The sequence below is a fragment of the Nicotiana tabacum genome, chromosome 3, assembly GCF_000715075.1.
Source record: "Nicotiana tabacum cultivar K326 chromosome 3, ASM71507v2, whole genome shotgun sequence".
NCBI classification, from domain to species: Eukaryota; Viridiplantae; Streptophyta; class Magnoliopsida; order Solanales; family Solanaceae; genus Nicotiana; species Nicotiana tabacum.
This window is the reverse complement of record NC_134082.1, coordinates 120,629,492-120,701,580: the sequence shown is the minus strand read 5'-3', so window position 1 is coordinate 120,701,580 and position 72,089 is coordinate 120,629,492. Positions and strand designations below refer to the sequence as shown.

Here is a 72,089-nt window from a genome sequence, read left to right as displayed (position 1 = left end):
CTCACAGAAGAAATATCACTGATTGTGCCTTCATTCCATGTGTTTATACTTTGTATTTGCGCAGGTCTGGGAGAGGCGTCCTTGATGAGAGAAGCACTGCTTGGGGAAGTGGATACCCCAAAACCTGACAAAGAGAAGAAAAAATGAAAGAAATCATCGACTGAGCCTTCGAAATCCAAGAAGGCCAAAGTGGAAGAACCTAAGGCTGATTCAGCAGCCTTAACTCCAAAAGTATCAAGGAGTCCCCGAGTGGAAGGCGCAAAGAAAGATAATTCCTCGGTAGTACCCGAGGGAGTAAAAAACCTGACCATCCCACATATATATGTAAAAATAAAGAATCTTCCAATGTGGGGGCACCCATCAAAGATAAATATGTGTTTGAAAGGCTTCTTGCTATGCCCGAGAAAAACCCTAAGCTCGATGCCTCACTTATTTTCAGTGAGATCGATAGGCTCTGTGAGCAGGAAATTCTTTGTAAATTTTGCTCGGTGCCCTGATCGTCGTCTTTCTAACTTTGTTTCTTTAACGATTCCAGCCCAAGGTGCTTTATGATCAGAACTTTGCCAGGTTTCAAGCCGAGTTGACTCGCTACGAGGGTGAGCACAGGAAGCTCACCTCGGAAGCCGACGAGCTTAGAGCTCTTTTTACCAAGAAGCAGGAGGAATTCTGTGGCCTTTAGGATTGTTTGGAGGTGGCGTCTCGAGAGAGGACTCATCTCACTGAGCAAGTTATATAGTTTCTGTTTGTTTTTGTCCACATGCTTACCCGACTTTAGTGTTTTAACACCTTTGGGCCAATCTTTGCAGCTTGAGAAGAAAGATGTCCTAATGAGAGAGGAGCTCCGAGCCAGAGATATTGAAATTCTCGAACTCAAACGGTATGTGAGTGAGATAGCCTATGAGAGAGATACCCTCTAGGGGAAGGTGATCTCAGTCGGACATCAACTTCATGATGCGAGGGCAAAGAGTAATAAATATAAAGATCTTCACACTGAGTTGGTTGTTGTGCTATGCAGGGCCAGGGCTAAAGCCGAGGTGCTCATATCCTCGTACAAAGTGGATGTTGTTACTGCAAAGGCCCAGGCCAGGAAGGTGTCCGAGGAGGCCGAGTTGCAATTGACCCGAGCCATGGAGCATGCCCGATTAGAATATCGGAGGCAGGCTCTCGAGGATATACATATAGGGGGCATCGATTTGTCTACCGAGATCGAGAGGGTGAAGACCCTAGAAGAGGAGGCTGCAGCCCTTCTTGCTTCTGAAGGTGAGACGATCAGTGGCTCGGAAGATGATGAAGATGAAGGAGAGATCCCTAAAGGGGAAGGGTGCCATTGAAGACCCGGGGGCCGTGGACGGAGTTGTTGAGGGCAAAACTTACGAGGGAACCGTCGAAGGAATAGCCTTGGTGGTAGATTAGGGTTTTATTTGCTCTCTCCCTTGAAAGGACTTTAGGCATAGGCCTTGTAAATGCACCCTTGTGAAATTTCAATATATATGTAAAAAGCCTTTCATTTTTCATCATTTCTCATTTTTCCTTCACTTTTTAAGAATAAACTGTGACGCTTGTTGACAATTGGTCCAAAATTTTGGACCTCAAATTAAACCCTTAGGTTCTTGCTACTGCTGAACGATTTGTAACGGTGGAAAGTTCACCGTTTGGGGCTTAGTCCACGAGTCAAGTTTTGACTTTAGTTCATCAACCTTTAGGCCTAAATATCGGCCCAAAGGCTATTTGGGTTAGCCCTTAGGCTGTTACGCATTGGGTCGATGCGACCTCTAATCCGGCCTTGAGGCTCTTTTAAGCTGGTCCTTAGGCTCTTATGAATTGGGTCGGTGCAACCTTTGATATAGGATGGCGCTTAGGCTCTTACGTGTTGGGTCGGTATGACCTCTAATATGGCTTTATTTTTCCCTCGTTAAAGACTTTTTGAAGTTTTTATGTTCGTCCGACTCTTCGACGGTTCGATAAGGACCTCGATTGTGAGTCGTTATGTAATGATAAATGAGCACCTCAGGAGGTTTTGCTCGATGGCTAAATTGTTTCGAAGCCTTTTCATTGTTTGGAGTTGACATGATCGAAGCTCTTTTGCTTATGTCGATGGTACCCTGATTAACCGGTTCTTTTCAAACTATTCTCGAAGTAATTTGAGGCTATGATTTTATGGCGATGGTCGGGCATCCCCGAGTTGCGTTAGTTTGGCTGGAGCCTTGTGACCGAAGTCATTGTGTTTGGCCATCCTTTTAGTCCCCGAGTGAGATACCCTCGGCGTTTATACGAGGGTATGCCTTTTTAGGGGTCTTACAAGTTTGAATATATAGCCTTGACTTTAAGATCGGGATTATGCCTTTTGTAAGGTCTTATAAATTTGAACATGCCTTACTTGAGGTCTTACAGATAGGTTACTTGGCACAAGTATAATTCACGCCTTGCTTGAGGTCTTATAGATTTGGTATTGCCTTATGGAGGTCTTATGAGCTCGAGGTTGCCTTATGGAGGTCTTACACTATTGATAATGCCACATGGAGGGTTTTCAGGCTCGAGGTTGTGCGTTTGGGATCTTATGGATTCGAGTTTTTGATAGCTTAATGAGCTGACAGTCGGCGACAGTCCCCAAGACGTCGAAAGTTTTTGGCTCTAGAGCCATTCCTTGTAAACTTGATGTTGCCTCATTGAGGGCTTATGAGCTCGAAGTTTCCAGCTCAGAGGTCTTATGGCTTCAAGTTTTTGATGTCAGTTCCCGAGTGTTCGGGAAATTTCTGGCCCTGGAGCCATTTCTTGTGAAAATAGCAAACTTCTTTAAAGCGCAAAGTGTTTTTATGGTAAAAAAATATTCCTTAATTACTTGGCACAAGTATACATAGTTTTCTCCGTCGAGGGTTCGATTATTCTACGCGGGCACAGTTCATTTGACCGTTTGACGCGATACACTATCTTCCTATCGGGACCTTCTTTGGCTTATTTTGATCTCTCCGATGGGGCGATCTCTCGGGGGGATGCCTCCCAGTATTCGAGGGTGATTGGAGAGAAGTCTTGAATACTTGTTGAGTCCACCTTAAGTAGCATATAGATGTAGCCTCGTTAAAAACCTTGCCGGTAAAACCCTTTTTGGGATAAAATCCGATCGAAGGAAAAGAGTGCAATGCATGCTTTAAAACCCAAGGTCTTTGAGTCAGAGGATGTTTCGGTGTCTTCCATCGGACACCTTAGCAGTAATAGCATTTGAGCATTGATATGTTCCAATTGCTTGGAAGCTGTTCGCTTTCTATGGTACCGAACTTGTAGGGCCCTCTGCCGATCACTTCGAGGACGCGGTACGGTCCTTCCCTTCATTAGGGTTTCGAGTGTTTAGGGTAACTTTCCTTAGGACTAAGTCCCTGACTCCAAATGCCGGAGATTTGCTATCCTATTATAGTACCTTTCGATTCTTTGTTTTTGGGCGGCCATTCGGACCAGTGAAGCTTCTCGCTTTTAGTCATGGCCTTGTTGTTTGAGCTCTCGGTGGCATGTCAAAATCTGGCACTTGGCTCTCCGACCTCGACCGGTATCAAAGCCTCGGAGCCATATACCAGAGAGAAAGGTGTCTCTCCCGTGCTCGATTTTGGAGTTGTTCGATATGCCCATAGCACCTCGGGCAACATTTCTCTCCATTTTCCTTTCGCATTTTCTAACTTCTTTTTCAAGTTTTGAATGATGGTCTTGTTTATGGGCTCAGCCTGAACGTTTGCACATGGGTGGTAGGGTGTTGACAAGATCCTTTTGATTTTATGGTCCTCGAGGAACTTTGTTACTTTGCTTCTGATGAACTGCTTCCCGTTATCATATATTATCTCGGAGGGAATCCCGAATCGACACATGATATGGTCCCAGATAAAGTTAATGACTTCTTTTTCTCTTATCTTCTCGAAGGCCTGTGCTTCCACCCATTTTGAGAAGTAGTCAATCATAAATAAAATAAATCTAGCTTTACCTGGTGCCGTTGGTAGGGGTCCGGCGATGTCCATCCCCCACTTTATGAACGACCATGGTGAAAAGATTGAATGTAGTTGTTCACCGGGTTGGTGAATCGTTGGTGCAAATCTATGGCATTTTGTCGCATTTTTTGACGAATTCTTTGGTGTCCTTCTCCATGTTATCCCAATACTAGCCTACTCTGATCACCTTTCGGACTAAGGAATCGGCACCGGAGTAATTTCCGTAGGTGCCCTCGTGGATTTCTCGGAGTACATAATTTGTGTCCCGCGGTCCTAGGCATACTGCTAGGGGCCCATCAAAGGTTCTTCAATATAGAGTTCCATTTTTGTCGAGCGAGCACCGGGTTGCTTTGGTTCCCATGTCCCTCGACTCTTTTGGGTCTGCGGGTAGTTCCCACTTCTCAAATAATCAATATATTTATTTCTCCAATCCCATGTCAGGCTAGTGGAGTTGATCTTGGCATGGCCTTCTTCGATCACTGATTTGGATAGCTGAACAACAGCCCCGGGGAGTATGTCATCTTCCTCGACAGACGATCCAAGGTTTGTGAGGGCATCGGCCTCGCTATTCTGCTCCCGAGGTATGTGAACCAGAGTTCATTCTTTGAAGCGGTGCAATGTGACTTGAATTTTGTCTAAGTATCTTTGCATCCTGTCTTCTCGAACCTCGAAGTTCCCATTACCTGCAATGAGAAGAAATGATGACTCATGTTTGATGACCTCTATATGAATCGACCCAAGGCTGCTATCCACCCGGTCAGCCGTTGCACGGCCTTCACATTGTTTACCACTGTGATTTCTTCAATGGCTTTGATTTTTTCGGGGTTGATCTAAATCCCCTTGTTTGACACCATAAAGCCTAAGAATTTGCCCGAACCCACTCCGAAGGCACATTTCTCGATATTGAATTTCATGTTGTAGCTTCTGAGGATGTCAAATGTCTCCTGCAAATGAGTCAAATGGTCATATGCGCACAGGGACTTAACTAGCATATCATCAATGTAAACTTTCATGGATTTGCTTATTTGATGTTCGAACATCTTATTAACTAGGCATTGGTACGTGGCTCCCGCGTTTTTTAGCCCGAAGGGCATCACATTTTAATAGTACGTACCGTACTTCGTGATGAATGAAGTTTTTTCCCTATCCTCGGGGTTCATCTGAATTTGATTATAACCCGAGTAGGCGTCAAGAAAGGTGAGGATCTCGTGGACGGCCATGGCATCAATTAAGCGGTTGATGTTGGGCAACGGGAATGAATCTTTGGGGCATGCTCTATTTAAGTCTTTATAATCTGCGCACATTCTTAACTTATTCCCCTTTTTGGGAACTACCACCACATTGGCCAACAATTCGGGATATTTTACCTCCCTAATAGACCCTATTTTGAGGAGTTTTGTTACCTCGTCCTTGGTGAACGCGTGTTTTACCTCGGACTGAGGTCTCCATTTTTGCTTCACCGGTCTGAACCTTGGGTCAACACTTAGTCGATGGGTGATTATTTCCAGCGGGATCCCTGTCATATCTAAATGGGACCAAGCAAAGCAATCGATGTTATTGATAAGAAATTGAATGAGTTTTTTCCTGAGTTTAGAGGTTAATTCCGTTCCCAGGTATACCTTCCGATCTGGGAGATGCTCGATCAAAACAGCTTGCTCCAGTTCTTCAATTGTTGATTTTGTTGCATCCGATTCTTCGAGGGCAACGAAGGTTCGGGGAGCGAGGAAGTCTTCTTCATCGTCCTCGGGTGTCTGTTTGCCCTCGGGCTCCTCCGAAGTGAAGGGTATGGAAGCTGGTGCCTCCCTGTGAACCGCGAACATCTCCTTCGCCGCATGTTGTTCCCCATATACCATTTTTATACCGTCTTTTGTTGGGAACTTCATCATCTGATGAAGAGTTGACGGTACTGCCCTCATGTTGTGTATCCATGGCCTTCTAAGCAATGCATCGTACCTCATGTCACTTTCGATGACATGAAATTTGGAACTTCAAACTGTACCAAACATGTTGATCGGGAGGGTGATCTCCCTCTTCGTTGCTTCGTCGGCTATGTTGAAGCCATTGAGGACTCGGGAGGTAGGTATGATTTGATCGAGTAGTTAGAGTTGTTCTACCACCCTCGACCTGATTACGTTGGCCGAGCTACCTGGATCCACGAGTACACGTTTAATTTGAATGTTATTCAAGAGAAATAAAATTACCAACAATTGTTATGTGGATAAGATAAGGTCTCGAAGTCCTCTTCACTGAATGCAAGGATGTCCTTGGGCATGCGGCCCCGAATTTTCCCTTCTGTTACAGTGGAGACTTTTGTCCGCTTGATCACGGGTCCTTGAGGAACGTCTCTCCCCCCAATGATCATATGAAAGATGTGCTGGGGTTTTCCTGTTCCATTCCTCGTGTCTGCCTCTCTTTCCTCTCGGGCTGGAGTTTTCTGAGCTTCCTGTTGGTTTTCTTGGCGTATACTTCTGTTAATGTGGGAGTTTATATCAACGTGTTTGGTGTTGTGTGATCCCACACCCACGGGGATTGGCTCTGGTGCGTCCTCAAGGTTTCGCAATGGTACACCAGCACATGGAACAACTACACCATTCTCCCCATGGTCCTCAGGACAGTTGTTTTCATGTGCATTCACTGAGTTAGACATTTTGACCTGAAATCAAAAATTCTTGGACAAGAAAAAGTGTGAAGAATAACTTGTGTTTTCAATAAACCAACACAAAAACAATCACTATTATTTTTAGCCCCACGGTGGGTGCCAAACTATTTACCTTGAAAATGGTAATTACAATTATATTTGATTTTGTGGTTCTAAAAATACGTAATTTATTTTAACACTAGTTGTTAAGCGATAGATGCTAAGTGTGAGTAAAGAAAATGATATAAGAACGTGAGGATAGTATGTTATGCAAACCGAATGGCCGTGAATCGGGGTCTCGAGCTGGCCTTCGCTGGGCCTCGAGGTCAAGCTAAAGTGCCAGACTGGGGATGGTCAGTGAAGAACTAATAGTTCTAAGGACCTTGGTGATGGCTCTTTATGATCAATGATAAGTAATAAATGAAGAACAACCAATAAAACGCAATAAATATAAGCAATAAAATCAAGGGAGCAACAATAGAAAATGTTTAAGTTGAAGAGCAGAGAATGTTCTTGTTCTTGTATTCAATATTCTGTGTGCAAGAAATAACAAGGGTCCCCTTTTTTTTATATAGGAGGGGGAATCCCATAGCTGGTACAACTACTTAATGGTCCAGTAAGGACTTTGTACTATTCTTGCAGACGTTATCAGCTTTGACCACGTGCCTTGGGAATTTTCCACTTGTCCATGATAGCCCCTGATTTGCGCTGCCCCAAGATCGAGCATAGGGAATCCTTGAGGTCGAACCTCGAGTGGTGCCTCGAGCCTTCTGGAGACGGGCTATAAAATATCATAATGATCATAAAATCGAACTCTGCGACTTTATCCGTATACATACACATTAAAACTTCCAAAAAAGTGATTAGCATGCATTTGGGAATTTTGTCGGATGCTTTCTATGACTTTAGATTAAAAAAATCTTAAAGAGAAAAAAAGAAGAAGATAATTATACTTTCTTTGGTGTTAAAATTCTAAGTCTTACCGGAAAATATTATATAAGGGAGTTAATAGTTATCGTTCCCATCAAAAAGTTTGTTTCCCTATCCTTAAAGATTAAGGGGATAAAGTGAATTTTTACTCACACAAATCTTACCAAAGTTTTTAGTTTTTTTATTATATAAGTTACTACTATATTATAAAAGGAAATGGAAGGAATCTGTAATCTTGGGAAGATGTTTCCAAAATTATTGTTACAAATATAATATACAATATAATTTTTTGCAATGTCACTAATATAATATTTGTTTTTATTGTTACTTTAATTTTATTGAATCGTGTCATTAAATTCATCATTATGTAACGAAAAAAGTGCTACTTTATGAAACGACATATCTGGTGTGGTGGCGTCGTTTCTTTTCTTTTTCCCTCGCATCTTGCCTTTCTTTATTATTAATTAATATCCTACTTTTTTATATAATGATTCTACCCCGTATCCTATTTTTTCTTAGTAATGTTGCAAGTTTATTCTTTATATTGTAAGTGTTGACATCATGAAACGACGACAAACGATATAATTTATTCAAACATTATATTAATCAAACAATACAATAGAGTACAGTACAATACGATACATTGTATTTTTCTTTTTCTGGTGAAGACTGAAGGAGAAAAACAGGTTAAGCTCAAAACTATAGAGGCAAAGCTCATATGTTCTGCACACGCTAATACGTCTAGAACTTCTTCTTCAACCCACTCGATCCCCTAGCTAACCTCCCTTCTGGCAAAAAAACTAAAAATAATTAAGGACTCGGCAAAATCTAAAAGAAATCGATGAAAGAAACCAACATTGCTTCCTCATTTACCTCCGCGTTCCTTAAGCAGTTAAGCTCTCAGCATTTTTTGTGTATTTAGAGAAGCCTGTCTTTTCTCTTTTTGTTTGATTGTTAAACATCTTGAGCGTACTTTGTCCTCCACCACGCCCAAAATAGGTATGATAAATTGGTAATAAGATAATGGAGGTGAACAACATGATTAACATTTATAAAGTTGGATTTTATCCCGTGATTCTTAAAAAATAAAAATAATAATTGTATGTTAGCCACCATCAACCATAATAAAATGTCATTATTGTTCATTTAGCTACAATTCCAATTCCCACTGATTCAAAGCTATATCATATTGGATTTCTATTAGCAAGCTTATTGGGCCTCCTCAAAAGACCATCTATCTATATCTACATCTATATATATATATATATATATATATATATATATATATATATAAAGTTGGGAAAATAGGAAATGAGTTGGCACATCTCTTTGATTAGGATTGCCATTTATCTTTTTTCTCATTTTTTTGGCTTTTCTGTGTTCAAAAATATTTTCCCATTCAATGGACTTTTTACTATTAAATGTATTACAATTATTACAATTAATATTGATTATATTACAACTCCTAAAGGTACGTTACTTATCTTTGTAATTACTCAATGTTTACCACCCTATTTAGTACCTATCATTATTATAACCTTTAAGACCATGTTTTTCTCTAATTTAATGAAATAAATATGCCACTCAAGAGTCCGTCTCCTTCAAATAGTCCTTCTGCTCTCTACTAATGTTGTCATTCCTATTGGCGTCAGGTACTTTTGGAATTTCTTTTTTGCTCTTTATCTTTTTGTAATATTTGTCCTATAGAAGGTTGTTACTTTGAATGTAATACCATTTACCCTACTTTGATGTATTGATTTCCTGATAATAATTGTTTTCGCATGTCGTTTTTTCTCTTCTATTTTTCTGATTTGGCGGATATAATTCTTTTGTCATGTTTTTATTTTTAGTGATCCATTAATATATTATTTTTAGCAGATTATTATAGTTTTTAATTGATATTGTTCTCTTCCTTTTTTTGTTTCATTCTGTTTTTTTGTATATAGAAGTAGAATATCTTTTTTGGTTTCTAATAGATTTGAGTTTTCTTGAAGTGAAAGCAAGTATCAAGGTATTATAATTTCAGGTTTCAATTGTAATATATATTTTTTTGAAAATTTATACATCTTACTTTCTCTATGTTAGAGTATATAAATAGCTTGGATACTTTGATATCTTTAATGTATTTTACTAGATAGTATAAGAATATTTGTTTGTTAGTTGCTAAGATTGAGAACTATATCAATCTATATACAAATGTTGTTTAAAATAGATTTTTTCAGAAAATACTTAAATTTACTGAAGTATAGTTCCATCGTATCAGAAGAGTTTGGTGATTGTTTCCCATTTAGCATTTTATACCCTTCGGTGCTCTTTTTTATTCCAATTTACAAGATTGTACTATAGTAATATTTTAGGTATATATCAGTGTTTATTTATTCTTTAGTATATAATAACGATAATTATTTTCCTTTCTTTTACTAGTTTTTTTAAAAAGATTTTCTTAAATTGCAATGCTTTCACTCTCAACTACTGATTAAAGAAAGACGAAGAAACTTCGTTTGTGACATCCTATTCAAATGTTTGCGAGAGGAGTTGCATTTTAAATAAAGTAAATGTCAATGTGTCCTCGCTATAATCAATAGTATAATCTGTAGAACTTTAGCCTTATGAGACATTGCAAATAGAGATTAAAAATTATTATTAAAAATTAGGATTTGGGCGCACATATTATGAATAGAAAACTACATGGATTATGATAATTCAAACTTATCGAAGGAGTAATCTTTTTCTAAGAAAATGAAATAAAAACCCTAAATGTCCATTAAGAAATAGGAAAATTCTCTTAAAATTTTAAAAAGGGAAGTAAATGTAATACACAGAGAAGCTTTATTCTAGAGCATAATTTATGTACTTGGAGCATTATTATAAAATTAGACACTTGACCAAAAGAAGTGAAGTTGTAAAAGTTCATCTGAATAGGTTTTAATTGATAGGCTATTTCACAAACATAAGTATTGTGCTAGAACTTTAGTATCCATATTTAATTATTTTTTTCATATTTGATATCTTTTATGACAGCGCAAAGCGCGGACATATATACTAGTTTCTATTAAATAGAAAGAGGAAAATTTACTTTCACTTGGTTGCTTATGATAGACCAAAAGATGCATCAATAAAGTGTAGCAAGTTGAATTCTCTAAACTCATAAGGAATAGAAGAATTAACCCAAATAGCGTCTCATTCAACCGCTTAAACTAAAAATAACTGGTGAAGATATAACATATACATAATTTTTGAATTTTATGTGTATAATTATGTATAAACTATATATATTGCTAGAAAAAGTAAATAATGTATATGATCGACTATTTGTGTAAAGATCCCGGCATAGGAATAAGTTGATTGCAAGGTTTGCCAATCAATAGCTACGATACACATTCCACTAATCTTATTGATTTGATTAGCTTGATGTCCCGACAAATTTCGCGTTCGGAGATCAATAAGCATAATCACAAAATAAAAGTTAAGATAGTTTATTATATTAATGAAGTTTTTAGTACAACTCTGGCTATGCATTGCCTAACTCTTGTCTCTAATTGCTTTCTTTAATCCGAGGATTGAAATAGCATATTTGGAGGTAGGCTAATAAAGATTTCCTTATAATTTACTTAATCATTAAGAAGAGTTAGCAGCAGTTCGAATTGATCATGAATGAAACTTCTCTTGATCACAATAAAGGCCTCCCTTATCCCTGCCCCTCTGTCTTATGGTATGGCCCATACAAGCAGATTCTACCTCTACTTGAAACAAAACCATTATTGCGCAATATATAAACTGCAGAAGTAGGAAACTGGAAAGATCTGTCGAAGATTGCTTGGTTGATGAAATTCTTCACTTCATTAGTATTGAACGAGCAATTAATACCAATACAATTCAGCGCATTAAAGAAATAAAATCTCAAGGGATGTGCAGTTACTGATAATTGTTGCTTAGCCCATTTAAACTTCTTTTTGGTTTGGACCAATAGAAAAAAATTTGCTGCTTGCAATATTCTTTAACAAACACTTTATGGCGTTCTAGTCATAAGTCAAACTAAGGGCGCCCACCACATGTGCAACATTGAGATTCAGTAGGATCAACCTTTCTCACTGATCGAGCACACATTTGGTCCCCAACTCCCAACTTTGCCATACTTTTGTTGCATAGAAGAGTCGCCTGCGTAATGCGCTAAGGTGCGACAAAAGGAGGATACATGACAGCCCATGCAAAAAAGCACAAGATATGACGTGAGGTTCAGTGTTCACGATTTCCCCTGTCCTTTCTCAATTTCCCCTGTCCTTTGGTCTCACTGCACTAAATTTTATTTAGATTAGATCCAGTTGATCTCACCAATAGTAGCTCTATGAGATGGATCAAATGCTTTCACGTTCATACTTCCCTTCCATATCTCATGCAGGCATATACCCAATCTTTTCAGAGTAGTCTGCGTGCATATAATCAGACTTGAACCCCCCGTCGATCAGAACCCTAGCAATGAACTTGTCTTCATATTGCACAGTGATGTGCAATGCTTTGTGATGACTAAGTTCTTCTGGCGGCAACTCATCTTTGTGGAAAGTAATCTTATGACTCTCCAGCACCTGCTCCACAATGTTTGCCATCTCTCCACTAGTGATACCGGTAGGTACATAAGCTTCACTTAACACCTTCATCAAGGCATTCTTATGTGTATCTGATTTTTGCCACAGTGACAAGATGGATATTTGGGTGGGAGTCTTGTTTAAGTGATTGAGAACAGAGTATTCCCTCGCATGTACCTTCCTCCATAGATCATCAGTACATGTCTCCAGAGTAGGTGGTTTTGGTGAGGTCTCTTTACTCGTTCCTCCAAGATTTTTTGGCCTGTAAACTCTGTCGGTTCTGGTCATCCCTTGTGCAGTACCTGTCTCTTCTATCTTTACCCTTTCTTTTCTCCTTGCCTTCGCCACAGAATCCCACGGAACAACATCAGACTTGTAGGATGGCGTTGGAGCTACCATCACAGTGAAGGGCGTAGCTACCTTGACCTCGAATGGTGCCTTGGTCTATATCACAATCAGCGAGAGGGGTGACAGGAGATGTTTTGGGAGCATCCCCCTCTCGAATAAGCCTAATGGATCTTTCATGGTCCCATTTTTCATCAGTTTCAATTACATTCACTCCCTCACCCCTATGATCATGAAGAGGGTTATTACGGACATTCGGTGCGGACTCCTTCGCATGTATAACCTTGGTGTCAATTAGTGTCTAGATCTTATCTTTCATTATGCGGCATTTCTCGATAGTATGTCCCTTCATACCAGAGTGATAGACACAAGTATTTTTGGGGTTGACCGACTGAGAAGGATTTTCAATAGCAGCTGCAGGAATAGGAGTGACATAATCAGCGACCTTCAGTCTCTCATATAGTTGGGATATGGGTTCGGAGATAGGGGTGTATTGTCGGGAGTTCTGCGCTCAAATTTTTATCGTGGTTTCGTGTAGTTTTGACGAGCGGAAGGAGATGATTGGTAATATGTAGGCTTGGTATTGTAGGTATGGTAGGTGGTGGCGGGGTAATGGTATTTTGGAAGTGAGGGTTAATATGTTGGTGGAGGTGTCTGATAGGTAAGGGGAGACTTAGGGCCCTGGGCTACCATCACAGTACCCAATTCCTTCTTTTTAGAAATTCCCCCAGACTATAAGGCTTTATTGATTTCTTGCAGTGCCTCAAAATTAGTCACCATACATCTTTTGATTCCCTCTTCTATTCTTTCTCCCAGTTTGATGATGTCGGAGAACTTGTGATTCTCTATAACCATCAATCTTTCATAGTACTGTGGATCCTGAGCTTTGACAAGGAATTTGTTCATTTGTTCCTCTTCTAGTGGAAGCCTCACCTAGGAGGCCTCTGATCTCTAAAAAGTAGCATACTCACAGAATATTTCTGTTGGCTTCTTCTTGAGGTTCTGGATATAGAAAACATCTGGTGCATTTTCTGTGTTGAACCTGAATCTATCCATGAAGTCAGATCCCATACTTACCCAGTTTTCCCACTTCTTTGGATTCTGAATAATGTACCAGGATAAAGCATCCCCAGTGAGACTCCGCATGAATAGCTTCATGCGGATTTTTTCGTTATTGCCCCCTCCTACAAGCTTATCGCAGTAGGTTCTTAAATCCACCTTAGGATCACTGGTGCCATCGAACATCTCAAACTTTAGAAGTTTGTGACCCTCTGGTAGTTCCATGTCTTGCTGGATACACAAGTCTTTATAATTCAAGTCTTCAACACCTTTTCCACCCTCAGCACTCTGAACTCTTCCTATCAACTTCTTTAGCTCTTCAGCCATATTCTGGATAAGCAGGTCCATCTCGATTGGTTTGGGTATGTACAGTGTTTGATGTGGGGTGTGTGGTAGAGTCTCCACGTATATTGGGTTGCTTTGTCATGTTCCTGGAACTTGAGTATATGGGTGATCATTAATCGAGGTCTGAGGTGGATCGGGGGTAGGTTATGGCACGTTCTGAGGGGTATAATAGATAGTTGTTTGCGGATAGTAGGTCGTGCGATGGTGATGTTGTTGAGGGGTTTGTAACAGTGGAGGCCTAAGGTTTTGAGGGGGTGTGGGTTGTGATATTGGTGCATTGCAGGAGGATTTTGTGGAGCTAAGGGTGGTGGATTTTGGGTTTGTGTGTTTGGGTGGTGGGTTCTGATGGTTGATGTCTGGGACATTCATAGTAAGGGAGAGGTTTGCGAGATTTTAGACCTGCGCAAGCTCACCTTATATCTCCAAAATTTTCTGCTCCAACCGTAGAACCAACTCATTTTATCTTGGCGTACTTCTTCCATCTAAGGTTTTAACATTTTCTACTATGGTAGTGTTGTCTTTTCGAATACCACTCAAATCGTCCATCTTGCCTTTGCTTTTTCTTTTGCTTTCAGGGTCACTAGGTGGAGGATGAGGTGGAGGACCTTTGGATCTGGTGTGGTATGCTGAAGATGTTAGAGTGCACGAACCAACCTTTGGGAATGAGAATAATCAAAAGAAAGAAAAACAAAAGGTAACTAAGTCAGTAAGACGAAATGAAAGAGTGTTTGTGGTATTTAAGCAAGTAACACATAAGGTCATATAATAATTCATGTCGTGTCCTAATTTGGAGACCTCATTATGCCTGAGGTAGGCCTAAGCGACACATAGACTTGGAGAAAATTTTATGCCAAGTTTGTTTCATTCCATTAATGCGAAAATAAATCAAATCAATCTTTACTAAAACAAAATAATAATATGAAATCGCTGGTGGCATGAAGCCTTATTACATCGAAATCTAACGAAATCTAACTAAAAAGCAATAAACAACATTTTCTCCTAATCTATTTGGTCCTAGAAGGACCTTATCCATGCTTCGCCCTTTTGACTCTATCAACCACACTTTCCAGGTCACGCATATCGAGTAGCAAGTAAGCCATTGCCATCGTCCCTCCCTCGTTGTAGCCCATACATTGACAATTCCAAAGGCTCTTTCTCATCTTCCCCTCCAGCTCCATCAACCCTTGCTCTAGGTGCTCCAACCTCTCTGTCGATTTGTTCGCAATCTCCTTCCATTCTTTGACTGCCTTCATATCCACTTTATGTTGTTCCAGAAGCTTTGCATCAGATTCGAACACTCTTTTACGTAGCCTCTTGTACTTCACCTGAGCCTCAACCACCTCATCTATGATTCTGTCATTCATATTGACCCCCAATTTGGCGTCCCCGATTATGTTGTCCTCCAACCATGAGAGGTAGTAGTACATATGACCGGCGTGGTACCTGTTTGGTTCAATAGTCTCTCCTATCTACAATGATCTTTTGGTTCCACATGTGCTGGTGATAACAACACGATATGGAATTCAAGAATTAGTAAAGAAAAACAAGAAAAATCAAGAAATATGCGGAAGCTAAAAGAAAATAAAGAAACAAAAAAGAAGACAGAAATTAAAGATAGATTGAATTCAAGAAAGAGTTTCTTGAATTCAAGAAGTCTATTCTTGAAGTTGAATCCTAACAACAACAGTTAGCTAACAAAGAACTAATCGCCTTTGGTAGAGACTTAAAAACAAGAGATAGATTATAAAACCCGACCCTTTAAAATAACAATAACAACAATAAGCCTAAAGTTATCACCTTTTTTGAATACCTAGAAGTGATCTAAGATCTTGAATAGGGTTTAATCTTACCACCTTAAGTTGAGTCATGAAGGTTGAAAAATAAATCCAAGAGTAGCCACATACAAAAGTGCAAGAAAAATCTCATAATTTTTATTGATAATAATTTGAATAATCTACCTCTAAAAACAAAAATACACCCCTTTATATAGAGAGGGGGTCACGAAATTATACCTAAAAACAAGGAAATAAAGCCCTAAACTACTTTGGACGACAAGTCTAACTACCTTAGGAAAAGGAAAATACTAGGAAGCAAAAACCAAGTCATTCTTGGAAAATAATTTCAAAGATCTTAGTAAAAGGAAAACATAACCTTAACTAACTAGGAAAGCAATAAATATAATCCCATAATATATGGAAATAAGTCCCAAACCAATCTTGGATAGAATCTTGAAAATCTTGGAAATCTTGAAGGAAATTTGCAAGCAACTTGGCACCAACTTGCACTCAACATCTAGCGCGACTATTGTACCATTCTTGGACATCAAGTACATCCTTTTTATGCTATAAACATGTGGCTTTATGTAAGACTTCATGGGCCGCAAGTTTGGACACATTTTAGGTGCTAAATTGGTCCAATAGTAGCCTGATTTAGACCTTCTTCAGAGGATGTTTCTTGGGATCTAATCCACCTCTTATTGGACATGAATTTGGTCCATAAAATAATTATAACACCTAGGTAACTCATATCCTTTATCCTTAATCTCTTCTTCCCAAATAACAACTTCTTTGATTGTTCCTGAAATCCAATGACCGTGTTTTGCAACTTTTTAGCTTGAGATCTTGTTAAAGGCCCTCTTTGAGATTGCAAAGCTTCATCCTTGTTCTTGAATAGATTTGAGCTTCCTAGGATGCTATCAGTTGGGCCTCGAATTTTAATGGAATAATATCTCCTTTGAAGTCTGCCTTATATTGAACCATGTTGAAAACCCGAGGTATGACCTGCTTCCTCCCAGCTTGCCTCATTACCCTTATAGGAGAGTAAGGGTAAATGCCTCACAACCCGATCAGAACCAAATGACTGGTCCCTTTGGACCTGATGATAAACTCTCTACTAGGAAACCACTCGAACAACCAATGCACTTGTTCGTCCGTCAAATTACTGAAGAAACGTACCCAACTTTCAGCATTCCCAGGCTTTGCAAACATATCTGGAACAAACATCATCTTATTTTGATGATGACTGGTGATGTAGTCATTCAATTGTCTACACAAGAGCTCCTGGCAGTAATTTTCCCTCTAAAAATGCTCTAGCAGCCAAACTTTTAGTAGAATATTACAACCCCCGAAGTGTCGAAACCCATATTTGCACTGATCCAAGGCTCGGTACATCTTAGCTAGTATTATAGGGATGATGGTGTATTTCTAGCCTTCGATACCTTCCATCACGGTCGTAGCGACCATGGCCAAGCGGGTGTAAATTTTCCCTCCTTGCATTGGAAAGATTAGCAAACCCAAGAAACAAATTGTGAAGGAATAAACTCGGTGGTAGACCCATCCCAAAGAGGAAATAGCTAACTCCTTGTAATGCAAGCAGTAAGACTTGTTGTGCCCATACCTCTCGTAGAGAAAATCAAAAGGGATGTAGGATTTCTTCAAGCAAACCAACTTGTCGTTCTTCTTGAACCCTAGCATTTTCAGAAAACCGCGTGAAGTATGATTTTCTAGCACCAACAGACCCGAACTATTCCATGGCAGTTTGGCAAAACCCCCTATCTCTTCTAGAAGAGAAGTCATTTCTATATTGCCAAATTGAAAAATAGCTCTCTTTTCATCCCAGAACATAGTGGCTGCCTCAATTAATTCTCTGTTTGGCCGAATGTTCAGCAAAGACGACAAGTTACCCAACACTCTTCTTACGTGGTTTCTGCCACATGGTGCTAGGTCATTCAACCAATCAATCAGCAGAGTGTGATATTCTGGACCATGCCAAACCTAGGAATTTCATACTTCATTTTCTACAAATAAATAAAAGTTGTTGATACCGAATTTTTTCCTCATATATTTTAAACATGCATATATATTTTTAAAATATTTCACATGCATTATTATTAGATTTACAAACATGCATAAATGTTTTTTAAATTTTTCTATAATTTTAAAGGCTTTAAATCAATTTATTTCTACATTTTTTATTATACAAATATCCAATAATTATCCTTCATATTGTTTTTATGATTATTTAATCATATAAATTTATTATTTATGCCCATATAGTGCTTAAATATTTTAATTGCATTTTCATAATTACATTTATATTTTTAAGGCTAGAATTGCATATTTTGCAATAATAGCCCATATATATGCATAATTACATTATTTACATAAAAATGACATTCTATATTTTTATAATGTTAAGAAACTGTTTTAAATCATTTTTTTCATGCATAAACGATATTTTTACTATTTATTGATTATTTTTATAAATTATTTACTGATTTAATTGGGTATTTAAAATCTGACCCTTTTTCTTAATTAATTTTTTGACCTAGCCCAATTATATAACCCACCCCAACTACTTAAACACCAGCCCAAAACACAAGATCCTAATTACCCCTGCCCAATTAAACCACCCGACCCAGAAACCCCTTAAATCAGGACCGTTGATCTCTAAGATCAACGATCCATATTACATCCGCCTTTTTTAATTTAACCAAACCTAACCCTAATCCCATTATCCCATTTCCGCCGCCCTCAAACACTCTCATCTCTCCCCTTTTCCCTCTCAAACCCTAACCCGCTGTCACCATTTCCCTGTGATTCCTACCTAGAAATGGAATCATTTCTTGATTCCTTACCATATCTGGACTTACTTCTTTATTAGCGACTCAGTTTTTATATTACTTGACTGCTTTGCCTCAAATGGCAAGTTGATCTCGAGAGATTCGAACCAGATCTGGTTCAAAATCTCTTACATTTTGGTTACTTCCATGTGTGTTCATCCTAACCTTTGTGAGTACAATTTTTTTCGTATTTTTCAGTTAGGGTTTTAGATTTTGATTCGGACCAGATTTGGTTCAATTTCTATTTGTTTTATGTTATTGTCCATCTATATTTTCTCTATTACTCACCAAATCCGTCTATTTTAGTTGAATCTTTTTACTTACCCTAAAAATAGGGTTCAAGATTTTTTTTAAGCAATCCACTAGGCATGGCCTAGGGCTAGGTTTTATTCATAAAATCAAAAGAATACAATGAATTTGTCAGGAGGTCTTAAGCTATGAAAATAATAACAAATGAAGATTACATTAATCCTATTACCAATATTGAGTAGTGAATTCAACATTGGCATCACAAAATGTGTAACTAATCTAGCCATATTTGTAAATGATATCCAGATCAAGGGTGAGTGCCAAAATGTCCTTCTGAGATCATTACCAATGTAACAGTGTTCCAGCTTTTCGCATCCATCTGCCTCTACTTTGTTGTAGTTTTCCTCTGCCATTATGATATGTCTGCTTGATTTCCACTTCTGAATTCCTTCTTTGCATTTTCTGTTGTGTTGATGTGCTGTATTCTTTTTCCTTGTTGATCCCTTCTTGTTTGAAAAACCTAATCAAGGTTGCCCTGTGCCTTGCCTTGTCCATTTCAGTTGCAGCGAGCATTGCATGAGCTCCATTTCCTGAATGTTTCTTCTGCTATAGTCCAAAAGTCGAGAACAGTACCAACTTAATGACTGAGTACCTATGACTTCCTGAACTGTAATTACACTCCCCCATAATTCACTTGTGCTGGACTGAGTACAAAGTACTAATACCACCAGCAGCAAGCTCCTCATAAGGTCGTGTAAAATCCATGTAAACTGAAGATCTGCTAACCACTTCCCACTGTATGATGTCCACGATTGTTTCATCTAGTTGATCTTATGTACCTCAACTGTCCACAATGTGTGTTCAGGTGTGACCCCAACCATTTGAGTGCTTCTTTTCTCGATTGCTTGTAGTTTTCCTTTCTTTGTGAATTTGTTTATGCTGTGCACCCCTGACTTAATGTGCCATAATGATCTATATGTCCTGTTGCTTGATGTCTGAATTTTGTACCCTGGTTCCTCTAGGTTGTATCCTATTTCTACCTTCATTCCACTAGGTTGGGTGAAAATCACCAATACCACTAGTAAGAACTTCAGTGAACAATAGGGCCTAGAGACTGTTCCTGCAAAAAAGAACACTTTGTTAGAAATAAGCTTCATCATGCTCTCTTCCAACAGGATTTGAGCATGATGTTCATCATAGTAGCATCTTTGTTCCCCATCTTCTCTTGGAGTATATTCTGTTTTTCTGCCTATCTCCTTACCCTTCCTCATTACCTGCTCCTTGCACCCTAATATCATCCCTCTACTGCGTTCAGACAACACCAAATCATATGATAAGGTATCCTGTACTTCTTGAGGCCATACAGATAACTTGCAGCTGCTATGCTGCTGCACTTCATTTTTCCTCACCTTTTCATTTTCTGTCACCATTCCTTTTCCTCTAGCACCTGCCTGGCTCCCTGAATCCCAATGTATGTCTACTACTCCCTCTCTTGCTGTGGATCCCCATATTAGACCCCTTCCTTCCAACCCCTGAACTCCCATATTACTCCCTATCCCTTAAAATGCCCTGCTGCTCAAAACCAGATTAAGAATCTGGACCCTGCTTGTTCTGCTGAAATGCTCCTCCACCTGATCCTTCCTTCTACATGCACTCCATGCTCCTATCCCCTCTAATAAGTGTACCCCCTGCTGCTGACATAGCCAAGATCAGGTAACCCATTTCAATTAGACATTCTGGGCTTTAAAGCTCCTGTTGTGACCTTAGATTTGCTGAAAACCTTCAGTGGCTTGAGAAATTTTTGATTTTCTTCTGTAGCTATGTTTGGATTTGAGTTTCCTTCTCTGGGCTGAGTGCAAAGCACTAATACCACCATAAAAAGTTCCCTCGAGATCCAAAACATAGCTGCAGCATTTGTACCTGCAAAAAAGAAAAAATTGTTAGATAAAAATCTCATCATACTCTCCTCCAAAAGGATTTGAGTATGATGATGTTTATACAGACTCCTTTGATCCCCCTCTACAGGTGATGTAGCTCCTCCACCTCTTCATATCTTCTTGAAGCTGAGACTCTTATGAATGGACATTGTACTTTATCAGAGTTCACCAACTTTCTCCCCTGAACATCCAAATCTTCAAATCCATAACACTCCAACAGGCCATTGTCCAGGGCATAATTTGCAATGTGATCTGCTAACTTGTTTCCTTCTCTGAGTGTATGAGATATCTTAACATTAGCCCTCTTCATCAAATCCATAATCTCCTCTACCAGACTTCCCAAGACCCAAGGGGGCTTCCATTCTCCTGTAATCACTTTCTACAGCACCATAGAGTCTATGTGCAAGTCAATCAAGACATAGTCATGCTGTATACAAAATTTCAAAGCCTCAGAGATAGCTTTAGCTTCAGCAACTGAATTTGTGCCCTCTTGGATCTCCTTGCCACATGTATACAGGACATCACCCTCCTCATTTCTATGGACAAAACCAATTGAACTCCTTCCCGGATTACCTCTTGAAGCTCCATCTGTGTTGACTTTCACCCAACCTTGTTCTGGAAAATCCCAATTCACCTTTGTATACCTGAGATTTGGTGTGAAGTGCTCCATCATCTTCAACATATCTGGCCACCTGTGAGAAACCTGACTAATTCCTGACTTCCTTACTTTAATCAATGACTGCAGAGTAGAAGAGATCTGGTACACCACCCTGTTAATAGTGACTGCATCTCCATATTTATAACTGTTTCTCCTCTTCCATAATTCCCATACTATGACTGATGGCAAGGCTTGCAAAATTGGCTTCAGTCGAGGTACTACATCTGCAGTCCAGCATTTGATAATTGCCTGGTATAGTGTGAGTCCTTCTGTTACAATACCAGCATGCCCAAGGTAATACCTCCATACTTTGTTTGCAGCATATGATGTAAAAAATAAGTGTTGTGTTGTTTCCTCCAAAGGATCTGCACAACACCAACACTTAGATGCCATCTGATAGCCAAATCTTCTGAAAAACTCATCCAACGGCAGCTTGTTCCTCCATACTTTCCACATGAAAAAGGCTATCTTAAATGGCAGACCTTTCACCCAAATTTTCTTATAAGCTGACATTGGTTCAGCTCTGTTCCTCACATACTCCCATGTTGTTCTAACACTGAACTGACCCTTTGATTCCAAACTCCAAACAGGTACATCCAAGACCCCTTGAGCTGCAGGTGGCTGAAGGTTTACTATGATGTGTTCTGCAAATTCTTCAGGTAATATTTCATAAAGCCTTTGTGTATTCCATTCTCCTCCATCCACCACATCCCACACATATGGACTGATTCATCAACTCCAAAATTTTGAGGAATCAAAAAATACAAAGCCCCTAAGCATGTCCAGTTGTCATACCAAAACAAAGAAGAACCCATCCTTGGTTGCCAAATGATCAGTTGTTCAACAAGGTCTCTGCACTCCAACATCTTTCTCCAAACATGTGATCCTTTTCTCCATGGCACTACCACTGAATTCATCTTTTGGGTTCAAGATCTTTCCAGATGTAAAATAATTTTTTATTTTCAGCATTTTTTCTTTAATGTTTCAGTATATCTATCTCTATGTTTATAATTTCTTTATTACCTCTGATTGACTTTACCTACCCTAAAATTTAGGGTTTCTGATTTTTCAAAGACGAACTAAATCTATGTTAATCTTCAGTATTTCCATCTCTGTGCATCCTTATTATAGTTTTCCTTTTGGTTATTTATGTTGACTTTACTTACCCCAAAATTAAGGTTTTTAAAATCTTTACTGAGATTTCAGTCTTTCCTTTCTTGTATGGTACTAATATTTCCTTATTTTGTTCGATTTACATGTTCTCATTATTTTCTTACCTTATTTGATCTGGTACTTGACTATTGATTGATTCTATATATTAGTCTAAATAGTACTCACCTGATTATACGTGGTTATGTTCTGCTAATTGATTGAATCCGACTTGAATTGATTCTACTTCTATTTTCATTCCTTACTTATGTGTGTTTGAATTATTACTTTATTTGTCTGTCTAGTTGAGTACTATTTAAACCCTTCCCCCTTTCCCCTTAAAGACAAGACTCGAACTCTCATATTTCTTACTAAAAACTTAAGCTCTCTCTGGTGTCCTGATTTCTGTGCTAAGTGTCTTTTGATTCTGGCCGGCTGAAAGCCAAGGCCAAGTTATTTTGGGATTTCCCTGTTGTGGCATACTTGCTTATTTTCTTACTTAACTGGTATGCCCTAACCTTTGCAATTTCATGCTTTGCTTGACTAGTTTGTTTCAATTCCTAGCACAACTCTGTCCTTTATATGATTATATGATCTCATTTAGTAACATTGTTGGCTTAAGACTAAGTTATTTTGAATAATATGAATCTTTTTCATAGTTTAGCCTAAGGTTTAAGTTGTCTCATGCACTGTTTGTTAATTTTATACTTGTTTTGAACCTTGCACACTATAGACATGTAATCAATTAATTTTATTGCTCAACTCATATACCCTGCCTGTACAATTCATATGTATGACCAGTTTAATCGTTTCTACATAAATGTTTCTGTGATTGAGCCATAGTTGTTTTAAGTACTAGCATGAGTATTTAGATTAACTAGACTTCAACTTATTTGAACTATGTGTTTAAGCATGAATTCTATATGTTTCATTGGTGCACTTTTGCCTGCAACTCTATGTTCTAAATCCTGTTTCTTCTGAAATCCAACTATCTTTTAAAAAAACCTGCCCCTTCTCTCTTTTATACACTCTTAGTCCCTTAGGTTCTTAACCACACTAGTGTGAGCACTGCTAGGGTCGACAAGACTCCTATGAACTCTGACGCATTGGGAACTGGTTTTCCAATCTCTCAAGCTCCCTTTTCTGAATGTGTGGTTCTGGTGTGAGAAATTCTTGGGTTCCCTGAGGCCCTTGAGAACTTTGATACACATGAAGCCTGGTTCTAATGTGTTGTGAATGAATCATTGCTATGCTTCAAAGCTGTTATGTGGGAAGGCCTAGTTCCAAGGTTTATTTGGGCCTATGAAGGCTCCCTATAGTGTAACTGATACCTTTATGTAATTCATTTGGCTATTCTGGTCTGTAATAATTATGTAATAACAGATTCGGGGATATTTAGTAAAGCTGGGGGGTTTCTTATTATATCTTTTGTTAAAACTGGGTAGAAATCCTACCTATAGGATTTATTTATGATGTCAATTATGTTCGTTAAGTGAAAATTGTGTGAGTTCTATACTGTGTTTAGACATCCTGCCTATAGGGCTTTCATGATCATTTTTCTATACTTTGCATTGGCATACTAGAAATCCTGATTATAGGACTTTCATTTAATTTCGTATATTAGAAATCCCACTCATAGTATCTGTACATGTTTCCAATAAATGTGTATTAGCAAGCATGCCTATAGGATCTTGTTGTTTGAATTAACTGTTCTTCCTGGCAATCTGTTTAATTTCTGCCAGTACACAGTTAATATATATCATTCCTATAGAATTTAAATCCATTCAAACCTAGAAATCGTGCCTACGGGGTTTAAATCGATCCATCAATAGATATCATGCCAATAGGATTAAAATTAATTTCAAATTAAGAAATCATGCCTATATGGTTTAAATCAATCAGTAAAATATATCACGCCTATAGGATTAAAATCAATTTCAAATTTAGAAATCATGTCTATAAGGTTTAAGTCAATTCAGTAATTTGAAATCATGCCTTTAGGATTCTGTCGACCAGTCCTGAATTCATTCGCTATTGTCAATCACTTAAGCAATATATCTAGGACTTAATAATGATTCTGGGTTTATAATTGTGACATATTACTGCCTGAAATGCCCATATTCATGCTGAATAAAATCAGTAGGCAAACAAATAGGTCTTAATTCTCGCCTTAACAAAGCTATCTCTACACTCTATTTTCTCATATAGATATCATGCCTATAGGATTCCAAAGTTAATAAAGTTTGCTGATTCAATTGCGTGCTTTTGTTGCCTATGTGTGGAGGTCAATGTGAGCCCATGATTGTTCTTTATCTGAAAGTCTTATTCGTATTTGTTTGTCGCCTAGATTTCACAATTTTAAGTAACATAGGTTGGTTTAGAACCATTCCCAAATAGAGGTCCTAATACCTCCAGGACCATAGGTAAGGGACGGGTAGTGCACGCATAAGGAACAAGCTAGAAACTACTAGAGCGCTTAAGTAACAACTTAAAAATAGTAATTGGGTAGTAAGGAGATGATAGTTCGTGTGCTAATGCTATGAGTAACACCCCTACTTGAGAGAGTTACAAAATATTGCATGGAATGATCCTAAAGGTTAAAAAACTTAGGACCACCCCCTATACTCCTTTTTAAAATAAATTGAATATTGTATTTGTCCAAATTGTTTTCTTCCCTTTTAGACTAATTCGCTTAATTTATGTTCGGTCGGGACCCACTGTTGTGGACCTCGAGGGGTTCCTAACACCTTTCCCTCAAGGTAATTTCGAGCCCTTACCCGATCTTTAGTGATGTAAACTAGTAACGTGAGTTATCTGCTCTAGGTGCTCTGATGCAACTTAATCCGTTAGGTGGTGACTCTTTAAATTCTAATTCCTTACCCTCTCGAAAAGGAGTTGTCCCAGAAATGTCGAAACCCGATTTCACGAGAAAAAGGGGGCGCGACAGCATGGCGACTCTGCTGGGGATATCTTTAGGCTCTTACCATAACAAACTTGTTTGTGAATTAGTCTTTAAGCATGTCTTTATTATTTCGTTAATACTTGCACACCCCTTCCCCTTCCCACTCTATGTGAATTCATTTGCCTATCTTTATTCATTTATGATTTCTCTGTTTTATCACTTTTTACTGTGGAAACTGACTTGTCTCCTTGTTTTTCTTTCTTAAATATCTTTACAATTATTAAATACCGCATTTTATCATTATTCATGGTGCAAATACTTGGCAACATGTTATTTTCTTTTGTATAACTTCATACTCAATATCATATTCCACTCGTGCGTACTAATACTATAGTGGTTCTTGATGAGTGTCCGCACTCTTCTAAAAACACCCTTTAAATTTGAAAAGGCTTATTTGCAGTAAAACTAGTCGATCAGTGGTGTAGTCGACGGTTCCGTGCCTTTCCCTCTCAAGTTGTCCGCTTGAGGGTACCAGTCGAGACTTCTATAGAAACCTTACTCTGATAATAACTGTACATGCATCATGATCAAACCTAGCCTGGGTTAATATGTTGTCCGCATAATAACCCTCTAAGAAAGCCTTGTCAAAGTCTGCCGGGATTTCCATAATCCCATCGGGCGCAACCACGATATGTGCATTATTTGGAGAGATAAATGCCGACATAATAATCGTTAATGTGTAAGTAGTCGAATCCGGAGGGGCAAGGGCCTAACTCTGTTTATTTTTGCAGAAAATGAGGCATGAAGTTCCCAGGTTTGGCATGGTCTGAAGTATACCACCGTTATTGTTATATTGGTGGGAAAACCTTCCGCCAAGCGACAAAAATTATGTGAAAAGGGTTTTTGGAAATTTACCTCCCTTATTGGACATCCAACCGAACAACGTGCTGATCGAGGCTGCTACTATGTTCTGGGACCAAGTAGATTAGGTTTAACTGTTTTGAGTCATTTTGAAATTCGAATGTAATAAGGTAGACGTCATTAGTAACTCATTTATTTATTGTCGTTTTTAGGTTCATCTTATTTATTACATTAATGAAATGAGGCATTTATCAGCATTAAATCTCTCCAAATCTACTTGTATCTAGGCCTACCTTGGGCACAAGGAGGTTCCCCAAATTAGAATTTAAATTTACATTCTCTCAATACGTGTTTAAATACTGCAAATGCTTTTCAGAATCCTTACTGACTTGTTTACCTTTTTGCACTTTTCATTATTTTGATTATTCTCATCCCCCAGGGTTGGTTCGCATATACTGGCATCGTCAGCATATCACACCAAATTTAGAGGCCCTCCACCTCCTCCTCCTCCAAGTAATCTGAAAGAAAAGGGAAAGGCTAAGATGGATGATATGAGTGGTATCCGAAAAGAAACTGTTGCGCAAGTGGAAAATATTGAAACTTCAGACGGTCGGAGTACTTGTGGTGACCCAGCCCGTTGTCACGTGAGTTACTACCCCGTTTCCCCCATTTTATGCTTCTTCATGTTTTGTTATCGGTATTCGGTGTGTTAGAGTTAAATCGGATTGGTTTTGATAGGAAATGAGACACTTAGTCTCTTTAAGGAAGGCTTGTTTTGGAAAAGTCAACCAAATGTTGACTATTGAGTTAGAGGGCTCGAATGTGATTGCTGGTGATTTGATTAGCTTTAGGGGTTGATATGTGGCTTAGGAGTGTGATCGGAATTGATTTTGGAGGTCCGGAGTATAATTAGGCTTGAATTGGCGAAGTTAGTATTTTTGGCGAATTCCGGTTGGTAGGTGAGATTTTGATACAGGGGTCGGAATGGAATTCCGAGAGTTGCAGTAGCTTCATTAGATGATTTTGTATGTGTGTGCAAAATTTCAGATCCTTCGGAGGTGTCTTGGTCGGGTTTTTGATCAAATGCGTATTTCAGAAATTTTTAAGAAATTTAGGCTTGAATTCAATGTAATTCGATGATTTTAGTATTACTTGAGGTGTTTTGATGATTGGAGAAAGTTTGGATGATGTTTTAAGATATGTTGGTGCTTTTGGTTGAGGTCCCGGGGGCCTCGGGGTGATTTCAGATGGTTAACGGAAATTCTTGAAGTTGGAAAATGCTGCAGAAATGCAGCAGTCAGTGCAAAGCAATTTTGCTCTATGCGATCGCATAGCACAAAGGGTTGCAATCGCATAGAAGGATTTTAGGGGCTGTTTGGTTGTTCAATGCGATCACATGAAGGGGTTGCGATCGCACAATGTTGTTTGGTAAGGCACTGCGATCGCATAGGGCCTGTTGCGATCGCATAGGGTAATTTGAGACCATGGAATTTTTGGTCTATGCGATCACAGGGGCTTGAATGCGATCGCATAGAGTTAGCTACAGTGATCTGGGCAGAATGTTAAAAACATTTCATCCGCGAACCCAAACCCATTTCCTCCATTTTTGAGCAACCTTGAGAGCTTTTAGACGGGAATTGAAGGGGGTTTTGACGGGAAGTGATTGGAGGTAAGTCCTATGAACTAAATATATGATTATATTGTGAAATCATCCTTGAAATTCATGAAAATATAGCCAAATTGTAAGAAATTAGGACTTGAAATTGAAATTCTAAATTTGGGATTTGAGGGGCCATTTGTGGTCCGATTTGAGAGATTTTTGTATGTATAGACTCGTGGCGAGATAAGGAACCATATGACGTGGTGCTATGTTGAGATGAGATACATGCCTGTATTAGATTGTTGAAACCTTGTATTAGAGGCTCACACTTGTGACACCGGATTAGTGGGCTGTTTTACAGAGAATTTTCGTGATTATGGTTTCCGCACATTTAATATATTAAATTCATACTTCTATTTATATCAAATTGGTATTAAATCCCAAAATTTGGTATTGAATCATAAATAAAGAGGTTGTGAGATGTTAGTTGGTCAGGCTTGCCTAGCATTGTGTTGGGCGCCATCATGGCCGGGGTTGGGGTCATGACAAGTTGGTATCAGAGCCTAGGTTACTAGGTCTCGCGAGTCTTGAGCCGGTTTAGTAGAGTCTCGCGGATCGGTACGAAGACGTCTGTACTTATCCTCGGGAGGCTGCAGAACCTGTTAGGAAAATTCCACATTCTTGAAATTCTTGTCGTGCGAACTTGTTGATCCGAATACTAAACTTCTCTTTATTCCATTCTCTCACAGATGGTGAGGACTCGAGCTACCTGATGTACCGGACGACCACCAGTACCACCTTCTGAGGCTACTAGAGATCGTGGATGCGGTCGTGGTCGTGGTAGAGGCAGAGTAGCAGGGGCAGCACCTGTGGATCCTTAAGTTGCCCCAGCTCAGGACCAGGCTCCAGCAACACCAGTGCAGGCACCAGTTGTGCCCATTGTGATAACGGGTCTCTAGGAGACATTGGCCCAGATATTGACAGTTTGTACGGGCCTGGCTTAGGTGGTTTCAGTCACCACAGTAGCAGCAGCTACTTCGCAGGCCGGGGGAGGCAATCAGACCCCCGCTGCTCACATACCTAAGAAGGTAGTGCAGGGATTACAGACTCCAGGGGCACCTCTAGCTCAGCCAGTGGTACCCGTTCAGGAGTACAGGGTTCCAGTTATGCCAGACGATGAGCAGCGTCGTCTCGAGAGGTTCAGTAGACTTCAGCCTCCTTATTTCAGTGGTGCTCAGGGCGAGGATGCCTAGGGTTTTCTCGACAAGTGTCAGCGTATGCTTCGGACAGCAGGTATTCTTCAGTCCAGCGGTATGGCTTTTACTACACTTCAGTTTGCTGGAGCGGCCTTCACTTGGTGGGAGGCGTATGAGCGGCATAGGCCGGCAGGTGCAGCACCTTTGACTTGGCAGGAGTTCTCCACTATCTTCTTGGAGAAGTGGATACCGTAGTCTCAGAGGGAGGAGTTGCATAGACAGTTTGAGTGGCTTCACCAGGGAGATATCACTGTGTCTCAGTATGAGGCGAGATTTTCTGAGTTGGCTCGTTATGCCTCATGGATAGTTCCTACTGATCGGGAGAGGATTAAGAGGTTCGTGGATGGTCTTAATTATCACCTTCGTATTCTGATGACTCGAGAGAGAGTTCTGGGTATTTCCTTCGAGGATGCAGTTCATATTGCTCGTGATATTGAGACGGCTCGCCATTAGGAGAGAGAGGAGAAAGAGGTCAAGAGGCCTCGAGGTTCTGGCAGTTTTAGTGGCGCTCTTTCGAGGGGCCAGTTCTAGCAGGGTCGTTCTTTTAGGCCCGCTTAATCAGCTCGACCTGAGTACCGAGGTGGATCTTCTGGTCATGGTTATCAGGGTTCTCAGCAAAGTCAGCCATCTCTCAACGCTCTTCCAGCACAGAGTTTGTCTCATGCTCCATCTGCTCAGGGTTCTTCCAGGCCGAGTGCATTAGCTAGCCACTCTGGCACGAGGGGTTCCCTTTAGTCCCAGTTCCCAGCACCCGGGAGTTGCTATGAGTGTGGAGAGTTCGGCTATATGCGGAGGGAGTGTCCTCACCGTGCTACTAGCTCATCTCAGCAGAGGGGTCAGCCTTCGACTTCTGCTCCAGTTACTTCACCACCTGCCCAGCCAGCTATAGGTGGAGGTCAGGAAGCCAGGGGTCACCCTAGAGGGGGAGGTCGATCAGGGGGCGGTCAGGCCCGTTTCTATGCACTCCCAGGCAGACCCGACGCCATTGCTTCGGATGCTGTCATTACAGGTATTGTTTCAGTCTGCCACAGAGATGCCTTTGAATTATTTGATCCCAGTTCCACCTATTCCTGTGTGTCTTCATATTTTTCTCATCATTTGGGTACGACCCGAGGATGTCTTGCCTTACCTGTTCATGTATCTACCCCGGTGGGTGATACCATTGTTGTAGACCATGTATATCGGTCGTGTTTGGTGACTATTGGGGGTCTGGAGACCCGAGTTGATTTATTGTTGTTGAGCATGGTGGACTTTGATGTTATTCTGGGCATGGATTGGCTATCTCCGTGTCATGCTATTCTTGAATGTCATGCTAAGATAGTCACTTTGGCTATATCGGGTGTTCCGAGGATCGAGTGGCGTGACTGACTATGTGCCTAGCAGGGTGATTTCTTTTCTAAAAGCCCAGCGTATGGTTGGGAAAGGTTATCTATCATATTTGACTCTTGTGAGGGATGTTGGAGCTGAGATTCCTAGCATTGATTCGGTTCCAGTTGTGAGGGAGTTTCTCGATGTGTTTCCTGCAGACCTGTCTGGCATGCCACCGGACAGGGATATTGATTTTGGTATTGACCTGGTGCCGGGCACTCAGCCCATTTCCATTCATCCATATCGTATGGCACCGGCAGATTTGAAAGAACTAAAGGATCAGCTTCAGGAACTCCTGGATAAGGGGTTCATTCAGCCTAATGTGTCACCGTGGGGTGCATTGGTTCTATTTGTGAAAAAGAAGGATGGCACAATGAGAATGTTCATTGACTACAGGCAATTGAACAAAGTAACAATGAAGAACAAGTATCCTATGCCCCGTATCGATGATTTATTTGACCAGCTTCAGGGGGCAAGGGTATTCTCCAAGATTGATCTTCGTTCAGGCTATCACCAGTTGAAGATCAGGGATTCAGATATTATGAAGACTGCTTTCAGGACTAGATATGGGCACTATGAGTTTCTTGTTATGTCCTTTGGGCTGACTAATGCCCCAGCCGCGTTCATGCATTTGATGAACAGTGTATTTCAGCCATATCTGGATTCATTCGTGATTGTTTTTATTGATGATATATTGGTGTACTCGCGTAGCCAGGAGGAGCACGCACATCATTTGCGAGTGGTATTACAGAGATTGAGGGAGGAGAGGTTTTATGCAAAGTTCTCCACTTGTGAGTTTTGGCTTGGGTCAGTGGCTTTCTAGGTCACGTGGTGTCTAGCGAGGGTATTAAGGTCGACCCGAAGAAGATAGAGGCAGTACAGAGTTGGCCTAGACCGACCTCAGCCACAGAGATTCGTAGTTTCCTCGGTTTGGCGGGTTATTATCGCCGGTTCATTCAGGGTTTTTCATCTATTGCCTCGCCCTTGACCAAGTTGATGCAGAAGGGTGCTCCGTTTGTATGGTCGGACGAGTGCGAGAAGAGATTTTAGAAGCTCAAGATAGCTTTGACCACAACTCTGGTATTGGTGTTACCATCAGCTTTAGGTTCTTATACCGTCTATTGTGACGCTTTGAGAGTTGGGATTGGCTGTGTGTTGATGCAGGAGGGTAGAGTGATTGCATATGCTTCTCGTCAGTTGAAGCCCCACGAGAAGAACAACCCTGTTCATGACTGAGTTGGCTGCCATAGTTCATGCTTTGAAGATTTGGAGGCACTATTTATATGGCATATCTTGTGAGGTATTCACCGATCATCGCAGTCTTCAACATTTGTTCAAGCAAAAAGATCTTAATTTGAGGCAGCGGAGGTGGCTTGAGTTGCTCAAGGATTATGATATTACCATTTTGTATCAACCCGAGAAGGCCAATGTGGTAGCCGATGCGTTGAGCCGGAAGGCGGTTAGCATGGGGAGTTTGGCGTACATTCCAGTTGGGGAGAGGCCCTTTGCAGTTGATGTTCAGGCTTTGGCCAATCGTATGGTGAGATTAGACATTTCAGAGCCTAGTCGGGTGTTGGCTTGTGTGGTTTCTCGGTCTTCCTTGTATGACCGCATCAGAGAGCGCCAGTATGATGATCCATATTTGCTTGCCCTTAAGGACAGGGTTCAGCATGATGATGCCAGGGATATGACCATTGATGGTGATGGTGTGTTGAGGATGCAGGGCCGGATTTGCGTGCCCAATGTGGATGGGCTTCAGGAGTTGATATTGGAGGAGGCCCACAGCTCGCGGTATTCCATCCATCCAGGTGCCACGAAGATGTATCAGGATTTGAGGCAGCACTACTGGTGGAGAAGGATGAAAAAGGATATAGTAGGGTATGTGGCTCGGTGTCTCAACTGTCAGCAGGTAAAGTACGAGCATCAGAGACCGGGTGGCGTACTTCAGCGGATGATTATTCTTGAGTGGAAGTGGGAGAGAGTTACTATGGATTTTGTAAGTGGTCTTCCTCGGACTTTGAAGAAGTTTGATTCGATTTGGGTGATTGTGGACAGGCTGACCAAGTCCGTGCACTTCATTCTAGTATGTACCACCTAGTTTTCGGAGCGGCTGGCAGGGATCTTTATCCGGGAGATTGTCCGATTGCATGGGGTTCCAGTGTCTATTATCTTAGATAGGGGTACTCAGTTCACTTCTCAGTTTTGGAGGACATTTCAGCAAGAGTTGGGTACGCAGGTGGAGTTGAGCACAGCATTTCATCCTCAGAGGGACGGACAATCCGAGCGCACCATTCAGATACTGGAGGACATGTTGCGCGCCTGTGTTATTGATTTTGGAGGTTCTTGGGATGAGTTTCTGCCGCTTGCAGAGTTTGCCTACAACAACAGCTATCAGTCCAGCATTCAGATAGCACCATATGAGGACTTGTATGGGAGACGGTGTAGATCTCCAGTTGGTTGGTTCGAGCCTGGCGAGGCTAGGATGTTGGGAAAAGACTTGGTTCAGGATGCCTTAGAGAAAGTGAAGGTGATTCAGGAAAGACTTCGTACAGCTCAGTCACGTCAGAAGAGTTATGCGGACCGGAAGGTTCGAGATGTGTCCTATATGGTTGGTGAGAAGGTCTTGCTGAAGGTTTCGCCCATGAAGGGTGTTATGAGGTTTGGGAAGAAAGGCAAGTTGAGTCCGCGGTTCATTGGGCCTTTTGAGGTGCTTCGGAGGATTGGGTAGGTGGCTTATGAGCTTGCTTTTCTACCCATCCTGTCGAGTGTGCATACGGTATTCCATGTTTCTATGCTCCGGAAGTATGTTGGGGACCCGTCTCATGTTTTAGACTTCAGCATGGTCCAGTTGGATGATGATTTGACCTGCGATGTGGAGCCAGTGGCTATTTTGGGTCGTCATGTTTGGAGATTGAGATCAAAGGATGTCGCTGCGGTGAAGGTGCAGTACAGAGGTCGGCCCGTGGAGGAGGCTACTTGGGAGACCGAGCGGGAGATGCGGAGCAGATATCCTCACCTGTTTGAGGCTCCAGGTATGTTTCTTGACCCGCTCGAGGACGAGCGTTTGTTTTAGTTGGGGATGATGTGACGACCTGGCCCGTCGTCACATGAGTTACTTCCTCGTTTCCCCCATTTTATGCTTCTTCATGTTTCATTATCGGTATTCGGTGTGTTAGAGTTAAATCGGATTGGTTTTGATAGGAAATGAGACACTTAGTCTCTTTAAGGAAGGCTTGTTTTGAAAAAGTCAACCGGATGTTGACTATTGAGTTAGAAGGCTCAGATGTGATTGCCGGTGATTCGGTTAGCTTCAGGGGTTGATATGTGGCTTAGGAGTGTGATCAGAATTGATTTTGGAGGTCCGGAGTAGAATTAGGCTTGAATTGGCGAAGTTAGTATTTTGGCGAATTCCGGTTGGTAGGTGATATTTTGATACGGGGGTCGGCATGGAATTCTGAGAGTTGCAGTAGCTTCGTTAGGTGATATTGGATGTGTCTGCAAAATTTCAGATCATTCAGAGGTGTCTTGGTCGGGTTTTTGATCAAATGTGTATTTCGGAAGTTTTTTAAGAAATTTAGGCTTGAATTCGATGTAATTCGATGATTTTAGTGTTAGTTGAGGTGTTTTGATGATTGGAGAAAGTTTGGATGATATTTTAAGATATGTTGGTGCTTTTGGTTGAGGTCCCGGGGGCCTCGGGGTGATTTCGGATGGTTAACGGGAATTTTTGAAGTTGGAAAATGCTGCAGAAATGCAGCAGTCAGTGCAGAGCAATTTTGCTCTATGCGATCGCATAGCACAAAGAGCTGCGATCGCATAGAAGGATTTTAGGGGCTGTTTGGTTGTTCAATGCGATCGCATGAAGGGGTTGCGATCGCACAGTGTTGTTTGGTAAGGCACTACGATCGCATAGGGCCTGTTGCGATCGCATAGGGTAATTTGAGACCATGGAATTTTTGGTCTATGCGATCGCAGGGGCTTGAATGCGATCGCATAGACTTAGCTACAGTGATCCGGGCAAAATGTTAAAAATATTTCATCCGCGAACCCAAACCCATTTCCTCCATTTTTGAGCAACCTTGAGAGCTTTTGGACAGGACTTGAAGGGGGTTTTGACGGGAAGTGATAAGAGGTAAGTCCTATGAACTAAATACATGACTATATTGTGAAATCATCCTTGAAATTCATGAAAATATAGCCAAATTGTAAGAAATTAGGGCTTGAAATTGAAATTCTAAATTTGGGATTTGAGGGGCCATTTGTGGTCCGATTTGAGAGCTTTTTGTATGTATAGACTCGTGTCGAGATAAGGAACCCGATGACATAAAAATTTCTGAGTTTCGAGACGTGGGCCCGGGCTCGGGTTTTGTCAAATTCGTCAATTTTGATATTTTTCGAGTGTTTTCGATTGGGTATTGTCTCTTTAGCATAATGCGACATATTCGTTGTGATTTTGAGCAGATTCGTCGCACGAGGAGGCTCATTTGAGAGGCAAGGGCATTGCGAGCTAGACTTTGACCGTCTTGAGGTGAGTAAGGGTTATAAATGATGTTCTGAAGGTTTGAAACCCCGGATTTGCGCAACGTGGTGCTATGTTGAGATGAGACACATACTGTATGATGAGCGTGGGGTCTGTTACTACTGGGGATTTGGACTCGGTCCATCTCGTTTGATGACTCTGTTGTACTTTTGACTGAGACTTAATTAATATCATTATATTATGGGCTAGTTGCCATGTTTGGGGCCTTGTGCCGATCTGTAGAACCCTTAGGGGGCATTTGTATTGGTTGACCTCACTTTTCTTATCGAAATCATACCCTCAGTCATGTTCTTAACTGATAAACATAATATGAACCAGCTTTAGAAATTGTTAATCCTAATGAGAGTAACGTGTGGGTTGAGAACCCCGTCTTATCTTAGTGTGCCCGAGAGGCCAAGTCTATATTGACTGAGAGGGGTCGAGAACCCCATTGTGATGGTATTTGATATGCTATGGATCGGGTTGCACGCCGCAGCAGTATATATATATATATATATATATGGATCGGGATGTGCGCCACAGCAGTATACTATATGGATCGGGCTGCACGCCGCTCTCTCTCTCTCTCTCTCTCTCTCTCTCTCTATATATATATATATATATATATATATATATATATATATATATATATATATATATATATATATATATATATATATATATATATATATATATATATTTTATTGTTTTGATATAGAACTGCTTAGTGCCTTTACGTGATTTCATACTGTCAGCCATTATTTATTGTTATTACTCACTGAGTTGGAGTACTCACATTACTCCATGCACCATGTGTGCAGGTACAAGTATTCCTGAGGCATGGAGTGAGCTTTCCTGCCGTTCTGTTTTCATCGGAGTTATCGAGGTAGCTGCATGGCGTTCACAGACCCGATTTCTCCTTCTATCTCCACTTATTATTCCGCATTTCAGACATATTTCTGTATTAGATTGTTGAAACCTTGTATTAGAGGCTCAGACTTGTCACACCGGATCAGTGGGCTGTTTTACAAAGATTTTTCGTGATTATGGTTTTTGCACATTTCATCTGTTAAATTCATACTTCTATTTATATCAAATTGGTATTAAATCCCGAAAATTGGTATTGAATCATAAAGAAAGAGGTTGTGAGATGTTACTTGGTCGGGCTTGCCTAGCATTGTGTTGGGCGCCATCACAGCCGGGGTTGGGGTCGTGACAGTACTCCGGACCAGAATGATTTGGTCCTACAGTTGGAACAGAAAATACTGGAATTACAAGGGGAACTTTGTGATGACCTTGGGTCATCACTTGTTTTAAAATGAAATTCTGTGTTCTGAGGCATTGAAAAAAACTTTATTTAGTATCATCTCGATTTGCGTGCACAGTTCGGGTGTGTAGCCGGAAAGCCTAGATATGAAAAATCTGTGAAAAATGATAAATTTTGACTGTAAAATAAGCTAATATGACTTCGGTCAACATTTTGGGTAAACAAACTCGGACCCGTGATTTGACAGTCCCGGAGGGTCCATGGGAAAATATGGGACTTGGGCGTATGCCCGGAATCAAATTTCGAGGTCCCAAGCCCGAGAAATGAATTTTCAAAGAAAAATTGTATTCTGAAAATTTTTAAAGAAATTTATAATGAAATTTGATTAGAACATGATGGTATCGGGGACGTATTTTGGTTCCGGCACCTGGTACAGGTCTTATATATGATTTAAGATATTTTTGTAAAATTTGGTGAAAAACGGATGTCGTTTGATGTGATTCGGACATAAAATGTTAAAGTTGATGTTTTAAGAAGTTTGAGAAAATTCTATGATTTTGAGGTTTAATTCATTGTTATTGAGGTTATTTTGTTGATTTTATTACACGAATAAGTCCGTGGGATATTTTTGAGGTTGTGTGTATATTTGGTTTGGAGCCCGAGGGCTTGGGTGAGTTTTGGATAGGCCACGGGTTGCATTTTGAACTTAGAAATTGTAGAAAATTTTGCTGGTATGAACAGGCCTGCAGGTTTTGCATTTGCGAAGCCTGGCTCGCAAATGCGAAGGTTGGATCGCAAGTGCGAAACCAGCCCAGGCCTGCCTTGGCTCGCAAATGCGAAGATTTGCCTATTGGCTAGGGATCGCAAATGCGATGTCTTCTTCGCAAATGCGAAGTCGCAAATGCGAAAGTTTGGGATTTCTGAAGGGTTCGCAAATGCGAACCCTGTTTCACATTTTCCAGCTTAGCAGATTGCGAACCCCTTTTCGCAATTCCCATACCTGCAACCTATAGGTTTTATACTTAAACGATTTTAAAACCCATTTTTCATATTCCCTCAAACATAAACACACTTAGGCGATTTTTCAAGGATTTATTCTTCTCCAAATCAATTATAAGTCATTTTTAACTAGTTTTCTTCAATCATTAACATCTTTTAACATGATTTCAACTTAAAATCAATGATTTTCATGGGGTAAATTGGGTGTTTTGGGTAGAACATAGGTTTTTAAAAAATTGAGGATTTGGACCTCGATTTGAGGTCCGATTTCAAAACAAATCATATATTTGGGTTCGTGGGGAATGTGTAATCGGGTTTTGGTTCGAACCTCTGGTTTTGACCATGTGGGCCCGGGGCGATTTTTTACTTTTTTGGGCAAAACTTTGGAAAACTCATTTTTATGCATTGGGGTTGATTCATTTAGCATTTATTAATGTAATTAAGTAATTTGTGACTAGATACGAGTGAATTGGCGGTGGAATCAAGGGGTAAAGCTACAATTGAACCTTGAGTTGGCCGTGAAAGTTCGAGGTAAGTTTTTGGTCTAACCTTAGCTTGTGGGATTACGAGTTGAGTCCTATTTGCTATGTGGTAATTGTTGAGTACGACGTATAGGCATGGTGATGAGTATCTATACGTTGGTGTCTAGCATGACCATGAGTCTTTAAATTGTGAATATCTTGATTTCGTTGTATCTTTCATGCCTTGGTGATGATTTTTAATTGTTGTGAAAAGTTTGTGGAAGGAATTGTGACCTTTGTACATCGAGGAGCATTGGCTCAAGTTATATTATGAATTGTGAAAGTAAATGAGTTGATTGAACCCTTTGGAGCATTGGCTTAAGTGGTAAAGTGAGTTGCGAAGTAAAAAGTGAAAGCAAGAGAAAGAATTATTAAATTGTTCCCTTGCGGGGATATTGTTGCTTTATTGGTTATCTCCCTTGTCGGGATGTTGATATTATTGATGTTGTTCCCTTGCTGGGATTTAATCGTTTAATTATTGTTCCCTTGCTGGGATTCCTATATGATCTTGTTTATTCCCTTGCCCTTTGTTTGTGATTGTTGTTTGGGTGAGGAAGAGTGTTAAAGCACGAAAGGTGATGTCGTGCATTGTTTGCTATTGTGAGGAAAGAGTGTAAAGCACAAAGGGTGATGGCATGCCGCACGATGTACCATTCCGTGCCGATTTTATGATTATATGGTGAGGAAAGAGTGTAAAAGCACGAAGGGTGATGTCGTGCACATCTTTATTATATGATTGTTTTGGTGAGGATGAGAGTAAAAGCACGAAGGGTGATGTCGTGCACACTTTTATTATATAATTGCTTTGGTGAGGACGAGAGTAGAAGCACGAAGGGTGATGCCATGTAATTGTTGATTGCTAATTCTTTGTTGATATTCAAGTTATGTTGTTTCTTTGTTTACTTGATGCCTTTCTATTCGGCACTGTTATCTCCCCCACAACATGTTCCCCCTCCCACATTGACTGGTTATTTCTGTATTTCTTTTACGCTGTATATATTTGAACTGCACAGGTTTATTTGGTAGTCTGGTCCTAGCCTCGTCACTACTTCGCCGAGGTTAGGCTAGACACTTACCAGCACATGGGGTCGGTTGTGCTGATACTACACTCTGCACTGTGTGCAGATCTCGGAGCAGCTTTCGGACAGTAGTTGGAGTGCTTTCTTCAGTCCACCCAGAGACCCAAGGTAGACCTACAGGCGTCCGCAAGCCCTGGGGTCTCCCTCTATCTCTTTTTCCTATTTCATTTTCCTTTATTCAGAAACAGTGTACTGTTATTTCTTCAAACCTTGTATGCAGTAATCTTAGATAGTCTGTGACACTGTGACACCAGGTTTTGGGTATTTAAGGTTTTAAAAGTTGTATAGACGTAGATGTAAGATATTTAATTGTTGACTTCCGCTTAATTATTTAAAATTCTGCAGATTTTCATGTTATCGCCTCTTAATTGTTAAAAGAAGTAATTTGATAATGAAATAAGTAGTTAAGGATTGGCTTTCCTAGCTCTCACTAGTAGGCGCAATCACGACGCCCGAGGGTGGGAAATTCAGGTTGTGACAAGTTGGTATCAGAGCTCTAGGTTACATGAGTCTCACAGTTCGCAGACAAGCTTAGTAGAGTCTGAGGGATCGGTACGGAGACATATTTATTTATCCCCAGAGGCTACAAAGTTAGGAAAACTTCACATTTGTTCTTTCTCGTCGTGCGATTTTGTTTCTCAATGCTAATTGGACTTCTACTCTGTTCTTTTGTAGATGGCGAGAACACGCGCTTCCTCATCCATCGCTCCGCAGCCCGAGCCCCCAGCAGTAGCTCCCACAAGGGGCAGAGGGCGAGGGTGAGGTAGGGGTAGAGCTCAGCCCCAAGCAGCAGCACCAGTGGCGGAGCCTCAGGTTGACTTTGATGAGGAGGTTCTAGGCCCAGCAGTTCCGGTGGGTCCAACTCAGGTCCTAGAGGGGTTTATTGCTACCCCCATTCTGCAGGACGTTTGGTCTGATTAGTGGGCCTCATGGAGAGTGTCACCCGGGCAGGCTTGCTTCCTGTAGCACCAGGCGTCTCTCAGGCTGGAGGAGGGGCCCAGACTCCTGCTACTCGCACTCCGGAGCAGGTAGCTCCTCAGATTCAGACTCCAGCGATTTAGCCAGTTGGGACAGTACAGCCGGGTGTGGTAGCATAGGCCAGTGATGGAGCAGCTATGTCTGTCGATGCTTTGTGGAGGCTGGATAGGTTCACCAAGCTCTTCACTTCCACTTTCAGCGGTGCATCTACTGAGGATCCCCAGGATTATCTAGACAACTGTCACTAGGTTCTCAGGAACATGGGTATTGTTGAGACCAATGGGGTTGATTTTGCTACATTTCGCTTGTTTGGATCCGCCAAGACTTGGTGGAGAGATTATTGCTTAGCTAGACCAGTCAGATCGCCAGCCTTGACTTGGGAGCAGTTCACACAGCTATTTCTAGAGAAGTTTCTCCCCATTACTCAGAGAGAGGCCTATCGGAGGTAGTTTGAGTGCCTCCAGCAGGGTTCCATGACGGTTACCTAGTATGAGACCATGTTCATCGATTTGACTCGCCATGCTCTCATCATACTTCCCACCGAGAGAGAGAGGGTGAGGAGGTTTATTGACGGTCTTATTCAGCTAATTCGTCTTCAGATTGCTAGAGAGTCTGGGAGTGAGATTACTTTTTAGAAGGCGGCTAATGTGGCCCGTAGAGTTGAGATGGTTCTGTCCTAGGGAGGCGGTCATGGGTCAGACAAGAGGCCCCGTCATTTAGGACGATTCAGTGGTACCTCGTCTGGGGGTTGAGACTCGTATGGTAGAGGCCATCCTCCTAGGCCCTTTCAGTCAGTGCTCCAGGTTTCTCATGGTACTTCAGGTAGCCGTGGTCCCCAGATGCAGTATCCTGATCAGCAGGCTTACAGTGCACCACTTGCTCCTATTAATGCACCGTCGCTTCAGAGTTTTCGGGGTGGTCATTCAGGTCATTAGGGCCAGCAGTCTCAGCAGCCGAGGGCTTGTTACACTTGTGGTGATACGAGTCACATTTCCAGGTTTTGCCCTTAGCACTGAGTAGCTCTCAGCATCAGGGTTCTCGTGCTATGGTACAGGCACCAGGTGTTCCATAGCCCGCCCAGCTAGCTAGAGGTGGGGGTAGAGGTGCTAGAGGTGGAGGAAGAGGTACTAGAGGTGGAGCTCAGGCCGCCAGAGGTGGAGTCCATCCAGTAGCAGACTGTCCCAGAGAGGTAGTTTAGGGTGGTGGGGCCCAGCCCTGATGTTATGCCCTTCCGGCCAGGCCTGAGGCTGAGGCTTCAGATGCAGTCATTACAGGTACTATTCTGGTCTGTGATAGAGATACTTCAGTGTTATTTGATCCAGGGTCTACCTGCTCTTATGTGTCATCTTATTTTGTACCATATCTGGTCATGCCTAGTGATTCATTGAGTGTTCCTGTTTATGTGTCTACACTGGTGGGTGAGCTATTATGGTAGATTGAGTCCATTGCTCTTGTGTAGTTGTGATTGGGGGTATGGAGACTCGAGTAGATTTGTTGCTCCTATACATGGTCAATTTCGATGTTATATTGGGGATGGACTGGTTATCACCTTACCACGCTATCTTGGACTGTCATGCCAAGACTGTGACCTTAGCTTTACCGGGTTTGCCTCGTTTAGAGTAGAGAGGGACTCCTGGTCATTCTACCCGTAGTGTTATCTCGTATGTGAAGGCTCGGCGTATGGTCAAGAAGGGGTGTTTGGCCTATTTGGTATATGTTCATGATTCTAGTGCTGAGGTCCCTTCTATGGATTCTTTGCCCGTTGTCCGTGAGTTTCCTGATGTTTTCCCTTTAGACCTGCCAGGTATGCCACCCGACAGGGATATTGACTTTTGCATTGATTTGGCTCTGGGCACTCAGCCCATTTCTATCATACTGTATCGTATAGACCTGCCTAAGTTGAAAGAGTTGAAGGAGCAGCTACAAGTCTTTCTTGAGAAGGGTTTCATTATACCTAGTGTTTCATCTTGGGGTGCGCCGGTGTTGTTTGTTAAGAAGAAGGATGGGTCGATGAGAATGTGTATTGATTACCGGTAGTTAAACAAGGTGACAATCAAGAATAAGTATCCATTGTTGAGGATTGATGATTTGTTTGATTAGCTTCAGGGTGCCAATGTATTTTTAAATATTGACTTGAGATCTGGCTACCATCAGTTGAGGATTAGGGCATCTGATGTCCCTAAGACAGCATTCCGCACTCGGTACGAGCATTATGAGTTCTTGGTTATGTCATTCGGGTTGACAAATGCCCCAGCAACATTTATGGATTTGATGAACTGAGTGTTTAGGCCTTATCTGTATTCGTTCGTAATAGTCTTCATTGATGATATTTGGATATATTCCCACAGCCGGGAGGAGCACGAACAGCATCTCAGAGTGGTTCTTCAGACTTTGAGGGATAGTCAGTTGTATGCTAAATTTTCGAAGTGTGAGTTCTAGTTGAGTTCAGTTGCATTCATGGGTCATGTTGTATTATCAGAGGGCATTCAGGTTGATCTGAAAAAGATTGAGGCAGTCAAGAACTGGCCTAGACTAGCATCAGCTATAGAGATTCAGAGTTTCTTAGGGTTGGCAGGCTATTATCGTCGGTTCGTGGAAGGGTTCTTATCTATCGCAGCCCCGATGACCAGGTTGACCCAAAAGGGTGCCCCGTTCAGATGGTCGGATGAGTGTGAGGCAAGCTTTCAGAAGCTCGAAACAGCTCTAACTACGGCACCGGTGTTGGTCTTGCCCACAGGATTAGGGCCTTATACAGTTTATTGTGATGCATCTTGTATTGGGCTTGGTGTAGTGTTGATGCAGGATGGCAAGGTTATTGCCTATGCTTCGCGGCAGTTGAAGACTCAAGAGAAGAACTATCTGGTTCATGATTTAGAGTTGGCAGCCATTATTCATGCATTGAAGGTTTAGAGGCATTATTTGTATGGCGTAGCATGTGAGGTGTTCACAGATCACAAGAGTCTTCAGTATTTGTTCAAGCAAAAGGAGTTGAATTTGAGGCAGAGGATGTGGTTGGAGTTGTTGAAAGATTATGATATCACCATTTTATATCATCTGGGAAAGGCCAATGTGGTGGCCGATGCTTTGAGCAGGAAGTCAGCCAGTATGGGCAGTCTTGCTTATATTCTAGTTGGTGAGAGGCTGCTTGCTTTGGATGTTCAGGCCTTAGCTAATCGGTTCATGAAGTTGGATATTTCTGAGCATAGTCGGGTATTAGCTTGCATGGTTGCTCGTTCTTCTTTATTGGAGTGTATCCGTGATCGGCAGTATGATGATCCCCATCTATGTGTCCTTAGAGACACGGTGCAGCACGAAGGTGCCAAGTAGGTTACCTTAGGCGATGATGGAGTTTTGAGATTGCAGGGTCGAGCTTGTATGCCTAATGTGGATGGGCTCCGAGAGTTGATTTTAGAGGAGGCCCATAGCTTCCGTTCCTCTATTCATCCGGGCGCCGCGAAGATGTATCAGGATTTGCGGAAACATTATTGGTGGCGTAGAATGAAGAAGGATAATGTTGCATATGTGGCTCGGTGTTTGAATTGTCAGCATGTTAAGTATGAGCATCAGAGGGCTGGTGGTTTGTTTCAGAGGATTGAGATTCCCGAGTGGAAGTGGGAGCGGGTCACTATGGATTTCGTTGTTGGACTCCTACAGACTCGGAGGAAGTTCGACGCAGTATGGGTCATTGTTGATAGGCTGACCAAGTCAGCGCATTTCATTCCTGTGTAGTCTCCTATTCATCCGAGAGGTTAGTTGAGATCTATATCCGGGAGATTGTTCGTATTCATGGTGTGCCTGTGTCTATCATTTCGGACTGAGGTACGCAGTTTACCTCGTGGTTCTGGAGAGCAGTTCAGCGAGAGTTGGGCACTCAAGTTGAGTTGAGCAAAGCATTTTATCCTTAGACGGACGGGCAGTCCGAGCGGACTATTCAGATTTTGTAGGATATGCTCCGAGCTTGTGTCATTGACTTTGGAGGCTCATGGGATCAATTTTTGCCTTTAGTAGAGTTTGCCTACAAAAACAGCTACCAGTCGAGTATCCAGATGGCTCCATATGAGGCTTTATATGGTAGGCGGTGTCGGTCTCCGGTCGGATGGTTTGAGCCGGGAGAGGCTTGGTTGTTGGGTACGGATCTGGTTTAGGAGGCCTTGGACAAGGTCAGGATTATTCAGGATAGGCTTCGTACAGCTCAATCCAGGCAAAAGAGTTATGCAGACCGCAAGGTTCGAGATGTGGCTTTTATGGTCGGTGAGCGGGTGTTTCTCTAAGTGTCGCCTATGAAGGGCGTGATGAAATTTGGGAAGAAGGGCAAGCTTAGCCCTAGGTTCATTGGTCCATTTGAGATTCTTGATCGAGTGGGAGAGGTGGCTTATAGACTTGCATTGCCCCCGAGCTTATCAGTCGTGCATCTAGTGTTTTATGTGTCCATGCTTCAGAAATATCACGGTGATCCATCCTACGTGTTAGATTTTAGCACTGTCTAGTTGGACAAGGACTTGCCTTACGAGGAAGAGTCGGTGGCTATTCTAGACCGGTAGGTTCATCAATTGAGGTCAAAGAGTTTTCCTTTTGTTCGTGTTCAGTGGAGAGGTCAGCCTCCTAAGGCATCGACCTGGGAGTCCGAGTCCGATATGCGGAGCCGTTATCCCCATCTTTTCCCTGACTCAGGTACTTCCTTCTTCTGTCCGTTCGAGGACGAACAGTTGTTTTAGAGGTGGAGAATGTGATGACTCAAAAGGTCATCACTTGTTTTAAAATGAAATTCTGTGTTCTGAGGCCTTGAAAAAAAACTCATTTAGCATCACCTTGATTTGCGTGCGCAGTTCGGGCGCATAGCCGAAAGCCTAGATATGAAAAATCTGTGAAAATGATAAATTTTGACTGTAAAATGAGCTAATTTGACTTCGGTCAACATTTTAGGTAAATAGACTTGGACCTGTGATTTGACGGTCTCGGAGGGTCCTTGGGAAAATATGGGACTTGGGCGTATGCCCGGAATCGAATTCTGAGGTCCCAAGCCCGAGAAATGAATTTTCAAAGAAACATTGTTTAATGAAATTTGAAATAAAATTTGATTAAAACATGATGGTATCGGGGCCGTATTTTGGTTTTGGTGCCCGGTACAAGTCTTATATATGATTTAAGACATTTATGTAAAATTTGGTGAAAAACGAATGTCGTTTGACGTGATTCAGACCTAAAATGCTAAAGTTGATATTTTAAGAAGTTTGAGAAAATTCTATGATTTTGAGGTTTAATTCGTTGTTATTGAGGTTATTTTGGTAATTTTATTATACGAACAAGTCTGTGGGATGTTTTTGAGGTTGTGTGTATATTTGGTTTGGAGCCCCGAGGGCTCGGGTGAGTTTCAGATAGGCCACGGGTTGCATTTTGAACTTAGAAATTGCAGAAAATTTTGCTGGTATGAACAGGCCTGCAGGCTTCGCATTTGCGAAGCCTGGCTCGCAAATGTGAAGGCTGGATCGCAAATGCGAAACCAGCCCAGGCCTGCCTTGGCTCGCAAATGCGAAGTTTTCTTCGCAAATGCGAAGATTTGCCTATTGTCCAGGGATCGCAAATGCGATGTCTTCTTCGTAAATGTGAAGTCGCAAATGCGACAATAGTTTTGCAAATGCGAAAGTTTGGGATTTCTGAAGGGTTCGCAAATGCGATCCCTATTTTGCATTTTCCAGCTTAGCAGAGGTCGGGGCTCGCAATTGCGAACCCCTGTTTGCAATTCCCATACCTGCAACTTGCAACTTTTATACTTAACCGATTTTAAAACCCATTTTTCATATTCCCTCAAACATAAACACACTTAGGCGATTTTTCAAGGATTCCTTCTTCTCCAAATCAATTATAAATCGTTTTAAACTATTTTTCTTCAATCATTAACATCTTTTAACATTATTTCAACTTAAAATCAATGATTTTCATGGGGGGAAATTGGGTGTTTTGGGTAGAACCTAGGTTTTTCAAAAATTATGGATTTGGACCTCGATTTGAGGTCTGATTTCAAAACAAATCATATATTTGGGTTCGTGGGGGAATGGGTAATCGGGTTTTGGTTCGAACCTCGGATTTTGACCATGTGGGCCTGGGGCGATTTTTGACTTTTTTGGGCAAAACTTTGGAAAACTCATTTTTATGCATTGGGGTTGATTCATTTAGCATTTATTGATGTAATTAAGTAATTTGTGACTTGATTCGAGCGAATTGGCGGTGGAATCAAGGGGTAAAGCTATAATTGAACCCTGAGTTGGCCATGGAAGTTCGAGGTAAGTATTTGGTCTAACCTTAGCTTGAGGGATTAGGAGTTGAGTCCTATTTGCTATGTGATAATTGTTGAGTACGACATATAGGCATGGTGACCAGTATCTATACATTGATGTCTAGCATGACCGTGAGTCTTTAAATTGTGAATATCTTGTTTTTGTTGTATCTTTCATGCCTTGGTGATGATTTTTAATTGTTGTGAAAAGTTTGTGGAAGGAATTGTGTCCTTTGAACATCGAGGAGCATTGGCTCAAGTTATATTATGAATTATGAAAGTAAATGAGTTGATTGAACCCTTTGGAGCATTGACTCAAGTTGTAAAGTGAGTTGCGAAGTAAAAAGAGAAAGCAAGAGAAAGAATTCTTAAATTGTTCCCTTGTTGGGATATTGTTGCTTTATTAGTTATCTACCTTGTCGGGATGTTGATATTATTGATGTTGTTCCCTTGCTGGGATTTAATCGTTTAATTGTTGTTCCCTTGCCGGTATTCCTATATGATCTTGTTTATTTCCTTGCCCTTTGTTTGTGATTGTTGTTTGGGTGAGGAAGAGTGTTAAAGCACGAAGGGTCATGCCGTGCATTGTTTTCTATTGTGAGGAAAGAGTGTAAAGCACGAAGGGTGATGTCGTGCCGCACGATGTACCATTCCGTGCCGATTTTATGATTATATGGTGAGGAAAGAGAGTAAAAGCACGAAGGGTGATGCCATGCACATCTTTATTATATGATTGTTTTGGCGAGGACGAGAGTAAAAGCATGAAGGGTGATGTCGTGCACACTTTTATTATATAATTGCTTTGGTGAGGACACGAGTAAAATTATGAAGGGTGATGTCGTGCAATTGTTGATTGCTGATTCTTTGTTGATATTCAAGTTATGTTGTTTCTTTCTTTACTTGATGCCTTTCTATTCGGCACAGTTATCTCCCCCACAGCATGTTCCCCTCCCACATTGGCTGGTTATTTCTGTATTTCTTTTCCGCTATATATATTTGAACTATATTGGTTTATTTGGTAATCTGGTCCTAGGCTCGTCACTACTTCGCCGAGGTTAGGCTAGACACTTACCAGCACATGGAGTCGGTTGTGTTGATACTGCACTCTACACTGTGTGCAGATCCTGGAGCAGTTTTCGGACAGTAGTTGGAGTGCTTCCTTCAGTCCACCCGGAGACCCAAGGTAGACCTGCAGGCGTCCGCAGGCCCTGGCGTTTCCCTCTATCTCTATTTCCTGTTTCATTTTCCTTTATTCAGAAACAGTGTATTGTTATTTCTTCAGACCTTGTATGTAGTAATCTTAGATAGTCTGTGATACTATGACACCAGGTTTTGGGTATTTGAGGTTTTAAAAGTTGTAATAGATGTAGATGTAAGATATTTAATTGTTGACTTCCGCTTAATTATTTAAAATTCTGCAGATTTACATGTTATCGCCTCTTAATTGTTAAAAGAAGTAATTTGATAATTAAATAAGTAGTTCAGGATTGGCTTGCCTAGCTCTCACTAGTAGGCGCCATCACGACTTCCGAGAGTAGAAAATCCGGGTCGTGACAAACTTGAGCATGTCCGCAACTTGGAAAACCTCTCCCTCACCCTAAACGTCCTAGACATTAACCAGTAAAATGCCCAAAACTGAGCACCTCCTCAAAACACAGCAAACCGATATCCGCAAAATCCTCCTGCACCCCACCAATACGCAATACCTCCTCAAAATCCTAATCCTCTACCCATACTGACACCCTCTCAACACCAGCATCTCTTGACTCAATACCCGCAAACCACTTACCATACTCCTCAGAATACCCCACAACCTATCCCTGATCCGCATAATTTAACTAATGATCACCACTACACTCAAACCCCCGGCACCCACCAAAACAATCCCGTATACGTGGAAACCTTACCCCACTCCACTCAACCAATCTCATACACACCAGAATCCGTCGAGAAGGACCTGCTCATTAAGAATATGGCGGAGGAGCTCAAGAAGCTCATAAGCCAAGTCTAGGGTGTTGAAGGAGGCAAAGGAATTGAATGTCTAAATTATGAAGATCTATGCATTCATCCGGACGTGGAACTACCGGAAGTTACAAACCTCTCAAGTTTGAGATGTTTGACGGAACGGGTGACCCAAAGGTACGTTTGAGGACATACTGTGATAAGCTCGTGGGAGTTGGGAAATATGAAAGAATTCGGATGAAACTATTTATGAGGAGTCTCACTGGAGGTGCCCATCTTGGTATATCAGTCAAAATCCCAAGAAGTGGATTAATTGGGTAAGTATGGCGTCGGACTTCATGGACCGATTCAGGTTTAACACATAGAATGCACCAGACGTCTTCTACATAAAAACCTCAAGAAGAAACCAACAAAAATATTCCACGAGTATGTTACTCAATGGAGGTCAGAAGCGCAAAGGTCAGGTCGGTACTAGAGGAAGAGCAGATGAACAAATTCTTTGTTAGGGCCCAGGATCCACAATACTATGAAAGGTTAATGGTCATCGAAAATCACAAGTTCTCCAACATCATCAAACTCGAGGAAAGGGTTGAAGAAAGGATCAAGAGTGGGATGGTAACCAATTTTGAGGTATTGCATGCTACGAACAAAGCATTACAGTCAGGGGATATATCAAAGAAGAAAGAAGTAGAGGCAATGATGGTGGCCTAAGGTCCAAAATCTCAACTCACATACCAAACACCTCCATCCACATACCAACCTTCACCTCCCAGATATTCTCAACCCGCTACCACCTATCACACTTATAACACCCAGCCAGCTTATTACCATTCACCTTTAACCCGTCAAAACTATCAAAAACTCAGACCCAATTTCGATAATACACCCCTATTGCTGAACCTATCGACCAACTATATGAAAGATTGAAGTTTGCGGGATATGTTACCCCTATTCCTGTTGTTGCCATGGAAAATTCCTCCCAGTGGGTCAACCCAAAAAAACATGTGCATATCATTTCGGCATGAAGGGGCATACTATTGATGAATGCTATGCTATGAAATACAAGATTCAAACCCTGATTGATACCAAAGTCATACAAGCAAAGGAAGTCACGCCAAATGTCCACAACAATCCCCTCCCAGATCATAGGGGTGAGGGAGCAAATGTGATAGAAACTGATGAAGAATAGGATCTTGAAGGGTCGATTGGACTTATTCGGGAAGGTGATAACCCTAAACCTATAGTCACACTCACTCCTATTGTGGTACAGATATAGCCACCAGTCGAAGTTGAAGTAATCGCATCAGTCCCGTTTGAAATTGAAGTAATCGCACTTGCGACTACACCTACTCCATTTGAAGTAGAAGTAGTCACACCTTTCACTGTGATGGTGGCACCCACACCACCTTTCAATTCCAATGCCATACCCTGGGATTATGTTGCCGAAACTAGGAGAAAAGGGAAAGTAAAGATGGAAGAGTCTGGTTCTGCACAAGGGATGACTAGAACTGGAAAAATCTATACACCTGAAAATTTGGGAGGAACAAGCAAAGAAGTTGTTACCAAACAACCGATCATTGAAACTGGTCCAGATGATATTTGGAGGAAAGTACAGGCAAGGGAATACTCTATTGTTGATCATCTGAACAATATTCCCGCCAAGATATCCATCCTGTCGCTGCTGCAAAATTCTGAGGCGCATAGGAATGCTCTGATGAAGGTGTTGAATGAAGCTTATGTGACGAACAACATCACCAATGGAGAGATGACCAACATGGTAGGGCAAGTACTGGAAAGCCACAAGATCACCTTTCACAAAGATGAACTACCACCTGAAGGATTAAGTCATAACAGGGCACTGCATATCAAAGTACAGTATGAGGACAAATTCATCGCCAGAGTCTTAATGGATGGGGGGTTCAAGCCTCAACATTTGTCCATTGACCACTCTGAAAAGTTTGGGTAAAGATTTCCATGAGATACGAGCAGGGAGTATGAATGTGAAGGCATTTGATGGGTCTCAAAGAGCCACGATTGGTGAAATCAACCTTTGTTTACAAATGGGCCCGACTTGGTTCAATGTTGAGTTTCAAGTATTAGACAGATCTACTACGTATAATCTTTTACTGGGACGACTTTGGATACATGCCGCTGGGGCTATGGCTTCTACGATACATCGGGCCGTAAAGTTTGAATGGAACCATCAGGAGATAATCATCCATGGAGATGGAAGTAATCCTTTTTACACCAATCAAACTGTCCCGGTTGTCGAAAATAGAAGAAAGCTGGGTAGAGAAACTTATCACAGCATCGAGTGTGTCAATGCAATCGAGAAAGATAAATGGTGGAGCAACAAAATAGAAAGCATACTGTCATGGTCAAGGTATGAGCCCGATAAAGAGCTTAGGAAGAAACTCCAGGGCATTACCAAACTGATACAATTAAAACATTATGGCACAACTTTTGGGCTCGGATACCAGTATACACGGAAAGAATATGATGATTGGTTGCCTCCATGGCATGGTCCCTATTACCCTCTCGATCAGCCAGTACCGCATCTGAGTCAAACCTTTCACTAGGCTGACATAGTATGGGGATCTGCAGAGGAGGAAGCTTTGGCTAGGCTAAGGAACTTGTTTCTAGAAGACGAGGATATAGATTGCAATGTGATAGTTGAGAAGGAGGAGGGAGAAGGCCTTACCATTCAGACCGTGGAGAAGGGAGTTGTTCTCAAGAATTGGACTACCGCACCATCCTGGGCCCATCGAGTTCCTGGGTAGCTTGGCAATTAGCATGACCTATTTTTTTAAAAAGCCAATTTAAGCATTTAAGATATTTCCAGTATTTTGTTTAAAGACGCTTTTGTTTCGAAATAATTGCTCGAGTCATCGAACCGTACCTATTTTGATGTTTTTCGAAATTTAATTACTACATTGTTATTTTAGTATTTATTATTATCTTTTACATTTTTCCTCTACAATATTACTATTTCTTACCTAGATGAACCAACGACTATGACATGTAATGAGACAACACAACATAAAGATAGTGACTCGGAAGAAGAGGATGAAATACCTGAGAAAGTTATCATAGAATTTGAGAATTTTGAGAACAAATCTAAGTCCAACCTAGACGAACCTGAGGCAATCAATTTGGGAGATTCTGAAACCATCAAAGAGACTCGCATAAGTATTCACCTATCATCATCAAAAAAGAAAGAATACACTCGTTTCCTGAAAGAATATAAGGATATATTCGTATGGTCATATGATGACATGACCGGCCTGAGCACATCCATACTGGCTCATAAGTTACCTACCAATCCAATGTGTCCGCCGGTAAAGCAGAAACTTAGAAAGTTCAAACCAGACATGAGCCTAAAAATCAAGGAAGAAGTCACTACGCATATCAAAGCCAAAATCCTCAGGGTAGTTGAGTACCCAACCTGGTTAGACAACGTCGTACCGGTTCCTAAAAAAGATGGGAAAGTCAGGGTGTGTGTTAACTATCGGGATTTAAATAGAGCGAGTCCCAAAGATGATTTCCCATTGCCAAATATACACATTCTGATCGACAATTGCGCCAAGCATGAACTCCAATCCTTTGTAGATCTTCGTAGGTTATCATCAGATTTGGATGGACGAAGAAGACGCATAGAAAAGATCTTTCATTACACCATAGGGGGGTTTACTACTACAAAATAATGCCATTCGGTCTGAAGAATGTTGAGGCCACCTATATAAGGGCCATGACGACCATCTTCCATGATATGATACATAAGGAAATAGAGGTATATGTTGACGACGTCATCATCAAATCCAAGAGGGGCCACAAATCACATAGCAGACTTGAGGAAGTTTTTTGGCAAGCTACGGAGGTACAATCTAAAACTGAACCCCGCAAAATGTGCATTCAGGGTTCTTGCCGAAAAATTGTTGGGATTCACCGTCAACCTCCGAGGAATCGAGTTAGACACGTCAAAGGTTAAAGCTATCCAAGAGTTACTGCCACAGAAGAACAAGAAGGATGTGATTGAGCTTCCTGGGATGCCTCAATTACATTAGCCACTTCATAGCACAGTCCACAGTAATATGTGAACCCCTCTTCAAAATGTTGAGGAAGGATGCTGAAACTAGTTGGACTGAAGATTGTCAAAGGCTTTTGACAAAATTAAGGAATATATGTCTATGCCATCAGTCCTAGTCCCGCCAGAACCTGAGAGACCTTTGCTACTCTTTTTGTCCGTACTAGATGGGGCTTTCGGTTGTGTTTTGGGACAACATGACGAGACAGGAAGAAAAGAGCAAGCCATATATTACTTGAGTAAGAAGTTCACACCTTATGAAGCACGGTACTCTCTACTAGAACGCACTTGTTGTGCTTTGACGTGGACAGCTCAGAAATTGAGGCATTACTTTTGTGCCTATAACACATACCTCATATCAAGGATGGATCCTCTGAAGTACATCTTTCAGAAGCATATGCCCACTGGGAAGTTAGCCAAGTGGCAAATATTGCTGAGTGAATTCGATATCATCTATGTAACTCAGAAGGCAGTCAAAGGACAAGCGTTGGCAGACCATTTTGCTGAAAATCCTGTAGGAAGAGAGTAAGAACCACTAAAAACGTATTTTCCTGACGAAGAAGTGTCATTCGTAGGAGAGGACATTGCTGAAGCTTACGACAGTTGGGGAATTTTTTTGACGGAGCTACAAACTTCAAAGGAATGGGAATTGGAGTGATTTTGATGTCAGAGATTGGTCAACATTATCCAGGTATCCGCAAAGCTTTGGTTCCCATGCACTAACAACATGGCAGAATATGAGGCTTGCATTATGGGGCTCAATTTGTCCATCGACATGCATATACAAGAGTTGTTGGTAATTGGTGATTCGGATCTTCTGGTACATCAAGTTCAAGGAGAATGGGCAACGAAAGACACTAAGATACTACCATTTCTGTACTATGTGCAAGAACTAATGAAGGGGTTCACAAAGATAGAATTCAAACATGTTCCAAGAATCCAAAACGAGTTCGCAGACGCACTGGCTACTTTGTCATTCTTGATACAACATCCAGATAATTATTTCATCGATCTCATTCCAGTAAGGATTCATAGTCAGCTAGCTTATTGTGCTCACGTTGAAGAAGAAACGGACGGAAACCCGTGGTTCCACGACATCAAGGAATACTTGGCGAAAGGAGACTACCCAGAGCAGGCGAATCACACTCAGAAATGCACACTGCATAGGTTGTCCAATCATTTCTTCCAAAGCGGAGGAATTCTATATAGGAGAACACCTAATCTAGGACTATTAAGGTGTGTTTACGCCAAAGAAGCTTCCAAATCGTTCGAGGAAATACATGCCAAAACCTGCAGACCACATATGAACGATTTTGTTCTAGCTAAGAAAATAGTTAGAGCTGGATATTTTTGGATGACTATGGAAACAGATTGCATATGGCATGTCCAGAAATGCCATCAATGCCGGATACATGCAAACATGATAAGAGTACCACCAAATGAGCTCAATGCAACAAGTGCACCTTGGCCTTTTGCCGCTTGGAGAATGGATGTCGTCGGTCCGATCGAGCCCACTGCCTCAAACGGGCGCAGTTTCATTTTAGTGGCCATCGATTAATTTACAAAATGGGTAGAGGCTGTATCTTACAAAGCTGTAACCAAGAAAGTCGTCGCATATTTTGTCAGGGATCGTATTATTTGTCGATTCGGGGTTCTCGAGTCCATCATCACTGATAATTCCGCCCATCTCAACAGTGATATGGTGAAATCCATGTGTGAAACTTTCAAAAGCAAGCACAAAAATTCCACAGCATACAGGCCTCAAATGAACGGAGCCATGGAAGCTGCTAACAAGTACATCAAAAAGATACTAAGAAAAATGGTAGAAAATCACAAGCAATGGCACGAGAAGTTACCATTCGCCTTATTGGGATACCGTACCAACGTCCGCACATTAACTGGGCAACTCCCTATTTTCTAGTTTACGGTACCGAAGCTGTCATTCCCGCCGAGGTAGAAATTCCTTCTTTAAGGGTCACACAAGAAGCCGAACTCAGTAATGCTTAATGGATAAGGAGCCGCTATGAGCAATTAGCCCTCATAGATAGAAAAAGAATGAATGCAGTGTGTCATGGTCAGCTTTATCAGAACAAAATGTCCAGAGCTTTCAATAAAAGTGTCAAACCAAGACAATTCATACCGTGGCAGCTGATGCTGAAGCGAATCTTCCCACATCAAGATAAAGCTAAAGGGAAATTTTTACCTAACTGGCAAGGTCCTCACATAGTTCATAGGGTACTAATAGGAGAAGCACTCATACTTGAAGATATGGACAGAGAAGTCTGGCCAAAACCTATCAATTCAGATGCAATCAAGAGATACTATGTTTAGATTGTTTACATTTCTTCATTTGATGTAACTGAACTACGCTTGGCCTGATTCCTGTTTAAGAGGGGATACGTAGGAAGCCTTATGGGTTTAGTCACATCTTAATAAAATCTTCATTTTTCCAAAACCAGAAATTGTGGCAGAATTTTGAGGTGGACCCTCAAAATTTCGGAGCAAGTCCAGCCGACGTCATCATGTGTAAGATAGTCAGAAAATCGGTAAAATAACTGGGGCAGAATTTTGAGAAAGAATCTCAAAATTCCGAGCAGATCCAACAAACTTCGTCACATGCAGAACGGCCGAAGGATTACTTACTAAACTGGGGCAGAATTTTGAGGAGGACCCTCAAAATTCTAATGCAAAGAAGCTGCAATGTCTCTAAAAGTGTCACAATCATTAGTTCATCTAATTTACTTGATACTATATACCACTATGTTTTCCAAAATGATTCTATTTCATTAATAAGTGCATATTTTTTCGAAAACTTTATTTCTATGGCAGTCAGGTGTTACCTAGGGTAACTCGAATAGGGTGAGCAAAGCAAAGCAAAGCAAGCAGACAAAGGCACGAACCAACCTCCCCCACAAAACTCATGATTTTTCATTGAATGCAGGGGCAAGGAAGAACCACAAGTGTGTGCGCCTTAAAATCATTCCTTCATAACAATCAGGCTGCCAAACGTAAATATATCTCCAGCTAAGAAATATTCTGCTCCTATTTGCTATTTGTCCATTGCATGAGACTAAGCTCTGTCTTGATCCTTGCATGAAGCTAAGCCCTGCCTCCATACCTACATAAGGCTAAGCATTGTCTTATCTTTGCATGTGACTAAGCCCTGTCTCAAATTTTGCATGAGGCTAAGCCTTGCCTCTCATTTGCATAAGTCTAAGCATTGCCCTCTCTTTGCATGAGACTAAGCCTGTCACGAACCAAACCGATGGGACCTGTCAAACACCCCTAAGCATGCATCTAATATATGAACCTAAATAATATCTGCTGAATTACGAAAATAATATAAGGAAACTTGCCTTCAAGGCATATGTACGTATACAGGCAGAATACAGTGGGCGAGCCTGCAAGGCTGCTATATACAACTATACATCCAAAACTGAAAGTCGACAAGGCCATATACAATCCAACTAAGCATACGGTCTACAAACCTCTAATAAGAACATAACTGTACAAAGATGGGACTGTGCCACGTCATGCCCATATATATCGTACCAAAATCAAAGCAGCTCTGGATTAAGTGGAGCACGCCAAATCTCGTTGATCGGGGATCCTAAGAAGGGGGAGCACACCAAATCTCGCTGATCGAGGATCCTAAGAAGGGGGATCGTCAGCTTGCCTACCTGCACCTGCGGGCATAAAACGCAGGCCCAGTGAAATAGGGCGTCAGTACGAAAAATGTACTGAGTATGTAAGGCGTGAAAATTAGTACGTAAATGACATAGACGAAACATGGAATAAAGAAATCCATCTGTAAATCTAAATAACTTTGTAAATTCTGAAATATTTATAATGTCATGCCCGTGTGTATAAATGTCATGTCATGCATAGGTATGGGTACACATAATATCATCAAGCCACTAAGGGCATTCCATCATATCATCTCGGCCACTGTGGGCAACATTATCAATATATACCAACTGATCAGGTGGTGATGCGTATATAACGCCGTAACCTTTTCCTATATCCCATATACACATATTTACATATATACGCGTATATAACATTATCTGGTCATGGGTCAATGCACATGTATAAATGAATGAAATGCATAAAAAATATGTAATAATCTCAATATTCCTTCCGGATAAACTTTTTCAACTGCGTATTATTCTGAGACCCATGAACAGAAGATAATAAAAATTCTCATCGGGAATCAAGAATATAGACACCCCTAATATCTCTATGAATAGAGTAATTTATAGAAACTATGCGTTTGCTCGTTTCTTCAGTATATTTTGGACCACGCCAAAAGAAAGAAGGGATGGCCTTAACATATCTAGAGCAGGGAAAACTCCGTGTAATATTCCTTAGAACTACAAAAATCGGATTAAGCTTCTGCTTTTTTTTTTGAAACTCTTGAATGAAATTTTCTTCTACTTCGTTAAAACTCTTAAATGAAATTTTCTTCTGCTTCGTAGGAACTCTTGAACGAATTTTTAAGCCTCTATCTTTGAAACATTCAAACCAAAAAGGATGGATATTACTTTACTTTAGGATAGTAACGTTTTTGGTTTCCTTGAAACCTTGAGAGGAAAACATTTTTTTGGGTTCTTTTAAGTTTTGAAAGAATAACATTGGATTCATTTGATTCATATTGAATCTTAGCAGATAACTTAGTTAGTCATCATTTCTCATTTATGCCTAGGTTGCCACCTAGGCATAAGTGACTTCTTAGTCACTTCTTAACTTGGTGGATTCTTGCCACGTGTTTGGGGAATAATTTATAAATTTTTATCCACTTATTAGTTAATTGGGTAATGTCCCATTATCCGGTAGTTAACCAATTACCCGCATAATTTAAAAATTACCATAAATTACATAAAATTCAACTTATTTTTAATATACTTTATACATTATACCATCGTGGTCATATGGTACCTTGCATGGTACTAGTTCATAATTATCGGGTATTAAGGCTCGACCCATATTTTATTCCAAATTGATCACTTTCAACGAAACTCCTTTTCTTTAATCCGTGTACCCTTTTATCCTTCATAACACTTATTTATCGCTTGTTACAAATAGTGTAAATATATTAACGTCAAGATGATCTCGTCCCCGAGTCCATGTCGGTTAACTGAAAAAGAAATTTTAACATACGAAAATGTGAGATGCAACATCCTTCCCCCCTTAAAAACATTCGTCCTAGAATGTTCAACTCCCCGTGATCTGTATAACTTTGGCAGGGTCGCCTTTGTAACAACACCACTACCAACTCTCCCCGTAGAAGCTTAATAACCCAACGCCACACAGGACCACAATTATGAATAACGATCATGGCCTCACACGACCAACGACAATAGCCAATAAAAGAATTTGTACACGTACCTTATGATTATGGCATCTCAGTCGGACCCTTTTCTGGAGGAGGAAATAAGTAGGGATATCTAGACTTTATATTTTCCTCGGCCACCCAGGTCATTTATTCCACATTGTTGTTCCTCTAAAGTACTTTCACAGAGGCTACCTCCTTATTCCGTAGCTTGCGGATTTGTCGGTTTAGGATGGCAACCGAAACTTCCTCGTATGATAAGTCTTCTGTAATCTGTATATCATTCATGGGCACCACTCGGGTAGGATTGCCAATGCACTTTCGTAACATAGATACGTGAAAGACCGGATGGACAGACTACAATTCCGAGGGCAATTCTAACTCATAGGCTACTTGTCCCACTCTCTGAATGATCCTATAAGGCCCATTATACCGTGGGCTAAGTTTGCCTTTCTTGCCAAACCTCATGACACCCATTCATAGGTGACGCTGCACCTTTTTTTTTACTACCCCCGGAAGGGTATATAAGAGAGTTTTTTCCAATTTAAGTGACAATTGAAACTAGATTATTTATTTAATAATTAGAGTCGCCCCTTGGGATAATTTATGGTATCCCAAGTCACCGGTTTAAAATCTCGAATCGAGGAAATTTGACTCTATTTATGGTCTGCGAACACAGAAATCTGGATAAGGAATTCTGTTAACCCGGGAGAAGGTGTTAGGCATTCCCGAGTTCTATGATTCTAGCACGGTCGCTTTGATTATACTTGACTTATTAAAATTGCTCAATTACTCATTTTAGAACCTATGTGCATCCCCCCTTAACCGCTTTTTATCTTGATTTATTCGTACTTAAGGAATTATCTTAAAGCGAGTCACGCGTACGTGTACTCATTTCGTTTGGCGTTTCAAAAATCATGTCACACGAACGTGTCCACAATTAATAACGCCTTATTATTAGTAAGAAATTCGATTGAAGTTGCACGCACGCATACTCCGATTTGTTTTTAAAAATCGTAATTATGTCACGCGAACGTGTACGCAATACGATGGTAGATTAGTCGCACCTAGAGCAAACTACGAATATACATTTTAGAAATTGTAATCATGTCATGCGAACGTGTCCATAATCACGATAATAAATTCAAAACGCGCGGCTAAAGGTTCGCCTACCTGGGTGCTGACGGCCTAATTATGCTCCTAATGGTCAAGTTAATAAAACAGTTTTCACTTTTAATTCCCAAACCCCACGACCATTTATCATTGCTTTTCCTACTATAACTTCACTATACAATAAGCAATTCATAAATTAGCAATCAACATTCTTAGAGATTTTAAACTGATTTCAAACAAAATAAAATAAATCAAACCAGCAATACTAATAAATTGAACGATTAAAGCCTATCAAACAAAGGTAAGCATGAAACTCATTTAAAAAATTTCAAACAACTATGTAAAGGGAAATGAAATGAACCTCAAAATAGAATTTGATCGTGATTGTTTCACTGTTTCGTACTGAAAATGCAACGACTGCGAACGAAAACTCAAATCGATACCGGAAAGCTCGTCGGCTCGAACTCGAATCTGTGGTGGCATTTTGGGGGCTGTTGCGGCAGATTTCAACTGCGTTTCGGGACAGACTCGAGGTTGTTTGGTGGAGGTTTCAGGTGGCATTCATGGAGGGAAAAGAGTAGCCCTCATGGCTATTTTGGACGGTAGAAAATGGAGACGATGGTTGCGTTATTTCTGTTGTAATGTTGTTGCGCAACTTCCTCACTTTTCTCGTTGTGTTTGTATGTTACATTGTTGAGAGGGTGACAAAGATGAGAGAATAAGGTGGTCGCCGGCATTTTGGGCTGAGGATCGTCGCCTTGCGTTAGAGCGGGGGAGTCATCGGCTAGTCTAGGTAATGAAGAAGGTGTTCTGGTCGACGATTGAAGGCCGGAATGGTGAGAGACGATTTGGTTTTTGATGTATAGATGGCTGGATATGTTGCTTCATTGTGTTTAAGGGTCCTTTGGGGTTTTTAGTGAGGAAGACGATGGTTGTGTGTCCCAAATCTAAAAAAATGGTTGATTGTATGTGTGTCTCCGTCCCCCTTAGGCGTTAGGTCTAGGAATTTTTATAGTCTAAGTCTAGGGTCTTAGGGGTATTGGGCTTGGGTTATTATAGGCTAGGTTCAAAAATTAGGCCTAAAAAAGGGTTGTTTGAGCCCAAATTTATTCTTTCTCGGTGAACAAGACTAAAAATACTACCTCATTAACCAATTAATCCTACTTAAGTAAAGCAACTATTAAGATAAGACTAATCGTTAAAACAAACCTATTTTTTTGCATTTTCAAATATCATATTAAGATTAAAAAAATAAGGTACTATTTTTTGTATTTTTGGTTTTACGAAAGGTAGATAAACTAAAAACAAGTAAAAAGAAGAAATATTTTATATTTTTCTTTTTTTTGATAAAACAAAGTAAAAGAGTCAAAATTAATTGAAATATCAATATTAGGCATAAAGTAAATATTTTATGCTAAAATGTGAAAAGTCTTGGGGAGGGTCAAAAATCACATGTCTACAGCTGCCCCTCTTTGACTGGAAATATGAAGTATTTTCAGACAAAGAACGACTAGACGGGTTTTTTTACCCGACCCTTATTTAGTCCAAAAGCTAAAAGAAATGACAATGTGACCGAGCCCTGGTATCTGAGCTGCCTACATATCCTTGGCTATAAAGGAATCAGGCCACGTGTAGTTCAGAAGTGAGTGAGATGATGGAGTATACCGAGGTGGAGAGCCAGTCGAGGTGCTGTTCCATCGAGGTTCCGGTCCGCGATCCTGTTATTACATCAAAAATCAAAAATGAAAAAGACTAGCTAAGCATGTCAACTATGAGTTACAAGATTCCTATCTATAAGTCTTCTGAAGCTTGATCTTGAGTGTTGAATGGCTCTTCATGCAGACTCTAGATTTAAACCTTGGCGCTTGTTAGCTGCACGTGCTAGCTCACTCTTCTTTAGCTTTTCGGATCAAGATCAGACATGTGGTGCTTGTGACTTCAACCACATCTTGAGCAGTTCACATCTTTCTCTGCTTCTGTATTTTGGATTCACTTCTCTTTTTTTCTTTTTCCCTTCTTTTTCTTTTTCCCCTCTTTTTTTATATTCTGGATTGAGACTACTTTTGTTGGTCATCTCGGACTATTGGCCCACATTCTTGCTGCGAGCTTCTTTTGTTGCTGACTTGAATCGCATTCTGAAGTGAATTCCCTTGTTTTCCAGGTGGGTGCTTGATTTCCAAAACTTGAACTGTCTTCCTTTGAAACTTGAACCGTTTTCCCTTGTTCTCCAGGTGGGTGCCCGATTGCTGAAACTTGAACTGCTTTCCTTTAAACTTAAGCTGATTTCCCTTGTTCTCCAGGTGGTCGCCTGATTGTTGAACTTGAACTGTCTTCCTTCAAAACTTGAGTTATTTTCCCTTGTTCTCCAGGTGGGCACTTGACTGCTGAAACTCGAACTGCTTTTCCCTGAAACTTGAGTTGTTTTCCCTTGTTCTCCAGGTGGGCGCTTGATTGCTAAACTTGAACTGTCTTCCTTTGAAACTTGAGCTATTTTCCCTTATTCTCCAGGTGGGCGCCTGATTGCTGAACTTGAACAACTTTTCCCAGAAACTTGAGCTGCTTTCCCTTGTTCTCCAGGTGGGCGCCTGATTGCTGAACTTGAACCGCTTTCCTTTGAAACTGCTTTCCCTTGAAACTTGAACTGTCTTACCTTATTCTCCAGGTGGGCGCTTGATTGCTGAAACTCGAACTGCTTTTCCCTGAAACTTGAACTGTCTTCCCTTATTCTCCAGGTGGGTGCCTAATTGCTGAACTTGAATTGTCCTCCTTCGAAACTTGAGCTACCTTCCCTTGTTCTCCAGGTGGGCACCTGATTACAACAAAACAGACAAAATAGAAGAAACTTTTCTGCCCCAGTTTGGTACCGGGAACATCTGTGAGTGTTAACCGACTCTTGTTATCAAATTAAGTTCTAAGCTAAATTCCCTTATGTCGCGCCCCCTTTTTCTTCCCTTTCTCGCAGAAATTGGGTTCGTGACATTTTGGGTTATGGGACAACTCTTTCCTTTTGGGAAAGGGGGTTTGCATTTTTTAAAGAGTTGTTACCTAGCGACCTTTAAGGTGCGTTAGGGCACCTATAGGGTTCATTTATAGCTACGTTTGGTAACCAGAGATAGGGTAAGGGCTTGAAATTATCCTAAGGAGATGGTGTTAGGAACCCCTCAGGATCCACTAGTGTGGTTCCCGGCCAGACAGTTTTTGTGAATTTGTACAAGTAGAAAATAAACAAGTATGGCTCAAATAGTAGGGGATTTAAGTTTAAATACACAAGTGTTTGAAAACAATTAGTGAAAAGCGAAATTTTGAAAAGAGTTACAATCTAAGAAAGCTTATGAATGTAAAGGGGGTGTCCTAGGTTTGTTGGTAATATGGATCACATAAATGCAATACCCGGTATGACACTCCTCAGAAGAGGGGCTACACGTGGTATTAGTGCACCGGTCATCATATCCATATCTACCCTTTCCCACCCGTGAAGGTAATTAAAGCGAGAGTTGGTCTCGACTCTTATTGCATGTTGTTACCCATCCCTTCCTATCAGTCCAGGAGAAATTTAGGATTCGTATCTTATAAGAAAGAGTATCTAGGCAGACCCTCAGGTTTAAAGGCAAAAATACTAAGGCGACATACAAAACAAGTAGGACTACATTTAAGGGGGAAAACACAGAAACAAGTAGAAGGCTTAGATATACCTCCACAAATAATGCACATAGATAGCATGACTCATACACAATTAAAGTCCATATTTAAATTCTAAAGCATGGTATCTAAGTGATAACAGCAGAACCAGATTTATTACATGACTCAGAAAAGAAGTCCAAATCAGGTTTGCCTACTGATTTTAACAGTTGATAATTAAAGAACGGCGATTCTAATTTTATTTAAGTTATTACCTAAGGCTTGCCTAGGCATAAAACAATATGCAGTAGTTATTCAGAATTATTAAGACAGTTTGGAAATTATTTTACCCTAGGAGCATGTTGTTCTAGTCGATACGAATGCAGAGGTTATTACTAGTTATATTAAATAGGATAATTAAGTGTGAAGTTGTTCTTACCTCTTTTATAATCAACAGGTTACACTAAGTGTGAATGCAAGTACGACTAAGATCCTAAAACATGGTATCTATGATGCATGTATAAAACTCATGATGTAGAATTCTTAGAGCAGGATTTCTAAATGCGCATGGCAGGATTGCAAAATTTCCTAAGAGCAGGATTTCTAAATGCACATGGCAGCGTAGAACGTAATAGTAAAGTGCTAATTATTAGTAGATTTTAACACATGATTTTGTAAGGGTGCACATGCTGAAATAATAAACATGAGACCTAAGGGCATGATTTCTAATGCATGTATGAATCCTAGGCATGGTTTATATTGCGCAATTAGGAACATAAACCTAATAACATGTTTTCTACCCTTAACAACTATAGCATACATATTTACCCCATCCTTTTTCACTGGCCAACCCCAATACTTGTTTACAACAAGTTATTACAGACCAACATTGAAATGAATTACATAATGGAAATAAGAAGTCATACTATAGGAAGCCTGATTAGGACTTCCTCTTTGAGTTATATAATCAATAATCTCAAGTGCCAAGATTGTTCATAGCCTTCCCTCATATCTAGGTGTGTCAGAGTTCCCTAAGGACCTCAAGGGATCCCGGGCAGTGCTCACACCCAGATTTCATAGCCAAGATAGAGTAAGTGCAGTGTGGAAAGGCCAACTTTCTTGTGTCCAAGTTTAGAGGGAGTTCAAGGGTCCTAAGGCAAAGCTCACACAAAAGGGGCAGAACCTAGTATTTTAAGAGTATAGTGAAAGTGCAGAACACATGTTTGAAAGGAGTTTGCTTAAAAACTGGACTGACAAATACATTTTGAAAGCAATCAGTAACAGAGATAATTGAAAGCAGTTGTAGTAGTGAACCAAACTCAAACACCTTAAGATGGGATCACACACAGAATCAGTAGTCACATAGGGGGTCAAGGGATTTGGGGATACACAGACATTTGATTGTAAACACATAACACCATCAAGGGTCTTAGGACAGGTTTGGATATGCTCAGCAATAGTTGATACTGGCATAATCACAAATTAGTTAGAAAGAACATAAACACATGGAAGGGATAGGGATTTGGGATTCATAAGATGGTAAGTACACAGTAAGTGATTGACAAGGCATGCTTTGAAACACACATAAGGGAATGCATTAATTTAAAGGGAAGGGGAGACATAATAGCATGCTAGTGATGTAACTCAACTACAGGTATCACAACAGAACCACAAGTAGAAATAGACTAGAAATGAGAGAAACTGAAACAATAAGAGAAGCATGTTGTTGTTGAGGCTTTAAAATTAAATTAGGACATACCAGTTAAGGAAGCAAAGTGCTGAAAAGTAAAGCAAGTAGGATTCCACAGTCTAGCCTTGGCTTTCAGCCGGCTAGACAAGCAGTAGCACAAGTAGTAGGGAAAGAAGAGAGAGTTTGAGTGTGTATGTGTGTTCTGAACTAATTGTTTGTATGTTTAAGCAAAAGAGGGTAGAGTATTTATAGTTTTTGAAAACATGTAGGAAAATAAGGTAATAAGTACTGACTTAGCATAATTATAGAAATAATACAAATCAGAATCAATTAAAGACTCGGACTTCCTTCAATTAGGGAGCCATGGTTCAAACGGGTACAAGTTGTATCAAATAAGGAAAAGAATTGCTTGTAAGACTGATTTTACCATAATAGGAATAGTAAAAGCATGTACCATGTAATAAGGACTAAGTACAGAATAGTTTCAACATAAGGAAAGTACATGCTGATTAACAACATATTTGTGCACATAAACAAGGTAGAGTACAATTTTATTCTGAAAATTAGTTCAGAGAATCACGAATGAGATTGAAAATCACAACGAATCGGTACTAACTAAGGAAAGTATCACAAAAGTAAGGAAGCAATTTCGAAAAATTAGTACAGAATTACAAGGGAAATACACAAAATCAAAAACGTAGGTTTAAGGAGATTACACAGAATAAACATAAATTATGTGAACGATCAATAAAACAAATGCTTGGACCCATAAATAACACGGGTTTGGACAAAATCAAAGAAACCTTAAGAACAACTTAAAATAGGAAGCACAAGAGCATATAGAACACACATAAAGCCCAGAATAATCATGATAGTCATGCAAACACACCACAAACAAATTCAAACTTTGAATCGAACCCAGAAGTATTAGGGTTTCTTGACAAAAATGAATTGAGCAGAAAGAAAAGACTCAGGTAATGTTTAAACATGCTAAAAATCAAAATAACTGCTAGAATAAAAAAGAAATCATTTTTGCAAAAAAGGTTTTGAAATCTTAGTTTGGAAAATGAAGAAACCGTTTAAAATCGGAGAAACATTTTCAGGAAAACAAGTGAAAACCTTAAGAAACCCATAGATCCATCACTGATCTAAAAAGATCGGAGGATTTATAGCTAGGTTCTTTCAGAAAATAATAGAGACGAAGAAAAGATCGGTTAAAACCCATGGATACGCCTAGATCGAAGACAGATCTAAAGAAAAGTGAAAAATCTCAAGAGTTAGGGTTTCAGAGAACCCAAAGAAGATGAGAGAACATTAGATCGTTACTGGTTTTAGCCGAAAAGGCCATGAATCTTACTCGAACAGCCATGGATGGCCGGAAAGTAGCGTAAAAGACCATGGATAGAAGTTGAACAAGATCTGGACTAGATCTCTTCAAGATCTTTCCACGAAATCACAAAAACGGGCAACCAGGAGACGTAGGAGACAAGTATACGTGTCAAATAGCCATGGGAGTCCATGGATTGAGTGAGGATCGAAGGGATTAGGGTTAGTTTGGGTGGCGGCATCTAGGGTTAGCTTTAGGTTTCAGAGAGAGTTGGAGAGGAGAGGGGATTCAAGGGCGGCAAATTGTAAGAATGAGAGGGTTTGGGGGGTCGTTTGGGATTTATTATGGTAAGAGTGAACCGTGGCCGTTGATCTCTATGATCAACGGTCAGGATTGAAAGGTTTGGGGAACGGATTATAAAATTGGGTTTGGGTTTGGGTACGATGGGTTTTAATTAGGCTGGAATTGGGGTCTTGATGTGGCTATAATTAAAAGCCAAATTTGGCTATAGTCATTTTTCCCTATTTAAATTATAAAAAATAGTAAATAGTTTCTGAAAACTAATTTAAGGTACTAAAATAATTTATAATACATAATCCAACTTTATGCATATAAAACCTAATTAAACCTTAAAAGGGCTAATTTTGCAATTATGTGCAATTTAACTTTAAAAAATGCTAAATGAAATTGTAAAAATCTGTCAAAATTACTTTAGACATATTTTGGCATAAATATAAAAATATGATAGATGAATTATCAAAATAATAATTTTGGAAATAATTATTGGGGATTTATGGATAAAAAGGAAGAAAATAAATCGATTTAAACCTTTTAAAATTATGGAAAAATAATAAAACCTTGGACATGCTTATATATGCATATATATGCTATTTTGAAGGTATTTTACATATTGAAAATATATAGAAAAAAATTGGGTATCAACACCTTATCTTGAAAATTTCAAACCAAGTCTCACATCAAAAGTGAAAAACTTAAATGTTAAATTATACTTCCCAAAAGTAGAACTCTCGTCAGACCTTGTCATTTGTGAGGGTTTCAAAATTTACTAAATCCCGTTATCCATGAGGGTACTGGAAACTTACTGTCGAGCCTGTCTGGCACCTACTTTCCTTACGGAGGGTTTCTCCGGAACAAACAAAATTTCCTGTCCCTCTTTCAATCAAAGAAAATTTGTGAGTTTAAACATGGTGGTTGGTTTGCGGCCTTGAATTTGACGGCGATTGCTCCTTCACTTCCCATGATAACTGCGATTTCAACTCGAAAGACCTTGCCTGTTTATTGACTGACCACTTTCTCTGTCACCGTTATCACGAAAAATACCTCTGATCCGTTCAAACCCAATACCATTCATCTGTTACATTGTGCTCATGCATTGACATATATTTAACCTTTGTGTTTCACATGAATCCCAAAGCACGTCAATTGCCACCCACTCAGTGCGCATGTTGTTCTTTCCTGACTTAAACTACTGGCCTTGGCCTTGAGGTCTATTGCTCCTTCACTTGCCATGATAACTTTGATTTCCGCTTGGAAGACCTTGCTTGTCATTGGTTAACCACTTTCTCTGTCAACCTTATCACAGAAAATACCTTTGATCCGTTCACCCAACATCCTCGATTTGTTGCATTGTTCATGAATTGACATATACCAAACTTTTGTATTTCACATGAATCCCAAAGCACATTGATTGTTACCAACTCAGTGCGCATACTATTCTTTCCTGACTTATGCCACTCGATGTGCTGGTCAGACTCCATTTTGTGCAATTGGAAAGCTGGTAGCAAATTTTGAAGTTAGTTCTCACTTGTTCTGACCAAATACACTCAGGAAGAGGAGGTAAACAAGACAAAATGAACAGAGTAAAGGACAATAGAAAGAGATGATTCCTAACAAGAAAAACTACAAAGTAGAAACTTATCAAATGTGGATACCAACTCTAATGACCATGACATGCACCTTTGGATTAAGTGGCATAATCTATCAAGCAAGTCTAATGTTCAACTCTTGTTGTACCTCTTTGCTGTGAAACTGGCTTCAATGCTCCGATTATCTTATCTGATTCACAATCCTTATTCGACTTGTAGTGCCCGAAGTGTTTTCACCATCAAGCCTCTCTCATTTTGTTCTTTGTCCCAACTTATCGTCGCCTTATGGTGCCTGTGAAGGTTTTCACCGATAAGACTCTCTTATTTTTCTTTCTTCTTATTTCCTCTGATTCTGCAAATGACAAGGCATTAACCATGGTAAAAACATCATATACTCTTGGCATGTCTAACCCGGCATTCTCAAAGATTATCTGGGAGGTCTTTTTTGGACTGTAATGTGGCTTTTGGACAGGGTTACAAAGAAAGGATATCATAAAGGCTCAAAACAACTTGAATGGGTTTAAAATTACAACTTTTGGAATCAGATCTTTTACAAAACCGCAACTTCTGCCCCAATTTCTTTGCCTGGGGACTTTTGAATTTTTTTTTTTATGGGACCAAACGGTAAGGCTGCCTACGTATCCTTAAAAGGAATCAGGTCGAACGTAGTTCATGAGAACACTTTTTGTTACTATTTTCATTTTTCTATTTTCTTCTTACACTTTTCATGAGAACATTTTTTTTCTTCTTTTTTTCTTTATCTCTATTTTTCTTTTCCTTTTTTTTGAATTTTCCTTCTGGAATGAACTTTCTAAAATAAACCTAGGGGGACATGAACTTTTTTTTTTGTATGACTCTAACTTGATTCCAAAAGAGGGGAAGTCAAAAAATCAGTACATGTTCAAAAAGGGTATTGAATGGTATAAGTATTTGCGTAGCTGAAAGAGGGCCTCCCAATCCCTGAAAAGACCAAGTACAACACATGCAACTTGAGGATGAAAAATTGAAGATCATGCACAATATTTTTTTTGCGGCTTCGGCATTGATATTACTGATATGCCCTCCACTTTTCTTTAGTGCCTTTTCAAGTACAGAACCCTCGTTGGGTGATTCCCTCTTCACAACGGATATTCTCCATCAATTCGTAGAAAACTTTCTTGACTTTATCTTGTAACTTGAGATGCAATTGAACTCAAAGTTGTTTGCTTCAAATTGTCCACGATGCACTTTCCTTTAACGAGTTTTTGCCATCCTATTAACTTCCCAAATTATCTGCCCCAGTTTCACATGGTTCGGGCTTTAAGTGATCTCAAAATGTCCAAATCTGTGCTTATTTCCCTCAAATGTCCATATCATCTTCAAAATTGTTTCATTGCTTCGTAATTAAACTAACTTTTAAGACCAAGCCTAGAATTATGTGTACATGTCATGTCACTAGAGCCAGCATGAAAAGAACTATACAAGGAGAAGAGAACTAAACAAAAAATGACTAGAAATAAAAGAAAACAGAAAATTGCATTAGACAGACGGTGAAAGGGTTTGAACAACAAGACAAGTAAAATAAACTGGGGTACAACCCTGGAACAAACCTAGTTAACACTAAATGAGTTACTACGACTAAAGGAACTAGGCAAAATAAAAGGATAGAAGGGTTTGACTCATAAGACAATATCCAGATTACAACCCTGAAATAACCTAGACAACTGAAATGACAACAAAATGAACCACCAAGACTCCTCCCTGGCTAGCCAAGAAAGGCGAGTCTTTTTAATTACCAAGATCGGCATCTTAGCTACTGAGTTCCACATCAATATTACCAAGACCACTACCAATTTCAATATCATTAACTTCACCAAGTGGCTCATTGGCTCCTTTGACCAAACCTTCGTCATTGCAAACCATCCCAACAATCTGTGTGTTGTCATGTACCTGTAGAGGATTATGTGTGACACTTGGGGTATCACTGCCTTGGACCACAATTATTCCTTCTTGAATCATTCTTTCTATTTCCCTTTTCAAAGCACGACAATCTTTAACATTGTGCTCCTAGGCATTGGAATAGTATTCACACCTTTTAGCAGGGTCAAAGCATCTCGCACGTGGGTCTATGTAATATAGAGGAATAGCTGTAATCATGTCTCAATGCTTTAATCTCTCAAACAAGTTTGCATAGGACCCTCCTATTGGTGTAAGATTATCTTTCAGCCTTTGTTCCCTTCTACACCCTTGGCTTGAATGTGGGTTATAGGGCACTTGAAAATTTTGTGGAGGCTGGTGAAGCTTTTGGGGTGCTCGTGCTCGCCTTTTGGAGTGACCTAGTGGTTGGACAGATGGTCAGGCGTTGTTCGGAGGATAATACTGGGGTGGATTATGTGGAGTTTGGGGATGTTCATGGGGCCAGTATTGAGGCTGAAAGCGTTTAGCAGGAATGCCCAGTGGATCTTTTTGTTGGCGGGGCTCAGCAACATCTTTTCTATCAATGGGAGGACTGTCCCTAGCAACTTGTTCGTTTTATCTGAACCAAAATTCCCTAAAAATTTCCTTGGGTTTCTTTTCCATCTGAGATAGGAAGGAGCGGTCTGGGACAATGTCTATATTGTACTGAAAGTGTCGCACAAAATCTTGAGCCATGTCACCCCATGCATGCTACTTACTGACATCTTGATGAGTAAACCACTCCAAGGCTTCCCCACTAAAACTCTCATTGAAATGTGCCATCACCAATTCATCTTTCCCGTAAACACTTATCATTTCACTGCAATAACCCTTCAGATGGGCTACTGGATCTTCATGCCCATCATACAAATTAAACATTGGTATCTTAAACTCTTTCAGCTTTTTGGATATCTCATCTTGTTCCACTGTCTTAGCAGGCTTTGCAGTCTTATCGGGAGGCTCAAAATGAGGAGCGTAAGAGTATGGACCCGAGACCTTAAAAATTGGTTCTGGAGCATAGTGTTGGGCATCGGCGATTTTGAACACAGTCTCGCTAGAGGATCGAGGAAAGGTAGCAGGAAGATGAGCTACAAAAACATGAGCGGTCAAAGGAGCAGGATATGAGGTGGTTCTTGGGGATGGAGTGTGAAAGGGTTGTGGGGAGATATCCTGGACTCGTGACAGTGGCGGAATGATGACAAGGCTTTTAATGTAGTTAGTGGGAACTGATGGTGGAGAACGCCCACTAATCCAGGCTTGGTATATTTCGGTCATCTGTCCTTTCAACCTTAAGACCTCTTCTTTCAACTCAAATTCTGACTCAACCATTCCCTTAGATGGATCAATAACCCATGTGTCCAAATCTTTGCTAGCCATGGCTACCTTACTCTTTGACCTTATGTTGTATGGGTGAGTTACTTAAAAACCACAAACCAACCACTTTCTGCTCAATGAAGATAACAAAAGGAACAAAATAGGGTCATTATGTTAGCATTGGGGCATTTAACAACTAAAAATATCACATTGCGTGCAATGCACCTAGCAACAATTAACGGTTCTAGAATGACTTCGAGGGTCAGAAAGTCATTTGGCATCATCCCAATTTTGTTCATTTCAATCTCCTCTTTTCTTTTCTTTTCTAGCACTTCTTGGTTTGCTCATTTTCCTTCCCTTTTTTTCTTTCTGATTATCACTCTTTCCTTTCCTCTCATTTCTCACGTCCCACAACTTCATCCTCTTTTTTTCCTTTTCTCTTTATTGTTTTTTTTTTATTTTTGATTTTTTTGTTTCCTTCTTTTTTTTCCTTTTAATAAAAAAAATGATTCGATCGAACCCTATGTAGGTTGCCTACGTATTATGACGCCGCATAAATCAGATCTTTGCGTAGTTAGGGAAGATCAGGAACAAAGTAAACAAACTAACGTTCTCTTTTTTTCTTTCTTTTTTTTCTTTTTTACCTTAATGACTATTCTGAGGAGAAACAGAGAAATAAAAGAAGCAAATCCCTTTTTTAGAATTTTCTAGACTTAATGTTCTATAACCTATTCTAAACTCGAGCATATATTTTTTCTCTTTTTCTTTCTTTTTGGAACAGATACTCTATGAGAAATTATTAAGGAAAAACCCCTAGAACAGAAATATTTTTTGATTTTTTTTGAAGGAAATCTAAAGAATGAACCAATGAAAAATATTTTGAATTTTCACTTGATATCCTGAAGAAAGATTTCGAAACAAGAAATGAAAAAGATAAAAAATATTTTTGGATTTCAACTTGATTACCTAAGGGAGAAACTCTGAAAATAAACCAAAGATAAAGTATGTTGTTTTTTTTTCTTCTATGTACAATGTCCTAAATATCTAATAAAAAGATTTTTTTATTCATTTTTCATTAATTTCCCAAAGAAGAACCTCAAAAGAAAATCTTTTTTTTTTGGATTTTTGGAATTAATATCTTAAAAAAACTTTTAAAGAAGTACTAAAAGAAAATTCTCTTCTTTTTTTTAAATTTTAGTCTTAATATACTAAAGGAAATATAAAAGCAATTTTTATCTTGAGTTATAGATATTAATTTCCTAAAGGAAAACCACCTCAATTTTTTTTTTATTTCTAGAATTAGTATTCTAAAGAAAACTTCTAACAACAATATAAAACGCGAAACCTCTTTTTTTGGATTTTTGAGTTACATCACACTTTCTCAAATACAAAGTAGAAAATACAATAATAAAAGGCTCGACATTACTGTACAAAACTAGAAAGTAAAAGACAACATGAAATGAAGAAGAGACTCAAAACATAAGAAATAAAAAAAAATCTCCTTAAGCAACTCCTGAATGAGTGATCCTGACTTGATGGTCCCAGGGTGTCTGTCATGCTCAAACTCCGGTAAGTAGACCTACACCTGTATGAGAAAATTAAGACCAAATAAAGTTAAAGACCTAGAACGCTATGTGAGACAATAACCCTTCCTGTTGGACACATGCAAGACATGATTGTGACTATTTTTCTAAAATTAACCTATGTGGCTAAAAGTGGCTA

The 72,089-nt window shown here is 40.3% G+C and overlaps 1 protein-coding gene across 1 annotated transcript; it reads left to right on the top strand.

Moving 5' to 3' along the window:
* The first annotated feature begins 52,879 nt into the window (after window positions 1–52,879).
* Window positions 52,880–53,710, top strand: LOC142177192 (uncharacterized). The gene has a single exon (XM_075245660.1). The coding sequence runs from the start codon at window positions 52,880–52,882 to the stop codon at window positions 53,708–53,710; it is 831 nt and encodes a 276-aa protein (XP_075101761.1).
* Window positions 53,711–72,089: the final 18,379 nt, after the last annotated feature.

Excerpts from the sequence above, each read along its gene's own strand:
- LOC142177192 (XM_075245660.1), top strand. The coding sequence starts at position 52,880 with ATGGCAGAATATGAGGCTTGCATTATGGGGCTCAATTTGTCCATCGAC.